This window comes from Salmo salar, chromosome 26, assembly GCF_965601325.2.
Source record: "Salmo salar chromosome 26, fSalSal1, whole genome shotgun sequence".
Lineage (NCBI taxonomy): Eukaryota > Metazoa > Chordata > Actinopteri > Salmoniformes > Salmonidae > Salmo > Salmo salar.
In genome coordinates, this window is record NC_138316.1 from 12,747,030 (window position 1) to 12,819,118 (window position 72,089).

General features: G+C 41.9%; 5 protein-coding genes across 10 annotated transcripts; 1 reads left to right on the forward strand and 4 right to left on the reverse strand.

The window, feature by feature from the left end:
* Window positions 1-16,041: 16,041 nt before the first annotated feature.
* Window positions 16,042-20,825, reverse strand: LOC100286718 (cyclin E1). Its single transcript, NM_001146658.1, is given in 8 exon segments — window positions 16,042-16,556; window positions 18,801-18,838; window positions 19,272-19,441; window positions 19,690-19,749; window positions 19,842-19,929; window positions 20,124-20,157; window positions 20,159-20,171; window positions 20,675-20,825. Coding segments are annotated over 7 exon segments (495 nt in total). The 5' UTR covers window positions 20,163-20,171; window positions 20,675-20,825; the 3' UTR covers window positions 16,042-16,455.
* Window positions 20,826-21,127: 302 nt separating this feature from the next.
* LOC106587307 (protein C19orf12 homolog) lies at window positions 21,128-33,375 on the forward strand. Of its 4 annotated transcripts, none has more exons than XM_014175567.3 (3): window positions 27,032-27,145; window positions 27,798-27,971; window positions 32,002-33,375. In XM_014175567.3, exons 2-3 carry the CDS (start codon window positions 27,812-27,814, stop codon window positions 32,265-32,267), a joined length of 426 nt encoding a protein of 141 aa, XP_014031042.1. In that variant the 5' UTR covers window positions 27,032-27,145; window positions 27,798-27,811; the 3' UTR covers window positions 32,268-33,375. The 4 variants fall into 4 exon arrangements, with proteins under 4 accessions (XP_082825541.1, XP_014031042.1, XP_014031044.1 ...); XM_045707999.2 differs by lacking the exon at window positions 27,032-27,145 and adding an exon at window positions 27,586-27,702; XM_082969415.1 differs by lacking the exons at window positions 27,032-27,145; window positions 27,798-27,971 and adding an exon at window positions 21,128-21,282.
* On the reverse strand, window positions 23,724-26,541 carry t53i2 (Tumor protein p53-inducible nuclear protein 2). Its single transcript, NM_001252358.1, is given in 4 exon segments — window positions 23,724-24,658; window positions 24,773-24,908; window positions 25,115-25,281; window positions 26,390-26,541. Coding segments are annotated over 3 exon segments (492 nt in total). The 5' UTR covers window positions 25,242-25,281; window positions 26,390-26,541; the 3' UTR covers window positions 23,724-24,429.
* A 1,519-nt stretch (window positions 33,376-34,894) lies between the features above and the next one.
* Window positions 34,895-36,518, reverse strand: pkhf1 (Pleckstrin homology domain-containing family F member 1). Of its 2 annotated transcripts, none has more exons than XM_014175223.3 (2): window positions 36,346-36,518; window positions 34,895-36,189 (listed from the first exon to the last, which is right to left on the reverse strand). In XM_014175223.3, the coding sequence occupies exon 2, from the start codon at window positions 36,181-36,183 to the stop codon at window positions 35,311-35,313; it is 873 nt and encodes a 290-aa protein (XP_014030698.1). In that variant the 5' UTR covers window positions 36,184-36,189; window positions 36,346-36,518; the 3' UTR covers window positions 34,895-35,310.
* Window positions 36,519-41,225: 4,707 nt separating this feature from the next.
* pop4 (POP4 homolog, ribonuclease P/MRP subunit) lies at window positions 41,226-43,924 on the reverse strand. 2 transcript variants are annotated; one of them, XM_014175565.3, is made up of 7 exons: window positions 43,788-43,924; window positions 43,525-43,577; window positions 42,524-42,747; window positions 42,313-42,390; window positions 42,160-42,221; window positions 41,908-42,009; window positions 41,226-41,786 (listed from the first exon to the last, which is right to left on the reverse strand). In XM_014175565.3, exons 1-7 carry the CDS (start codon window positions 43,792-43,794, stop codon window positions 41,650-41,652), a joined length of 663 nt encoding a protein of 220 aa, XP_014031040.1. In that variant the 5' UTR covers window positions 43,795-43,924; the 3' UTR covers window positions 41,226-41,649. The 2 variants fall into 2 exon arrangements, with proteins under 2 accessions (XP_014031040.1, XP_045564682.1); XM_045708726.2 differs by having other exon boundaries at window positions 43,802-43,870.
* Between the last annotated feature and the right edge of the window lie 28,165 nt (window positions 43,925-72,089).

Below are 72,089 nucleotides of genomic sequence, written 5' to 3' on the forward strand. Positions count from 1 at the left end.
CTGCAACCTTGACTGAGAAGAGGAGTGAGTTATCTGGCCTGTTACTTCCCCCTGCAGGTGGACTCATTTTAGACACAGTCAAAACAGAAATGAAAGAGATGGGTCTCAGATCTAAATAGGCCACAAACTGCTATCCACTCCAAATGTAGGAACGAGCAGTCGAGCACTGGAAAGGCTAGAATTCAGAATGTAAGGACATTTATATGTTTGCATGAAAGTCAGAAAACAAAAACAGAATACATAAATAGAAAATGAACAAAAATAGAGATTCACCATTGACGTCTCTTGAATGCTAAATTTATGATGAAGGCCAATGATTTTAGAGCAAGCCTACACAGACTTGTCAAACTTTGTGCCATTACTATCCTTTGTCTTAGTACAGTTGTCATGTAAGGCTTGTACCCATATGAAATATTAATTCTGCATAATAACTTTCAAAGGGAAATAAAGTATGGAGTTAATTATTAATAATATGTATATTCAAGGCATCTCTTTTTTCAGATGCACAAAAATAATCCCAGACAGTTGCCACTCGAGGAAGAGAAAGTATCCCCCTTACACTAAACCCAAGGAAGGATGTTAACTAAGTACTGAGTGGAGCTGCGGTCTAAGGCACTGCATCTCAGTGCTAGAGGCGTCACTACAGACCCTGGTTTGATTCCAGGCTGTATCACAACCGGCTGTGATTAGGAGTCCCCATAGGGCAGCTCACAATTGGCCCAGCGTCGTCCGGGTTAGGGTTTGGCCGGGGTAGGCCGTCTTTGTAAAAAAATATTTCTTCTTAACTGACTTGCCTTGTTAAATCATTTTTAATTTTTCTTTTTTTTTTATACTTCTAGAAAGCAGTCTGTGGTTCAAACAACGTGCCTAAGTACAGAAAATGCTGGGAAACTCACATTAAACCCATAGTTTTGTCAAACAACACAACGTAGACTAGTCCGAGAGGACTGTGCAACAAGGTCAGCTAATTGGCCTACGTCATAACCCATCAACGGTAGTGGGGAAATAAAGCAACACTGATGAGGGGAAGTGCTCATCATGGAGACGATGGATATCTCATTTACTGCATTCTGTCCCATTTCAACACAATTTGCGATGAGCCAGTTAATATGCATGTTATCCGTTTGAGAGGTCATTTGAGAGGGTGCGAGACGAACCATTTCAGTGTCAATTTACAGCAATCCTCATTGTCAAATAGAGGGAAAGTGAGTACTTCCCAGTCCCATTCTTCAGAGCTCTTTAGTTTAATTCAATTTTACCTTCCAATACCTTATGACATGCAGGAAGTCTTCCCCATATCGCATTATGAGAGTGAAAAGACATCAAGCTGATTCTGTAGGCTCTAGTATGCACAGAGATAAAAGCATGTAAAAAAGGAGGTTCATTTTTCCTCTTGTTCTTTAAGTGTGGAGTAATGAAAAATATCCTTTCTGAGTGATTCAAACAACTCTCAACAACGTCTGAGAGGTCACTCCCAGCTATTGAATACACCAGATAGACGTTACTTAGTCTTGCTTGCCAGCCTTGTGCGCCTTGGAGACAATCGTATAGATAAAAGACTTGCAAGCGACTCCAGACAGAACTGAACTTAGCCTAGTAGGAGAGTTCTGTGTTCTCATTTACGGAGAAAACCCGCCGCAAATATTGAGAGACCACATTATCTACAAGTTTGTAAGTCCACAGAAACCTTGGGAATGACAGCAAAATATGTCTGTGGAGACAATAAGGCGAATTATGACATTGACCTAGAAGTAAATACCATGGGTCAGAAAACATGGGCCGTTGGGGGGGGGGGGGTTTGCTCACAAGAAATACAACTTTTCTACAACACATTATGGGTAACAACAGGTTAAACAAAAGACTAATAAAGGGAGAGAAATCCTTTTGGAACAGACACGGGTAACATATTTCTCCTGCCTTTGAGACAGAGCAATAAAACAAAGAGACATGGCCACCCACTGGTAGTGTTTGGTGGAGCATATGGAGCTATGAATCAGAGTCATCCTGCATAGTGCTAAAATATCCATTCTCCAATTCCCTCAAATCTTATACTTTATATGTTAGCCATGCAGGATCACTGTCTCTGATATCAACTGTGCTCCTTTCCGACAGACACAGATGCTCGCTTTGCCTCTACAGGCCCTTTAACAGAAGAAAACAACAAATGGAAGAAACACTAGGCTAAATGTTCCAAATGGAAGTTCCTCAACCAATAAACCAGTAGTCTTCTCTTCATTCTAAGATCACAAAACGCAAGTCTTGAAAAATCATTCACACGCTTCCCGTGGTGTTATTTGGAGACTGTTGATGAGTGATCCATGAGGCGCGAGACGAATCTTAACACGACTAAAGCAACAACTCTGTCCTTCTCCCGATTATGTTCAAACTTCTCTCCCCTCTCTATCTCTCCCCCCCCCCCCCCCCTTTTACCACATGAATAATAGGTCAGATGTGATCGAACTGACTAGCGTTTACACCAGACAGCTCTTCCCGGATTCCCAATCAACACCGGTCAATAATGTCTGAGACGCTTGATTCCATATTTAAATAACAGGAAACGTGATGGCATTGTGGCACGTATCATATACGATTAGACACGACTGTTTCATCCACTGCCGAGCAGAGGGGGGGGAAATACATTCAACTAATTAACAGGGGCTCTAACCATTGCACTGCATGTCTTATGAAACATTTAAAGCACATAACACATGCAGGCACACCAGATACATATAGAACTGGAAAATACACTGCATGGGAGTTGACAGATATAGAATAATAAAATGAAACCGTTTCTGAACACATTTCCTTGCTCAGTACATTATGATGGCTGCAGGCGCCACCTTTGTCTCCATCGCAGCATTGACTAAAACGGTGTATTGTAACACGACACCCCTGATTTCATGCAATATGGAGGATTATGGAATTGAATTGAACGCTCAGCTTTTTTGTTCACATTTCTAAATTAGGATTTTCTGCCTTCATAATGACATAGAGTAGTCTCTTTTTTGTCAAATCAATGGCAGCTATTTATATGAGCAATAATCCCTCACCCAGCACTGAACTGCCAAAAGAGTGATGGTTTAAAGTAATGCCTAAAAACAAAAAAAAGGCAGTAAATGAATGCAAATTGGTTTCTCTCCATTTAGAACGTCCGTCTTTGAGAACATACCCAGTGGAAACAAATCATAGCACTCGAAATAATTAAAAGGGAAAGAAGCTCACTTTGATTTGCGAAAGCAGAGAATGGACCCCTGTTCGGTACAGTAACGTTGCGATAGAACGTTCAGAAACCCTCGCGTCTCAACAGAACATGAACGCCTGACAAGTAGGCTATCATCCAAGAGATCATTAAGCAAAAGGGTTGAAGTGCCATCTCCAATGTGTGGGGGATGCCATGGCAACAGGGTTCGCCCTGCTTGAGAGACAAGATAAAAACAATGAGGCAGGGTGCAGGCAGGGCGCTGAACGATCGGCACTGATCGATGGATCCTCTCCTCTCTGTTATCCCCACTTCAGAGAGGAGGGAGGAGAGGGAAGGAGGCAGGAGGGGAGGGAGGGAAGAAGGGAAAGGCCAACCTGCTTTAGGCTTCATAGGTGGAGCAGGAATAGTGGGAACCTTCTTCAAAGCCCTAATTGTTTCATCACAAGGGTCCAATTGAACATGCTATACAGTGTATTTGCATACAAGCAATTTCACACCATTACTTCATACAATGGCTAGAGAACAGCATGTCAACAAAACTGGACTGGACGACCTGCGCGGAGGCTTCCTGCTATGTTACATTCGGCAATTATCCTGCTGCTTTGACTACAGGAAAAAATAATATTATGCAAACATACTGTATGCTACTGTGTAGTTACTGCACTTTGAGTTTGAGCGAGGTGATCCTTGAGTCTCTTTTCGGCATTATCTTTTGCAGATGTCAGCACAGTTAGAGTCTTGTGCTAAACCCCAGCAGGATGCCAGCTAAATGCCATCATGTTACGGCTGTGGTTGTTTGCTTCTTTTAATTTTCAGAATGATAAGCACTCCATGTCCCCCCCTCTCTCAGAGGCGCTCGTGCACACACACACACACACACACACACACACACACACACACACACACACACACACACACACACACACACACACACACACACACACACACAGAGAGAGACACAGTTCACTTACTAACAACATGTGCTAATCAATCTGGTGAAAGCAATCTGTCAGGAAATCTTTAGCATTAAGAAACCCTCCTTGAATAAGGATAAGGCCCATCCACAGGGCAGGGCACGGCTGGGACTTAGGAATAGCTGTCTTTACGCATCCCTCTTGTCAATAAGGATTATGAGCAAGCTTTTATCTATTCAACCACACAGACCAGTCACTCATTTAAATGGATGAATAGTTTAGTTCTCTTCAAATACTCACATAAATACATTCAAATCCTAACCCAATTCAAATTCCAACACCATATGCCTAATGTGAGATCTAATCTTTCTTTTTATTCCTCGGAAATTCACTGAAGGCAATCTTTTAACATACTTACTTAAGACCTCAAAGGATAAACATAGCCCACCTATTGTTGACGGCACAGCACCTTTATTCTCAATTTAAGACCGACAATTCCTTTGAGAATATGCCATTCAGCGACCGACAGAGGCTGCATGCAAAGCAGGAGTATTGAAGAAGGACGCTGAACAAAAGAGACATTACTGTGTTTTATGATCTACCAAAATACTGCTGAATATTAAAAAACAAACTGTGTTTACAGATACTTCAATAGAGCAGAAATGGCCTCATTTATATCTACGCCATCAAATAAATAGTACAAAGAACAAATAGTGAAGAACAAATAAAAGCTAATTTTGACATTTTGCATGCAACGCCTTCATTTATAGGTCAGAGGGAACACCAGCCGACCTCACATTGTTTCTAAATGCCATTTTGTTAAACAGGGACACTGGAATTAATTAATGCGCGGGTAGCTGCCACTGTCAAGAGGCGCGCATTAAAATCAATGATTAATAAATTCAAAACACACAACAAACTCAGAGGGGAGATGAAAATAGTATTGTGCTCCCTAGGAAGCAGCCCCAGTGCGGGTCCTCCAACCAACGAGGCGGCCACTCAGATGCCTAATGGAAAGTAGCCGGTGCCAGCTGTGTGCCTGTGAATAAAATCACTTTAATTAAAGGAATTACAATGGAAAGGAACCGGGAATATGTGGAACAGAATTGACAGGAAGCGGCCCTCGTGTTCGACGCACACTCCCTCCAAAAAACATAAAGACTTAAAGGAACAAGAAGGCCTTTGTTTTGCCCTTTTCAAATAAGCCTATAATTCCCTCATGCTTTATTTTACACAGCACTGTACAGTCTAGTTTGTGATTTGATCATATCTGTCCTCTTCAATTTAAAACACTAGGCCAAAGACTGGTACTACGGCAACTACAGATATAATGTTAAAATAAGACAAATTAAATGTTTATTTTTTTCATTATTAACAAGGATGATGCAATTGATAACCCTGCTGGTTTGTTTGCGCAATGACAGCAAATAAGAATCAAAGAGTCGTGGGAGGGTTTTTGTTCTGACATTGAATCAACACTTCGTTAGGTTACACATCAAAGCAACCTTTGAAATCCCAAATCACACTACCGGCAGTTCTGAGAGCTATTGTTGTCCAAACACCATGGAGGCAGAATACTGCAGCTTGAGCAAAGAATAGCCAAAATAGTCACAATTTGTAGAAAGCCATAGCTTCCCTGACCCTGCAGTTAATGTGAGAGGCCACAAGGGGGTGGCAGACGCACACCAAAACAGCATAACAAAACCTGAGCGATGTTCAATCTCTCTGCTCCACTGTCTGTTCAACAGAGATTCCACGTAATGGAAGAGCACTAGATGAACTAGATCAGATTTCTAGTGCTCACAGCTGTTGATCACATCATGAGAGCTTAATCTTGGCCATAAGGATACTCAGAACTGCATGTACCAAATGCAAAAACGCAAAACAACAGATTTGTTCCTGAATATAGTCCATATTAATCCATATTGTCTTACTCTAGAAAACCAAATGAATAGGGAGAAATACAATAGATGTATACGCTCAAACTAATACAGTTGCAGCACTGCAATTCTACTATTGTATTATAATACTGAGCCCTCACTGACCTATCACTCTGCGTTAATCTCCTTCATCAACTCAGTTGTTATTATCATTAATAACAATTACCCCTATGATAAGGTTCATTTTACCACGCCACGACCCTTAATGTTTCCTCAATATTACAGTGAGATAAGCCTTCACAAGACGTATAGCAACATCACAATCAAATCAAGACGCGTGTCCTGACAAACATCACGTTGACGCCATGCTGTATTACGTTGATGTTCAAACGCCATCTCAGTCCGACTACGTCATTTGAGGGAGACGTGAGAAGTGAAGTAAACTGATGATAACGAAGCAAATTAACAAATGAGCAACAATGAAGTGTATTATACTGTACTTTAATTGCAATAAGCTGCCATGGCAGCACACGGGGAACTTTTAGAAAAAGCTGGTATTCAACTAGTAGAAACCACGCATGGCTAAGAGCATGGTTTCACTTCCATAGCCTAAATATAAGATGAACTGTTGGCTAGCTGAGGCGTTACATTTATTGAAAATATCATCATGAGCATTGCTTTATGTCGTAATTATGAATATAGTTAATAAAATATTGAAGTGTAAGAGAAGATACTAAATCAGTGACATCAAAGCCTATATACACACTGTAGCAACTTGTTTACAAGAGCTAATGTGTCCCTGAAGGGAACAGCCTGGTTATTAGAAAACAAAAACAAGTGCTGTGAACAGCCTCTTGCTGTGGGAAGTATGAAATACCAGCAGAGAAAAACGGCGGTTGTTTTCTAGGACGTATCATACCCACCTCCACCCTCAACCTACTTCTAACAGTTCCGGGCAACGTAACATAGCAGTAAAATAAAGTAGGTGTAGACACTTGTAGTTGCCATTCAGATGGTGGAAGACGGATACAGACTATATGGTAAAAACGCATTGAGTTATGAGGGATGCTGCAGCCAGTTTAGGTAAATAAGTGTCATAAGATTATGCTGAGAATATTTTGAGGGGATATCATTGGCACAGTCACACTAATACTGTATCTAAAATCTGTTCGTTTTCCATGGTCAGTTTTACCTGTATTCCCATCCCAACATAGTATGTAAATGTATAGTAGAATATCTTCAAATGCTAATATTTTCACAGTGGAGTATATCACTAACCTCTTATCCGATGGGTAGGGCTTCATCAGGTGTCTTTGATGAATGCTCCAAGGTCACCTGTATTCACACACCAAACACAAGTTTAGTTCACTGTCTTTGCATGTGCTGGAAAATACAACAACTTTTGTTGACAGTACTTCTACGTCATAGGCCTATGGGCCTACAATTAGACAATTTAAATGATATAGTGTGGATGTATATATATCTGACTAGATCTACAAACTATATCTAGTTTGAACAAGATTGAAATTGTGTGTTGGTCAGCAATCTACCGGTATACTGTTTGTAGGCCTACATAGGCTCTGACTGTGTTAATTTGTCACTTGCAGTGCAGCCAACAATTTATAAGCCATCTTGGTACATACATACATACATATATACAGGCATACATACATAACTGGTACAAAGGAACAACATACGTGTTGGACATGATGAATACTTTAAAAAAATGTTAAAGTTCATTCTGCGGCACTACCTCGGAAAATAACTTCCTTCTCGCTATGCTGTCTCAAAAATGACTCCACTTTCCTCTCTCAACTTCTGCCGTTCTGGAAATGGCACTTTTGCCGTTCAGCATAATAAAAGGTTGCAAATGCATTGACTTTACATTTAACATGTGACACAACTCTATCTGAAATTGACTATCTGACTACTGGACACAACACCGTTTCTAAATTAAATGGACAAGGACAGCGTCAACCCGAGCTTTCGTTCTGCACAGTCCTCAGGTACATGTTGCTCATTCAAAGTTGGGGTGTGGTTTATATAAATACAGTTTCCCCGCACCTCCCTTTGTGGGCGTGAGAAGAAATAGGGGGCGTGTTTCGTGTAGTCCCATATGTAAACACTAGCATGCCGTCTCAAAGCCACGTGGTCCCTCATTGACAGCTCCTTTGACAGTGACAGATACTGCAGCTCTCTCTCATCTATTTATTTTGCAAGATTATCAGTCTTTTTCCCTTTTTGCCATTATGTCGTTTCCATACTTTCTTCTCTTTTCATATTTTTTGTGGGAGTTGATTATTTAAAGCTATAATCCTTTATTGAAACAATAACAAAGCTTTATACCTGAAATGTAACCACTCTCAAATGCGTAGACAGAGCTATGGATGCAAGGACTGACCATCCATGATATCAAATGTATGTTTTGGGGCTATACAGTGTTTGTTTCCATTTATGTTGTTTACAAACATTGGAGCTTATATTTTGGGTTCTGATGGGGTACGACAGTTGAACTAAACTCATCAGCTATTTCTAAGTTATATTCTCAAGAATCAATGGGGATATATGATTAATTTATAAGGCAAAACATGTACGTAGCAATTAAGGAGTCTTGCTTTAAACTGTGGTATCTTAGAATAAGCTTATCTAGTGAATTAACATACTATTATAGGCTGAAATGTAAATACTGGCCTTGAGGTCAGAGCTGTAGCTCTTGTCTTTGTAGTTAATTGATTGACTAATATTATTGATTGGCCAATGGGGTCCCAGGACCCAATCAGTCCTAGAGGGGAAGGAGGAAAATCAGTAGTGCTGCAAACCTTGACGCCTGGATTTGAATACATCATGAAAAATAGCATCTAAGCCCTTCTATAGCCTATTACATTTTGTCCCAAATTAGTATAACATTGCACAACGTTACCATAATAACAATATCATTTTTGTTTCATTTGCATGAGAGTAGGACAACACATACTGCATAGGCCCATTTGAACAGCTTGACAGGTCATCCCCAGAGACCGCTCACAGCACTTTACTTCAGTGTTCACTAAAGGGTCATGGAAGGGAGCCTGAAATTCCCCAGTGCTCTGACTGAATGAAAGTTCCTGTGGAATGTGGTTCATTAGCACCCCCCTTAAAAAGACAGCAAGGGGGCTTTGGTGAGGTTGGCCAGCTAACGACAGCCTGATTTTAGGGCATGCCCTATAGGGTACAACGAAGTGGACCTACAGTATAAATCAATCTTCTCCTCACCTTTCTGTGCTGTTAACCTTCTAAAAACAATCGCAAAATGAATTGAGTGCACATAGATAGAATACTTCCATATCTTCCCTTCATGTTTCCCTCTCTCTCAACTGCACAGTGCACCTATGTTGACTTTAAGTACCAGTCAGTTTGGACACACCTACTTATCCCAGGGTTTTTCTTTATTTGTACTATTTTCTACATTGTAGAATAATAGTGAAAAAAACATCAAAACAAGGAAATAACACATATGGAATCATGTAGTAACCAAAAAAGTGTTAAGGAAATCTAAATATATGTTATATTTGAGATTCTTCAAAGTAGCCACCCTTTGCTCCAGTAGCCACCAAAGTAGCCACCTGCTGCTCCAGTTCCAACTGTTCTGCCTGCAGCTATGGAACCCTGACCTGTTCACTGGACGTGCTACCTGTCCCAGACCTGTTGTCCCAGACCTGCTGGAACCCTGACCTATTCACCGGACGTGCTACCTGTCCCAGACCTGCTGTTTTCAACTCTCTAGAGACAGCAGGAGCGGTAGAGATACTCTCAAAGATCGGCTATGAAAAAGCCAACTGACACTTACTCTTGTGTTACTGACTTGTTGCACCCTCGACAACTACTATGATTATTATTATTTGACAATGCTGGTCATTTATGAACATTTGAACATCTAGGCCATGTCCTGTTATAATCTCCACCCGGCACAGCCAGAAGAGGACTGGCCACCCCTCATAGCCTGGTTCCTCTCTAGCTTTCTTCCTAGGTTTTGGCCTTTCTAGGGAGTTTTTCCTAGCCACCGTGCTTCTACACCTGCATTGCTTGCTGTTTGGGGTTTTAGGCTGGGTTTCTGTACAGCACTTTGAGATATCAGCTGATGTAAGAAGGGCTATATAAATAAATTTGATTTGCCTTGATGACAGCTTTGCACACTCTTGGCATTCTCTCAACCAGCTTCATGAGGTAGTCACCTGGAATGCATTTCAATTAACAGGTGTGCCTTGTTAAAAGTTAATTTGTGGAATTTCTTTCCTTCTTAATGCGTTTGAGCCAATCAGTTGTGTTGTGACAAGGTAGGGTTGGTATTCAGAAGATAGCCCTATTTGGTAAAAGACCAAGTCCATATTATGGCAACAAAAGCTCAAATAAGCAAAGAGAAATGACAGTCCATCCTTACTTTAAGACATGAAGGTCAGTCAATCTGGAAAACTTCAAGAACTTTGAAAGTTTCTTCAAGTGCAGTCGCAAAAACCATCAAGTGCTATGATAACACTGTCTCTCATGAGGACTGCCACAGGAAGGAAGACCCAGAGTTACCTCTTCTGCAGAGGATAAGTTCAATAGAGTTACCAGCCTCAGAAATTGCAGACCAAATAAATGATTCACAGAGTTCAAGTAACAGACACATCTCAACATCAACTTTTCAGTGGAGACTGAATCAGGCCTTTATGGTTGAATTGCTGCAACAACAAAAAAACACCACTAAAGGACATCAATAATAAGAAGAGACTGGCTTGGGCCAAGAAAAAACGAGCAATGGACATTAGACTGGTGGAAATCTGTCCTTTGGTCTGATGAGTCCAAATTTGCGATTTTTGGTTACAACCACCGTGTCTTTGTGAGACGCAGAGTAGGTGAATGGATGATCTCTGCATGTGTGGTTCCCACCGTGAAGCATGGAGGAGGCGGCGTGATGGTGCTTTGCTGGTGACACTGTCAGTGATTATTTAGAATTCAAGACACACTTAACCAGCATGGCTACCATAGCATTCAGCAGCAATACGCCATCTCATCTGGTTTGCGCTTAGTGGGACTATCATTTTTTTTTGCATATTTTTGTTTATTCCCTCCAGTCTCTCAAGCTCCTTGAAAAACGGAAACTCACCATCCAGTCCAGATAGACTACAAACATCCATACCAATGTTGCCTGTGTGAGTCCTTTGAAGCTCTTCATGGCTGAACTGCCCGCTTCTCTGATGGACATAGCAAGGGGACCCATCCACCTCACACAATCCTCAACGTTGGACCGCTTCAGAGCTGCACAGAGGATCTGGTTAGGGGCCAACAACTGACTAAACAACCTAGGTAGATATAGGTTATATGGTATAGGCATGTACTGCACACCAATAGAGCTCAACTAATAGACTCATTGAATATGTTGATTGATATTAATCATTTCAAAAATGTAATACTGCATGTGGGACTATGGGAAACCTGAATACATGATGAATATCAGCACTATTGTACTGCTACCCTCCCTCTGCTACCCCCTGCCTTGCCTCAGGGATAAAATGTGTCACCAAGTGGCTTATTTGACATGACAAAACACATTTCTATTGACCCTAAAGTGTCACAGAGTCAAGCCTCCCAATTGAAAAATACGTCAGCACAAATGTTTTCCCTTGCACCTTTGACCGAATTTTAATTAAGAATACATGTACCTTTTTCTTGATCAAAGCATGATCATTACATCAATTTAGTCATTCCAATGTTGACACATGGTGCCATTTTAATTGCAATGTATGAATGATATAAAACACTAAAGCTGGCCTAAGACTGTTACTATATGTAGGTGGAATCCCTTTAGCATTTTCAGTGATAGGGGGTACAGTAGACACCAATCTAGGTGTGAACACTTGTGCGGCTGGTGGCTTAGCCAATGGGCACCTGCTACTGCCACAAGCGTCTGAGCTGCGAGAACAAAGGGGCCATTGAGCGCATAACAGCTGTTGTGCTGCTTCCTGCCTGGCTGCCCGAGGGCCCATTGCCCCAAGAGCCTGTCTGATGGGCGAAGCCCCCCCCCTATCTTTAAAGAGACAGCAAGGGCCGCTGCTGCTTTAACGCAGCGTTAATCACTGAACATCGATGCAGAACAGTCGATGGGTGTGAAGAGCACCAGAGCAGAAAAGGAACAGTCCATATATTTTCAACAATCGTTTGAAATAGTTGAAAAATAATATAGGGGATAACTTCAGACGGCATGGTTGATTCATATTCCTGCCATTAGTAAAAAAAAGAGTGAAGAATTGATGTAGACTGAATATCCAAATGATTTAGTAAGACAATAGTATCAATCCATTTGATAAATGCATCTGATAAATTCAGCTGGCCAAAGAAAAACAAACCCTTAGGTGATCCAATCTGGTTTGTGACAAAGTGAAGGACCAGAGAATTAGACAAGTACAAGAATTACTCCCAGCAGCATCTGTCGAGTAGTCCCCGGCAAGTCTTACGAGAGAGCAGCTTTGACAGCGAAAGCGTCATACTGACATCTAGTGGATTAGTCCTGTGTATCTTTAAGCACACACACTCCTTGACTGCAAGCAGAGGGCACTGTCTGTCAGTGAACGCATGAAAGAGACAGCCATTATAGAGGCCATCCCTATGCTCCATTTTGTTTTCATTCAGATGACTTTAATTTTTGTCCTCTTTGATTCCAAATTACGGCAAGTTACAGTGAATAACAATACAAACAAATGACACTGAAGATGTTTACATCTAAACCTTTCACATAGCTCCTGTTTTCTGTACTTTACATTAGCCCAGTGCACCAGCTCAGATGTCATCTTTGTGACCAATCCATTAACTTTCTACAATATTTTGTGAGTTTAAAGAAAAGCAGAGGTTTCTAGTGATTTATATTTTACAGAAACGTGCTTTTATCTCATTCTTCTCTTAAACAGTTTAAATCTTATTTACTTCAATAACTTTCAGCATAAACTTTAGTTTAGCAAGAGGCACGTATAAAAATGGTAAGGCTTTAAAAAGAGCATCTAAGGGTACACCACATTGAGAAGCATGAACACTAATGAAATGGTAGACGTATAGTACCAGTCAACAGTTTAGACACACCTACTCATTCTGGGGTTTTTCTTTATTTTTACTATTTTCTACATTGTAGAATAATAGTGAAGACATCAAAACTATGAAATAACACATATGGAATAATGTAGAAACCAAAAAAAGTATTAAACAAATCAAAGTATATTTTAGATTCTTCAATGTAACCACCCTTTTCCTTGATGGCAGCTTTGCACACTCTTGGCATTCTCTCAACCAGCTTCACATGGAATGCTTTTCCAAAAGTCTTGAATGAGTTCCCACATATGCTGAGCACTTGCTGGCTGCTTTTCCTTCAGTCTGCGGTCCAACTCATCCCAAACCATCTAAATTGGGTTGAGGTCAGGTGATTGTGGGGGCCAGATCATCTGATGCAGCACTCCATCACTCTCCATCTTGGTCAAATATGCCTTACACAACCTGGAGTTGTGTTGGGCCAGGTCATTGTCCTGTTGAAAAACAAACGAGTCACACTAAGTGCAAACCAGACAGGATGTCGTATCGCCGCCGAATGCTGTGGTAGCCATGCTGGTTAAGTGTGCCTTGACTTCTAAATAAATCACTGACAGTGTCACCAGCAAAGCATCCCCACACCATCACACCTCCTCCATGCTTCATGATGTGAACCACACACGCGGAGATGATCTGTTCACCTACTCTGCGTCTCACAAAGACATGGTGGTTGGAACAAAAAAAATCTCATATTTGGACTCATCAGACCAAAGGACAAATTTCCACCTGTCTAATGTTCATTGCTTGTGTTTCTTGGCACAACCAAGTCTCTTCTTATCAGTGTCCTTAAGTAGTGTTTTTTTTTATAGCAATTTGACCATGAGACCTGATTCACGCAATCTCCTCTGAACAGTTGTTGAGAAATGTCTGTTACTTGAACTCTGAAGCATTTATTTGGCCTTCAATTTCTGAGGCTGGTAACTAATGAACTTATCCACTGCAGCAGAGGTAACTCTGGGTCTTCCTCTCCTGTGGCGGTCCTCACAAGGGACAGTGTTAGCATAGCGCTTGGTTTTTGCGACTGCACTTGAAGAAACTTTCTTCACAATTTCCAGATTGACTTGGCTTTTGTCTTAAAGTAATGGACTGTCATTTCTCTTTGCTTATTTGAGCCATTCTTGCTGTAATATGGACTTGGTCTCTCACCAAATAGGGCTATCCTCTGTATACCAACCCGACCTTGTCACAACAACTGAATAGCTCAAACGAATTGAGGAAAGAAATTCCACAAATTAAAGGCACACCTGTTAATTGAAATGCCTTCCAGGTGACTACCTCATGAAGCTGGTTGAGAGCATGCAAATCTGTCATCAAGGAAAAGGGTGGCTATTTGAAGAATGTCAAATATTTGTTTAACACTTTTTTGGTTACATGATTCCATGTGTCATTTCATAGTTGACAAATTTTACATGATGGAAAAGAGTAAAAATTACAAACCCTGGAATGAGTAGGTGTACAAACATTTGACTGGTACTGTACATCATTGCCGGTGACACGTTCAACTCTGCTCTATACTATATATTTTTAGATGAGTTACATAACTACGAAAGTCAACATATTGTAGGTTAGTCATTAATCCAGCAAAGATGATTTGACAATTCCAAAATACAACCACGTGGATAATGCATTTAAAACTGATGACAAAAGTTGACTTCCATTGTGGTCCTAGTAAATGGTAAAACAACAAAAAGACATCGTAGACCTATGCTACAGTAGACCTATCCTACTAGGCATACTTGGGTTACACATACAGCGTAACAACAAAAATGATAGGACGGCATCATAGGCTACAGCAGGACTTCCTCAGTAGATCTGCAAACTCAGGCTCCTAAACTGAATTAGATGGTGGTGCCAGATGGTGATGCTGTTGGCTTAAAAGCTGTTATCATTGGCCTCTCCAGGATGATGAATCATCGAATAACCATTGGCTCCATCCAGAATTTTCAGACAGAAATCTCAAATGTGGCCACACCTTAAAGTACAAGGCAGACCAACACAGTAGCCAACGATCTACTGTGCACAGCTCACATGCATGTTGGTCCGTCTTGTCCTTAAGACCCATCCCTGGCATGGCACGACTCCAACACCATCATTAAGTTCGCCGATGACAACAGTGGTAGGCCTGATCACCGACAAGACAGCCTATAGGGTCAGAGACCTGGCCATGCTGTGCAAGGACAACAACTTCTTCCTCAACGTGATCGTCGACTACAGGAAGAGGACCGAGTACGACCCCATTCTCAGCGACGGGGCTGTAGTGACGCAGGTTGAGAGATTCAAGTTCCTTTGTCCACGTCACCAAACTATCGTAGTCCAAACACACCAAGACAGTTGTGAAGAGGGCACAAAGCCTATACCCCCTCAGGAGACTGAAAAGATTTGACATGGGTCCTGAGATCCTCAAAAAGTTCTACAGCTGCACCATCGAGAATCCCGACAAGTAAGGCAACTGCTCGTCCTCCGACCGCAAGGCACTAGAGGGTAGTGCGTACAGCCCACTACATCACTTCAGCACCGCCTGGCCTCTGTACCAGGCAGTGTCAGAGGAAGGCCCAAAAAATTGTCAGACTCCAGCCACCCTAGTAATAATCTGTTCTCTCTGCTACCACACGACAAGGTGTACCGGAGCACCAAGTCTAGGTTCTAAAGGCTTCTACCCCTGAACAGCTAATCAAATGGCTACCCAGACTAGTTGCATTGCCCACCCTCCCCCCTTTACACTGCTGCTACACTTATCTATGCATAGTCACATTAATCTAGTACCTACATGTACATGTTACCTGGACTAACTGGTGCCCCTGCACATCGTACCGGCCTGGTGGAACCCGCCTGATCATCGAGTTCACCAAGCCATTTCACACGCAGTAAAACAGAATAGTGAACACAGCAGTCAGGCTGGTTCAACCAGGCTACAATCCCTGTCCCTGGAGAAGGCAAAGACCCACAACATTGTAAAACATAAAAGCTGTCTGCGACAGTGACTTTATTTAAAAAATAAGTAGCAGCATCTCATTTCAAAACAAATATACATTTAGGTAAAAACTCAAATGCAAGAGAGAAAGTTGCAGAGTTAAAATACAATCCATATTTCTGCTTCTGAAGCAGGAGGCTCTTCCACTTGTCCATTTTGGCAGCAGAGCTACTGGTCCCCAAACCTGGCAGTATTATCTTTCTCAAAATGGCAAGCGTGAGCCCACACACCACACACACATTCATCTACTGTTCCATCAAGCCAAGTCCACCTTCTTTAGCAGCACTCCGAGCCAATGACAGCTCTGGGTTTTTGGCAGGTGGTCCAGCTTGGCATCACTCCAATTAAAAACTGTCAGTCACTCAAGGCAGAGACATCCAAAAACACCCATTCACCTTAGCACCAAAACACCTGCACGCATGTAGAAAAAGCATTTGCGCCCATGTTGGTGTAATGCCATGGATTTCTCCCAGTCCTACAATATCTTGAGACTTCCTCAGCCCGTGCCCATACTAACCCAATGGAAATCAAGAGACGGTGCCCTCTGGTTTCTCGCTGCTGGGGGGCGGAGTGAGCACGCCGAACGGTATTGGGGAACTCTGGCTGCGATCTACGTCCACTTGTGGGTAGGAGCATGCCTTCGCCTAAAGAAGAAACCAACAGAACTCTCAATACAGGCTGCAACTCAGCTGTGTACCACTTAACACAAGCGGAGGGGAAAATAAATATTCACTCTGAACAGCCTGATACAATGTCCTACGCCAATGTTTGACATTGTGGTTGAAAACCATACAAATCACAAACGACGCCCTCACCATCCAGTCCAGATAGGCAGCATGGGTCTGGATGTTATGCATGTCATCCGCAGGGATTCCTTTGAAGGGCCTCAGGGCTGAGCTGCCCACTTCTCTGATGGACATGGCAAAGGGGACCATCCACCTCACACACGCCTCGACGTCTAACCACTTTAGAGCTGCACAGATCAAAACAAAAAAGGAGTCTGGTTAGGGCCAAATCCACCAAACCACTACAACTCAGTGGTTGGATTGAAGATGTGGATTGACCTGAACAGCTTCAGAATGAAACACCCTACCGGAGACTTTCTCCACCAGCTCCAGTGAGGAGAAATGGAACAGGGCAGAGGCAGCCAGCACGCCATAGCAGAACTCCAGAGATTTCACATCCAACACACACAGGTCCAGGAGCTATAGAGAAAACCAAAAGGGGGGGGGGGGGGGATGAGAGCGCGAGCACAATAATACCGCACGTGCACAACACCGACTTGAAGCAATGAGCCGTTCTAAGAGAGGAAACGTGAAACCTTTGTCTTACAACGCCATCACGTATAAGTAAAAGCTGTGTCGTCTGCGAGAACATATTTTGCCTTGTTGGTCTTCTTAGGTATATTTTGTTGTAAGATGCTATGAATCACTTGCAGTGGCGGGAAATCTCAGTCGTGACCTTACCTCAGCAATTTGTACAAACGTAGTTTGTGGGTACTGTGGGATGAGAACCTCCTCGGACTCTTTCAGGTAGGCAATCTGCATGTAGATGTTTAGCCAGGACACAGATGTCAGGGGACTCAAACGCCACTTCAGCTCCTGAGCAAAGGGGGACACCGTAGAAACAAGAGCCACATGATGATTTCATTCCACAGAGAAGAGTTCCCCAGCTCAGAAGAAATATGTGAACTATCACGTTAAACAGGAACTACCATTAGTGACAGAGCGTCATTAGGAATACAAGTAGTCATTTTTAACAGTAAGTGGCTAAACGCTGATCATGGCTCGACAAGCTTCAGACAACAATAAGGATGTGTGACCCATCCGTACTGAGAAACACTGGGACGTAAAGCGTTTGAGAGGCATACCTTCATAATGATTAGCTCCATACATAAGATATCATCCTCAGTGCAGGCACCATCAGTAACATAGGCAAATTGATGCACCTTTGGAGGGTAGATTTCCTGAAAAGGAAAAAGGTAGTAAACATGTTAAATCTCACTCGTATACAAAATGACTTAACACAGGGTGTAGAAGAGGCTTCTTCCTACCTCCATTTTGGCAGCTATAAACAGAGAAGAGATGCCGATGAGCTGTAGTGTTGACTTGAAAACATTGGTCTGCGTGGCCATGAACCTATCAAAGTAATCCTGAGCCAGGTAGAAGGTTTCTCTGTGTAGCTTGTACACCTCGCACACCTGAGAGAGAAAACAAGGTCGAGAATACAAGTTGTAGGCAATGTCACAGAGTAGCTAAGGAAGAGAGCCCCATGTAAAAGCATTGATCATGGTTCTCTATACCATAGGTCTGACACGGCCCAACTTTAAAGATCAATGCTGATTCAGAAGAATTGGGTTAAAGGCGGAAGACATTTTGGTTGAATGCGTTCAGTCGTGCAGGCGACTAGGCTTCCCCTTAGAATGTCAGAGCTTAGCTAATACGCATCACCTGACAGCCATCTTCTGTCTAGACCCAGTTGACTTAATTAAACTGGGGCCATACATCCATTGGTAAAACTAATACTCACCACCTTAAGATAAACATAGATGACACTGATCAAGTAACATGAGGGTTTTGATCAAAGTAGTAGATGCACTGTGGGAGACAAATGTAGGCGTTTAATACAGAGAGAGCTACAAACCTCTATTAGCCAGTCCAGAAGAATAGCCCTCATCTTGGGTTGGAGGTGTGGGTGTTTGTTCATGATGTGGATGTCTCGAGAATACGTCTCGTCTTTCTTCAACAGGTTGTTCCATACATCATCTCTGCTTGCCCAGCTACAAAGAGAAACACATCGAGGGTTAGCGTCCATTTAAAATGTGTAGTTATCAAATTAAAGGGATCAACGAAGAATCCCTCAACTTGACTCAGAGTGCAAACACAGAACTGTAAGACTAAATAGTATACAGGTACACATAATGAGTGTCAAGGGAGGGATCTGTTCTTATAAACAGCAGACTGTACACTCTTAGAAAGACAATAGTAGTGAGAGGAGGCCATGGTCTGTTACATTCAAATGAAACCGGTGAACACATTGGTTATCATAATGCTTGGCCTTGGACAGTGTAAGTGCAGAGTTCAAGGTAGGAGGTCATGCAATCTCCTAATGAAAAATCACACATTACTCAAACATGTCAAGTAACCACTCCTGCTCTTTAGCAGCGTCACTGCATCTTGCCCACGTTGTCCCAGATACCAGAAGTGACTCACCATAGCACAGGAAGAGGGGAAGACCTGGTGGGGGTGACAAATATGTTTTTGAAAGTGTATTGAGCAGAAAACCCAGCGGTATTCAAGGCAACTGGTTGATCGACTTCATTGTCAGGCGTGGGGATCCGCCTGCACGGGCTTGTGAAAACCGACTCGGTATTCCAGCTCACCTGCACAGGAGAGGGAGAAGAAAAGAGAAGAAAGTCCGACTGATAAAAACAAACAGCATGAAGAGGATTCTGAGACGGAGACCAATAGCAACTGATTAAGGAACAACTGATTAAACACAATCGTCTCATTTATTGAGCAGTCCTAATTAACCTGTGTAGGTCACTGCCTGGTGCGTGTTGCTAGCTAAATCCAACAAATGCATGGTCTGCAAGGGAATGCATTGGAACAGCACAGCGCATGTAGTTACCTGAGTTCCACACTGTTTCTTTTTTATCATCTCTGCCACTTCATCTGGGTCTTGCAAATACTGAGGATTGAATAAGGAAAATGTTAATTATGATAAACCGTATTAAAAAGACATAGCCAGGTAACCATCTCGCTACAGTAGCAATAACTTACAATGGCAACGTCTGCTTTTCTTTTCCTGGATCTCACTGTAGTTTCCTTGGGCATCTCATGATCAATAGACTTGGAGTCCACATTTGTCCTGAAATGACACAGTAAATGTTGAATTACAATATGCATCCTGCTGAAATGCTAAGAAACGTGTTAGTTAATGCTCGCTAACCAGCTAAGCCGCGGCTAGTTAGTTAGCAAGCCAGCTACCTAGCGTGAACTTTTTTTCGTCACCTAGCTAGCTACATTGACAAGACTAGGTCAAACTGCAAAACTGAAACTTACCCCTTTCTTGGCATTATAGCCCACGCGTATCCCTCCAATATAGAGAGCCTGCAAATATTAAGTATTTTATTTGTTCAGATTTATAGGTAATAACACCACAACCCAACCCCCCACGTAAGTCTCACAAAGCCAACTCGTCAAAAGCTCTGGGCGCGGGCAAATGGAAGTGGGACAATGTTAAAGGACGACAAACAATATGAAATACTGCAACAATTGTCACAAAACCACGAATACATCGACACCAGATTCCACACTATCACATAAACCTAACAGTTTGACATATAGTCGATGGAAACGAGTTCATTTATTCTAAATGAGAGAGAGAAGCTGGACAGAAAATGGCCGAGCCATCAAGTATGCCATTTTCCATTCACCCGCTCTAACTAGCTTTCTCACAAACAAAAAACTATCCATCCAATGTTGTCCATCGCCTTTCAAATTCAGGATATTTACAATCTTATCACTCAATTTGAGTCACGTTGAGGGAGTTTGATTGAAAAGTTGCAAGACTAGTAGCTAACAAGAGATGTTTCAATTATTTGCCAGCTTACCTAAAAATATTCCCCTGCGAAGAAGTCCACACTTGGCTGAAAGGATCAGACAATATATAGCTACAGTTACTAGCTATTCAATTATCGTTCGATTCGTGGCCTCTGTCATCAAAAGGGAGCTGAGAAGTTTGCCAGCTACTTGTTCTTCGCTAGTGCGGTGAGTTTTGCGCCTTGGCTTATAAACTGCTTGCTGTCTACATATCATAAGGGGCGGTCCGAGCGGGTGATTTAAATACTTGGCGCTGTTCAGTAATCCTTTGCAGTTACATTTCAACGAACATTATTATTAGTCATGAATTGTTCAGAAGTGAAGAGTCAAATCACCTGAAATCTTATGTGGTGTGAGAAATGTACATTATAATGGTGTTCCAAATATTGCATTTACCCGGCAAAAGGGAGGTGTGTCTGGTGCGGCGACAGCTCATGGGCGGTGCTTACAATCCGGAAGCACAAAGTACCGCGTGGCTAGAGAAGACGGATGTAAACAAAGACTGTGTCCTTCTCAAAAACCTGCAAATCCGGACGTTGTGCCGATTTTTCCTGACGTTTTTGAAAATGTTTCTCTATCAAGCCGACAGAATGGACTTTCACTGTCCATAATGAAAGAGGTATGTCATTATTTTAAGATCAAATTAATGCCGCGCAATTTGCTCAACGAGAATGGTGATGGCGCCCGGCACTAGTGCATTCGCTACGTTTAGTGGCTTCCTCTTGTCTACACTAATGATTTGTTGGAAAATAACAGTGCAGGTTTAGTAAAATACATTTTAGGCACCATCTTATGCTTTCATATATAATTCATACATTTGCGTTTTCTTATCAGAAGAGGAGGAGGCTAATCTGCATCCTATGTGCATTTTCTCAGTCATAACTGTTATTTTAATGTTTCATGAGCCACACGAAGAAAACACTGGATTGGGTGACAATCACTCATAGATCTCGAAACCTGCATAAACGTACACTTTGACCAGGCACGTGATCAAGCTAGCAGCTACATGGGAACGAGTCTCATTTCAAAGCCACTGTGCCTCCACATTGCAACTGGTTTGAAACAACAAAAATGAAGTTTCTGAAACTCTTTGGACGTGCCAAATCTGTGGTTATTGGAATGGTTCATGTTCAAGCCTTACCAGGTAAAGATTATTGAGACGCATATGTCGTTTTTTACTCTCTTTTTATTTTTAACTTTGATTTTATGTTATTCAGGCACACCTTTTGGAAGCATGGCCTCAAATTATTGAGGAAGCACGCCACGAATCTATCACAATGCAGGAATTGTAAGTATAAGCAAGGACACAAGAACTCCTTACTTTTTGATGTTACTAATACTGTAGCCTATGTAAACCACAATATTCATCCTCGAGGATGACTGGAAATGAATTGTCTGTTGATCTTTTGAACAGGATGGGCTGATCATTGAGAACATGCATGACGTTCCGTACACATTCTCAATTGGACCAGAGGTGTATGCCTCTATGACAGCAGAGGGATCTGTCCATCTCTGCCTTTTGGAGGTCAGATGTGGTCAGATGTGAGAATAGTGGAGATGGCCAGGGCGGCTGAGTGTTTTCCTCTCTGACGGGCTCATTATCACTGGAACAGCCACAGGGCTTCAGGCAGATCCAGTGGAACTCAGAGGTGTGTCCTGTCTCTGAATGCTCTGACACATACAGACATGTATGTACGGTATGACACATACACACTTGTATGGTATGACGCACAAACATACTGACACATACAGTAATATAAAAAGACCCCCAACTCGTTTAAATGAATCCCAAAGAAACAAATAAGGCATAGGCTATTACTGTGTAGTCACTATTTTACCACTTGGATCAAAGGGCAGCCGACACTCAGCACATATATTATATATCTGAAGCATAATGCTCGGTGTATCATTATAGGAATGCTCAGCGTGCACCTTAGTACAAACATAGTTTTCACATCTCTAGATAGTTTACTTTCCCTTTTTAATTTTCTCTCAAACATGCCTGTAGTCTTGGTTAATAAGGGAGTGGCCTTTTTCTAAATGGCATACATTCTCCCTAACCATAACACACACCCTAATAAAAGTATGTTCAGGCACCTCACTCAATTCCATACCACTCCCACTGCATACGAGTCTATGGCATACTTCCTACATTTGAAAGGGCAGATAGTTCCTGGCGTAAGTTTTTCATGTAGCCCAGAGGTTAAGCTTCCCTAAAGCCCATGGAGCCTCTGAGCCTTGCTGCTGGCCTTATAAAGAGCAGCCTCGTCTGAGGAGAGGATGGCAGCCTTACAGTCACCCCCAGTCTGGATCATGCTGACCATGGGCACACAGCCCGGTCCTGCCCTTGCCTGCCACAGCCCTGCTTGGCTAATATAGACACCAACATCGTCTGCTATTTTTAAGCACAGCCTACAGATGGCTGACTTAGACAGAAGGCTGTAAACACAGGCAGGCTGCCTCACAACCCTGCTGCCTAGTTTGGAGGTGCTCTTACAGTCTCCCAGTATGATTTCATTGGGCTGCTCTGTTGTCAGATTGGTATATGGAGCTGCTTGAGTCTGGATTGATCTCTTTCCTCATGCATTTTCTCATCTCTGAACATACTTTTACCATTTACTTTTCAGAGATGATGCATGACACTTGCAATGCATTCCTAAATCCAACCATTTAGGTATTTGTTGCATACAAGCTCTTGCACGGCATTCCAATATAATGAACTCAGTAAACATAATGTAACATCTCAAAATATTTACTCAACAATCTTTTATTTTCTATTTGCAGATGTTGCAGGGTCTGTAAGACTCCCAGTTCTTATTGGCCCAGGAGTGACCCATGACAACGTGGAACACTACCTTGATGCTATTGCAATGATAATTGGCTCTCATTTCAAGAGGGGAGGCGTTTGGGCAAATGCTGTTGATCCAGAAAGCGTTAAGAAGTTCAGGGGGAAGGTGCGTTTGCTTCAAAAATGAAATCCACTAAATGTGCTACTAAAATAATTGAATGCAGAACAATGAAATACATTTGGTGGTAATAATACATGTAATTACTGTAGTTGTCTCATGCCATTTAATAAAACACAAATAATACCCAAACAAAACAGACTTGTTTAACCATTTTTAACATTTAAATATACACCAAAATAGCAAAAAGAAATCTGAATATATTTACAAACAGATCTTGTAGCAGTACAGCAAACATAAGAACACACTGGGAAAAAATGTATGAAAACACTCAGTACTCAGATTCACTCAGTACAAAACATACATTAGAAACAGTGTTCATCATTATTTGGTAATCCTTACATACATTGTATTTGTTCAGAGGTCCAGTTACTCAAGAGTGATGTTTTGTGTCGTCACATATCATATACAAAATAGCTTTTCATAGCTATGAAACTTAACAACTTTTCCTTAAAGCAATATACCCACAACGTATCTAAGGCACACAAAGTAATAGCAAAAAGTGTACCATATCCAATAAAATTCATATTTGCAAGTGCTAAAACCTTTTGCATTTCATACACTAAATAAAAGTTTATCAGAGCCATAAGACTTAACAGTAACAAGCCAGTTATAATACTTTTCACATGCGCACACACATCTACTCAAGGCAATTTCACTCTCAAACTGGGCTCAGCATGTTAATAACATACTCAGTAAAGGGGCTTCCCTTGATCAGGGTAAAGATATTCACAAGGTAATATGTCTAAGGTCTGTATGTTAAGTGGCGTCAGACAGTGACATGGTTACTCAGTAGACACTCAGTAGTTGTACAGACGCTGGCAGGGTTGTTTGAAGTGACCAAAGCGTCTGTCAGATGGGGAGAATCGCACCTTGGCAAGGTTCTGTCTCTGGAGAGCACTCCTGGTCAGCTCCTTGCACTCCATGTGAGTCCTGGCTCGCTGTATGGCAAGCAGTTGGACGTTGCATGGAAGCGGGCTGCCCCAGGCAGCTAACCTCCAGGACACATGCTGTTTGACTGGCACAGGCCTGCAGGGGGAGGGGGAGGACAGAATAACTGTAACATGTGGCGCTCATTTCTCTAGGATAATGGTTGTGTTATCACACTGACTAAGTAGATGGATCCCCTGGATGAAAACTGACCTGGGAGAAGCATCCTCTTCATCTGAGTCTACCTCATCGCTGGTCTGGTGTCTGATCTGGTATACAGACATACTGGGATGCTCAATCAGCAGGTTCTCCAAAGGGTCTTCCTCAGGCGGGGTCAGGGAGTTGTTCTCTGGAAACATCAGACCACAAATTTACTAAACCGAGACCAAAGAGGAAAAACACTAGTGAGACCTTTAATAGTGACCATTAGATCTACTATCCAAATAACTACAATGCTTCCATTTACAATAAAAGTAACTGCAGACAACAATGCCCATACCAGTTTAACAACTAACTTGTGATTTCAACTTTCAGGGAACATATTTATCGGCTTACCTTGAATGTTGATAACGACCCATCCTCCCTCCTCAAACTCAATGAGCTCCTCATAGGTTTCATTGTCATCTGTGGGAAAATCATCATCTGTGCTACCTAGGAAATGGGCAAATATCTTTCCAATCATGGTGTATATGTTTTGCCTCCCTTGGCCCTCTTATTGCAGTCTGCAAAGAAAATGAGTTAACATAGTGTTACAGTATGTCGCCCACATAAGGTAAACAATTGCACAACGGATGCAATTATTGCTAAACTGGTAAATTGCAAAACTGATCATGGTAAAATATTGCATCAAATGCAACAGCATTCCCCTTTGAAGCTATCTGCAGACTGGAGGACATGGCATCCTTTCTGACTGGCAATCTCATTTCAAGCCAGAATCTGAATCTTAAGATATGTTATGAATAAACTAATGTGGTGAATATGAAGCCAATTGGACAAACTATGGTGAAAACAGCTGGTTTGTAAAAAATATATATATATATATACATTTTAGTGTATATCATTTGATTTAAAAGGCCTACATTTCTAGTCAAATAGGCCTATTAAAAACATAATCAGGTATAAACAGTATGTGTATGTCTTTCAGGCTTGATGTGTCATAGACTAGACAGAATAACACAACGTCCACTTATAGACCTTGGGCTGTCCAGACAGCCACGGTCTTTGAATGCCTTGGTGTACTTGTCAACCTATACTGTCAATATACAGCTACACCCCAGCCTGCCAGCAAAGGAAGATCCAAAGGTGCCCGGACAGAATTAACTCATAAGGTGCTAAATGTTTTGCATATCTTTTCTGGTGTGCCATCAAAAAGTCCATAAGTCAGAAGTTTAAAGACATGTAAGACAATCCTTACACTAGACCCTATTCAAGATATATAAATGTGTGATAGAAACTATTACATTTTTTTTTTAAACATAGGAGAGTAGTTTGGGTGACCTTGATATGGCATTAATTGCGTTTAAACTTCTTCCATAAATAAGTTAATAATTAAGAACTGCATTTACTATATGTAATTCACTGACAATCAAACAAATAAACTAACCTACATACAAAATTACACATGGCATGGTTACAATTACATGGTAGTCTACCAAAATAAAAAGTTGGCTTAATAGGACACATTTGGGATGTAGAAATCAATACAAACATGCAATGGATAGATAAGTTAGTTGGCTAAAGAAAAGTGTCTAGACTACACATGAACAAAGGCTGCTACACGGATACAACCTCTCGCACAATGTTGAAGGCGATGGTGTATTTTTTTCTTACCTGACAAATGTATATTTAACGGGTGGTGGCCGACGGCTAGCTCGAAACTATAACTGATCTGTAATTGTTTCGATACAGACTTGTTTATGAACACCAACTGCTTCCCTTTGCTTCCGTGGATGGTGAACGTAAACAAAAATCCCAACTCGAAGGCGGAGCTTCAGTTGGTTGCGCACTAACTGACCTTTGTCATCATATTTTGGCAACTAGCTGTCAAGTGAACAAAAGTGTCCTTCCTTGAAATATACCTAGATACCCGGTTTCAACCGATGTCCAATCTTTCAAATAGTCTAGGCGTGTAGTCTATAATAACAAGTCAAAATACATAAGAGTGGAAGATTTCTTTTTTTGTACAGCTGTTTGCAGTCAGTTTTGCATGGCCCGGTGCCCCGATTGAGCGGAGTTGGTTATTTTAGATAATTACATTGATTCTTAAGAGGAGTATCCACCAACCTTGAGCACCGGGCCATGCAAAACGAACCCCACCAATATGACGAAAAGGGGGGGAATTGTATCAATTACTCTTCGTGCAACATTGTTGCAAATAGTTGCCGAGTAAACGACAATTATGCCAAGTTGCCCCACTGATACCTATTTATTTGTCTATGTGTATGGTATTGTGCTTCTAACAAACCACAGCGAATCGTTTTAACAGGATGTGGGCTTGTTTTAAATGACTGTCCCGTCATTCACCGCGGTCCTATTTTTATGTAACCAACGGTTATTATACACATAGTCGAAGTGCGAGATCTGACGGTAGGGATTCACCATTTTAGTCTGTTTTCATGTCGGCCAACGTTAGAGTCCGTCCTGTGTGATGGGGACAACTATGTCGTTATGTAAAGGTTATTGCCACACTTTTAACGGAGAGAGAAAGCTGATGGCCACATGATGACACACACTAACAATATGTCGTCTTAAAAGGCCTACATATCAGAAGTGAAGTAGAATTATTGTTATCTGCGGTTGTTATTATTGTGGTTATAACATAAATCCGAGGGAAGCATGTCGAATCTCTTGTGTGAGAAGTTTTTCACTTATGACAATGGTCTGCATTAAGTTATCAGTTATTTTCCCAGTCTCTGTATGCTAAATCTGATAACTAAATTGATTACAATAATATAGTTGCCTGGTTTTGTCAATATTTGGAGTGAAAAAGGCCTATGCCGTTTATTTGAACAATAGTTTATTTCACTTTTGGTATAGGCTACTCTCAGCTGTGTAATGCAGTTCATTACCAGAAGATGGCATACTCCTAGTCTTCAGGATATTTCACAGAAGTCAAGCCATACATCTCTTCCAGTGTTAAATTGGTAGTGGCTATTTTTACTCGCAATGTATACTAGAGACAGATGAGTTTGGCTTGGTTGCATGTTGATCTTCAGTGTCCCTCTTGTCACAACACCAGGGAGAGCAGCTACAATGGCTTCACGTATGGATGATGTCATGCAACTATGTAGTGACCTGTCTGCAAATCAGCAGATAAAAGCAGCAGTGAAGAATTCTGGGAAAGGATCAGCAGTAGCAGGAGGGACTGCATTTTTAGGGGGTCTTCTAGGTGGTCCCCCAGGGATTGCTGTTGGTAAGGATCCTATCAATTAAGTAACCATAATTATAATCTTCTGCATTTGCATTTCCCTGCTTCAACCACAAGATGGAGCCATATCCTTTCTCAAACCAATTGTATTGAGTGCAGCTATGAGATTTTCAGTGTATATGCAGTAGGCCTATAAAGTATGGCATTAGGGTATAATAATTCTCAGCCAATGTTTTCTTATGATTGGTGAGGTAGATTTGGATAAATATGGGTGTTTATTTTGATTTAAGGCAGCAGCTACTCTTCCTGGGGTCCAGCAAAATGAAGGCAGTTATACATTTCAAAAACATTACAATACATTCATAACAGATTTCACAACATATTAAGTGTGTGCCCTCAGGCTTCTGCTCTACTACCACATATCTATAACACAAAATGCATGTGTACATGTGTGTATAGTGCGTATATTATTGTGTGTTTGTATTCATGTGTCTATGTTTCCCCGCTGTTCCATAAGGTGTATTTTATCTGTTTTTTAAATCTAATTTTACTGCTGGCATGAGTTACTTGATGTGGAATAGAGTTCCATGTAATCATGGCACTATGTAGTACTGTGCACTTCCAATAGTCTGTTCTGGACTGCATGGCTGTCTGAGCTGTGTGCCAGTAGTTTAAACAGACAGCTCGGTGCATCATCAAATATAATTGTATTAGTCACATGCGCCAAATACAACAGGTGTAAACCTTACAGTGAAATGCTTACTTACGAGTCCCTAGCCAAATGCAGTTTAAAAAAAATACGGATAAGAAATAAAAGTAGCAAGTAATTAAAGAGCAGCAGTAAAATAACAATATCGAGACTATATACAGGGGGGGTACCGGTACAGGATCAATGTGCGTACAGTTGAGGTAATATGTACATGTAGGTAGAGTTATTTAAGTGACTATGCATAGATGATAACAACAAGTAGCAGTGGTGTGAAAGAGGGGGGGGGGCAATGCAAATAGTCTGGGTAGCCATTTGATTAGGTGTTCAGGAGTCTTATGGCTTGGGGGTAGAAGCTGTTTAGAAGCCTCTTGGACCTAGACTTAGCGCTCCGGTATCGCTTGCCGTGCGGTAGCAGAGAGAACAGTCTATGACTAGGGTGGCTGGAGTCTTTGATAATTTTTAGGGCCTTCTTCTGACACCGCCTGGTATAAAGGTCCTGGATGGCAGGGAGCTTGGCCCCAGTGATGTACTGGGCCGCTCACACTACCCTCTGTAGGGCCTTGCAGTCGGGGGCCGAGCAGTTGCCATACCAGGCAGTGATGCAACCAGTCAGGATGCTCTCGATGGTGCAGCTGTAGAACCTTTTGAGAATCTGAGGACCCATGCCAAATCTTTTCAGTCTGCTAAGGGGGAATAGGTTTTGTCGTGCCCTCTTCACGACTGTCTTGGTGTGCTTGGACCATGTTAGTTTGTTGGTGATGTGGACACCAAGGAACTTGAAGCTCTCAACCTGCTCCACTGCAGCCCCGTCGATGAGAATTGGGGCATGCTCAGTCCTCTTTTTCCTGTAGTCCACAATCATGTCAATACCTCTCACAAATACAAGTAGTGATGAAGTCAATCTCTCCTCCACTTTGAGCCAGGAGAGATTGACTATGTTAGCTCTGTGTGTGTGTGTGCAGCTATGAGATTTTCAAGGTATATGCAGTCGGCTTATAAAGTATAGCATTAGGGTAGAAAGATTCTGTGCATCCAAGGGACAGCCGTGCTGCCCTGTTCTGAGCCACTAAAATTTTTCCTAAGTCCCTCTTTGTGGCACCTGACCACATGACTGAACAGTAGTCCAGGTGCGACTACTTGGGCCTGTAGGACCTGCCTTGTTGATAGTGCTGTTAAGAATGCAGAGCAGCGCTTTATTATAGACAGACTCTCCCCATCCTAGCTACTGTAGTATCAATATGTTTTGACCATGACAGTTTACAATCCAGGGTTATTCCAAGCAGTTTAGTCTCCTCAACTTGCTCAATTTACACATTATTCATTAAAATATTTAGTGTAGGTTTCGAGTTTAGTGAATGATTTCTCCAAAATACAATACTTTTCGTTTTTTAAATATTTAGGACTAACCTATTCCTTGCCACCCATTCTGAAACTAACTGCAGCTCTTTGTTTAGTGTTGTTGTCACTTCAGTCGCTGTGGTTGCTGACGTGTATAGTGTTGAGTCATCCGCATACATAGACACTGGCTTTACTCAATGCCCTGGGGAATTCCTGATTCTACCTGGAATTTGTTGGAGAGGCTTCCATTGAAGAATACCCTCTATGTTCAGTTAGACAGGTAACTCTTTATCCACAATATAGCAGGGGGTGCAAAGCCATAACACATACGTTTTTCCAGCAACAGACTATGAACGATAATGTCAAAAGCCACACTGAAGTCTAACAAAACAGCCCCAACAAACTTTTTATCATCAATTTCTCTCAGCCAATCATCAGTCATTTGTGTAAGTTCTGTGCTTGTTGAATGTCCTTCTATTGTCAATTTGTTTACTGTAAAATAGCATCGTATCTGGTCAAACACAGTTTATTCCAAAAGTTTACTAAGGCTTGGTAACAGGGTGATTGGTCGGCTATTTGAGCCAGTTAAGGGGATTTTACTATTCTTAGGTAGGGGAATAACTTTTGCTTCCCTCCAGCCCTGAGGGCACACACCTTCTACTAGGCTTAAATTGAAGAGACGGTAAATAGGAGTGGCAATATCGTCTGCTATTATCCTCAGTAATTTTCCATCCAAGTTGTCAGACCCCGGTGGCTTGTCATTTTTGATAGACAACTATACATTTTTCACCACTTCCACACTTACTTTATGGAATTAAAAAATACAGCACTTGTGTTTTATAATTTGGTCAGGTATACTTGGATGTGTAGTGTCAGCATTTGCCTAAGTTTGCTAATTTTGCCAATGAAAAAATCATTAAGGCAGTTGGCAATATCAGTTGGTTTTATGATGAATGAGCCATCTGATTCAATGAATGATGCAGCGGGGTTTGCCTTTTTGTCCGAAATTTCATTTAAGGTGCTCCAAAGCTTTTAACTATCATTTGATGTGTAATTTATCTTTGTTTTATAGTGTAGTTTCTTCTTTTTTAAATTCAGTTTAGTCACATGATTTCTCAATTTGCAGTACATTTGCCAATTGGTTGTACAGCCAGACATATTTGCCATCTTTTTGGCCTCATCCCTCTCAACTATTAAATGTTTTCAATTTCTCATCAATCCATGGGGATTTAACATTTTTACAGTGATTTTCCTAATGGGTGCATGCTTATTAGTAACTGGGATAAGCAATTTCATAAATGTGTCAAGTGCAGCGTCTGGTTGTTTGTCATTACACACCACGTACCAACAAATATTCTTCACATCAACAACATAGGAATCACTACAAAACGTATTGTATGACCTCTTATACACTATATTAGGCCCAGCCTTTGGAACTTTGGTTTTCCGAGATATGCCTGCTATATTGTGATCACTACATCCAATGGATTTGGATACTGCTTTCAAGCGAATTTCTGCAGCATTAGTAAAGATATAATCAATACATGTTGATGATTTCATTCCTGTACTATTTGTAGCTAGGTTGACTTATAACCTGAACCAGGTTGTAGGCACTAGTTACAGTTTGAAGCTTTCTCTTGAGTGGGCAGCCTGATGAAAGCCAATCAATATTTAAATCACCCAGAAAGTATACCTCTCTATAGATATCACATACATAATCAAGCATTTCACTCATGTTATCCAGATACTGACTGTTAGCACTTGGTGGTCTGTAGCAGCTTCCCACCAGAATGGGCTTTAGGTGAGGCAGATGAACCTGTAGCCATATTACTTCAACAGTATTTCACATGAGATCCTCTCTATGCCTTACAGGAATGTGGTTCTAAATATAAACAGCCACACCTCCACCATTGGTATTTCTGTCTTCTCTGTAGATCTTATAACCATGAGTGTTTAACCATCTGTGGGCTGCAGCTCTTCTCCCCTCTTGGTCGTCTGACACAGATCTCGTTTGTGTGGCTCTTTTAGGTGGTGCAGTAGGTGGCCTGTTGGGATGGTGGATGACCAGTGGAGAGTTCAAACCTCTCCCTCAGATCATCATGGAGCTGCCTCCCCACCAGCAGCAGAGGCTCTATGCTGATATCATGGGCGTTTTGGGCTCACTGGACTGGACAGACCTGGCCCAGCTGACCGCCCTGGTCATGGGGAATGCTACTCTCCAGCAGCAGGTCACTGCTGCTCTACTTCGTTATATCACAAAGGAACTGAGAGCAGAGGTTAGATACGGGGACTGATCTACACAGACTGAATATCTGGAGGAACTCCTTAGAACACACATTTGCTGCCTTTTGAAAGAAACAACTTTTTGTACTCAAATTTATTTTTGGAGACTGAAATAACCTTCAGTGGAAGAGGCCTTATGGAGCTAATACATTGAGGCTCATGTCAGACCTGTCATGTTACCTAATATCATCTGATCCTATCCTTTGATAAAGCACTTAATGGACAATTCCACCACTTTTTCCACTTGATTTTCATTATCTCCAGAACAATACCAGTGTCTACGTGTGTGGAAATGGCACATTTCTACGTTTTGTAGAAACAAATATGAAGTTAAAAGGTCTACCCAATGACATCATCAAAAGTTAGAACATATTTAAAAACAGTGATTTTCAAAACACTGAGATTCACAGTGACGCGCGGAACAAGAAAATACCCTCTGGCTAGAAACTTTTTTGAAAATCACTGTTTTGTTACTTTTAATCCTAGCCTGTGATGTCACAGAGAAGTATTTTTATGACCTTTCTTCTTATCTTTTTAACCACAGATCATAAAAACGCACTGTTTTTACATACTGTATGTAGACACTGGTATGGCACTGGAGATAATGAATATGATGTTGAAAAGTCGTGGAATTGCCCTTTAATGTACACATTTGTTTTGTTTTAGATGAGAAAGTTTTACCTCTGAATGTAGCAGTATGATTGAAACTTCTCTTGTAAGAACAGTCCAGCAATGAATCAATATGGTGTACTTTATTTGTACTGTAGGGCAATATTCTGCACTGAAATGTACACATTGAATATTGTTGTGCATTTATAATTTACATTATTTGCAACAAATGCAAGACAATGACAAAATAACCCTGATCACTCCTCTGGTAAGTGTGCCTGGGATCTCAAGCGACTCATGCGTTGTGAACATTGTAAGAGATGAGTACTTCTGAGAAACCGGCCTTGATACTCCTGCAGCATAATGGTGATAAGTCCCACCTAGTCCTAGAATGAACTAATTGGAAAAATCATGGACACTTTTTGTAATGCTCTGTACTAAAGTGTTTATATGTGAAAATCATGATAAATGAAATAAAATATAAAAGTGAATATTGTATGATCACCACAAGCTTTTAGTATGACATCATTAAGCCAGAAAACATGTTGTTTCAGTGAATCAACTGACAGTTTCATAAGGGAAATTCAACCACTTAACAGGAAGCCAATGCTACGCAATATAATCTCTCCTAGACAGATGCATGCACGTAACAGAATGGTATCTCATCTGACGCAATTACGCAATATTTTTGTTCTGGCTTTCTGAAACAGTTCCTCGTTTTCAATGTTTCAAATGTAGACTTTTGAATAATACTAGAAGATATTATATATATCTTAAGATATCAAAGCACTTTTTGAAGTATATGCAAAGGTTGTTTTATGACGCCTTTGTGCATTTCTTTCATTTATTTTTCTAGACGTTTCCTTGTTCCTTTGCAAGCCAACTTGGTCATGCAGGTTGTCATAACATCAGACAGAGAAAAATAGATTATTAATCTCGAGTAGAAATTTCATAAGAAGCTATGTCATTCGTTTCTGAGAGATGGTTATTAGTCTTGTAGGTATGGTTTACTAATAAACCGTTTAATCGCAGCTTTTTCAAATTCCAATGGTTTGAAGTCTCACGATATCATATTACATCACCACTTTATTGGTAGTCTGGGATGTGAGAGCAGTTTTATATCTTCGTTGAAAAACCTTTTAGACAGTTCTTTTCAGAAATCAGAGAGCACGATTTAAACTGATTTTGTTTGAAATGCCTATGAAGTGTTATTTTTTAAATTTTATTTCACCTTTATTTAACCAAGTAGGCCAGTTGAGAACAAGTTGTCATTTACAACGGCGACCTGGCTAAAATAAAGCAAAGCAGTGCGACAAAAAACAATAACACAGAGTTACACATGGGATTAACGAAAGTACAGTCAATAACCCAATAGAAAAATCTATATACAGTGTGTGCAAATGGATTAAGGAGGTAAGGCAATAAATAGGTCAATAGTAGCGAAGTAATTACAATTTATCAAATTAACACTGGAGTGATAGATGTGCAGATGATGATGATGTGCAAGTAGAAACACTGGTGTGCAAAACAGCAAAAAAAGTAAATAAAAACAATATTGGGATGAGGTAGGTTGTTGGATGGGCTATTTACAGATGGGCTGTGTACAGCTGCAGCGATCGGTAAACTGCTCAGATAGGTGATGCTTAAAGTTAGCGAGGGAGATATGTCTCCAATTTCAGAGATTTTTGTTCTAGGGGTGGGTGTTATGGTGACCAGTGAGCTAAGGCGGAGCTTTACCTAGCAAAGACTTCTAGATAAAGCGTTAATAATAGACATGTTGCATTTGAATATGTTCTTTCCCAAATGTCATTGGCAGTTGGCCTGAGTATTGCCAATGACAACACTAGAGTTAGGAAAATCAGGTGATGCAAGAACTTTCTCTAAAGGGTTATTTACTGCACATGTTGCCTCAGGACTGTTTCATGTGTCTGCTGGACTTTGTAACACTAAGCACTTAATAGTTTGAGTACAGCTGTTTGGAGGTCAATAAGCAGTCTTACCAGGTGTTCAGGACAAGGATGACCAAAGGTTGCTATCAAAATATTTTATTTTATAGGTAAATGGTTGATGTGAATGTGATAAATAAAGAAGTACAGGTATTGTCATTTAGAGTTATAATTACAGGTACACATAACATAGGATGAATATAAAAGTATTCAGTGCAAAATATTTCATGTAAACAAAGATGCTGCGTGTGTGTATAATGGCCAGTCAACAATGCATAATACAGGTTAACATTTATCAAACGGATAACACAAATAAGCACCCCAATACACTCAAAGGTATATTAACAGGAATATATTGATCCAGTAGTGTTCATATATGCACAATAGTTATGATTACATGTGATCATGTAACGTCTTGATTTGACACTTTTCTTCACCACATACTCATTCAGTAAATACTTTTCAGTGTCCTCTCACATTGTCCAAAAGTCGCTCCAATTCAAGTCAAGTGGTTTGACAAGCCAGTGAGATTGGGACTTTGGTGGTGCGGTTTTAAATAGTGATACGGGGACCAAGAGTTGATCTGAGACTCAACCCACTTGTGTGGTGCGTGGTCATCTGCCTCATCGTCGATAGTCGCCTCGTACTCAGACATGACCAGTTCGTATTCATCAGAGCAGTTCCTCCCATCACTGTCCCCCCGTGAACACACCTCGTCCTGGGTCAGTCCCCCATGGTCCTGGAGACTGAGGTGACACAGTCGACATACCCTCACAGGCTTAGTTGAGATGTGGCAGATTACGGCCCGGTTCTTGGAGCAGGCGTTGCAGACGATGAAGCCGCAGCGACGACAGTGGTGGCGACGTTTGTTGACCCGAAACGTTTTAGAGCAGCGCATGCAGATGGCGGACGCCCGGTCAGGGATCCAGGTGGTGGCGAAGGTGCATCCGGGCTGGCAGCCGGCATGTTGCAGCTGCTTGGACCTGCAGTCCTCGATGTGTTCCATCCAGGCATGCTTCTCCTCAGCAGAGGCAGCTGACACGTAAAATGACTTCCGTGGGGTGCGGATCAGCCACTGGTTCTCCATGCTGACCCCATCCTCCAGGTCCTCTAGCTGGATATCCTCCAGGCAGATTATCTGCTGGTTCTTGTGCCAGTGTCCATGAAGGATGATGCTACCGTAGACCAAAATGTCATTAAACAAGTAAAATACTTTGGGCTGTGGGCGGCGTCGACACAGCTTCATCAGCCGCCCCTCGCCTATCAAGACCCGGCCAGGTCTGAACAGGGACTTCCCAGAGGGGCCAAAGGAGTTCTCCACTGCCTGGATCCGCTCTCTGTTCTCTTGCGTGAAAGCCAGCTGGTCCACCATGATGAGCTGGATTACAACACTACAGGAAATTAACAAAACATCCACAAAATGTAAATACAATTGAAATAACAAAAGATTACATTAAGATTTACACAAGACGAAATGGTAGGCCTATGTCACTAATGATCGAATAAATGTATAGTGAAAAATAGTAAATTGTACCTTTTACTCTCTGTTTTGCGATTATTATTTTTTTTACGCTGCAGCAGTCTGTCTCAGTAGTAAATCGCTTAGTTCCCGTTTGACCACCATACAGCAGGTTTTGTCAGTGTCAAGTAGTAGCTTCTGTAATGAAGAGTGAGTTGCCACGAGAGGTCCTTTATATGTGAAACTCACATTTCCTGTTGAGTCGCACTGCATGGGGAGTTCCAAAACAACTTGACGTGGAGAGAGAGAGAGAAAGAGAGCAATTAGAAAGAGGGAAAACAGGCAAGACCAGATTCTCAAACATGACGGGATGTGACTCGGGGCATAGAGATCCTGTTAAATTACAGTAAATACAAGTATTGTAATTGCGAATTCTAGGACTATGAATACAGGAAAACCCCTGTTGGACAGCATTAGAACTAGCATCCTTAATTGAAACAATAACAAAGCTGTCATCCCGCCAGTGTTTTGGTTAAAAGCTGAGGGATGGGCCTTGGAGAAATGTAAACACTCTCAAATTCATAGACAGAGCTATGGATGCAAGGACTGATCATCCATGATATCAACATTATATTTTTGAACAATGTTTTGAGGCTATACAGTGTTTGTTTACATTTACATTGTTTACAAACATTGGAGTAAAAAACAACAGTTGACCTATGCTCATGTTGCATTTATAATTCTTCAAGAATCAATGGGTATGAGTGTACAAAACATTAAGAACTGTTCTTTCCGTGACATAGACTGGCCAGGTGAATCCAGGTGAAAGCTATGATCCTTTATTGATGTCACTTGTTCAATCCACTTCAATCAGTCTAGGTCCAAAAGTACTAACAGCTTCTACCCACAAGTCATAAGTCTCCTGACTCCTATTTGCATCGTCTAATATTGAGTTACACCCTCTTTTGATGGACCATTCTTGATAAAACACAGGAAACTGTTGAGTGAAAAACCCAGCAGTGTGCAGTACTTGATACACTTAAACCGGTGCACCTGGCACCTACTACCATACCCCGTTCAAAGTTTATCATTCATTTATAGGTCCAAAAATGTACGTAGCAACCAAGGATTCCAGCTTTAAACAGAAATATGAATAACAATGTAATGATAGGGAAAAAAATTGCATGGCTATAAATTATAGGAATATAATGATGGTTAGTGATACTAGCTAATGGTTGCAACTGAAAAACAAAACAATGAACTTGCTATAATTGAAAAGCAGCATTGAATGGAAAATCACAAAAGATTTTGCTGCATGTTGATCAGATTCTCGCTCCGGGGAAAACCACAAATATTCGGTAGTATGAGAAAGTGTTCTCTTGATGGATCACTCTTATGGAATGTTGTATAAACTAGGACATAGGCCTACACAAAGACCAACTTCTGATAGGGAAGCATTGCAAAATGTAATGACATCACAATTCAAACAATCATAGGTGATTTCCTTCAGTAGGGGTGTCTTCTCAGGCCACCTTATGATGGAACACACAGATTTAAAAAAAGCAAATGCACAAACTTGCCATTTTCAGAGGCCACAACTTCCTTAAACACAACTATCTCCATCTCCCCAAAAGAATGAGTAAACAATGTAACAGGGCTCCGGGCAGCCGAGCGGAAATGGAGGAAAACTCGCCTCCCTGCGGACCTGGCATCCTTTCACTCCCTCCTCTCTACATTTTCCTCTTCTGTCTCTGCTGCTAAAGCCACCTTCTACCACTCTAAATTCCAAGCATCTGCCTCTAACCCTAGGAAGCTCTTTGCCACCTTCTCCTCCCTCCTGAATCCTCCTCCCCCCCCCCCCCCCTCCTCCTCCCTCTCTGCGGATGACTTCGTCAACCATTTTGAAAAGAAGGTCGACGACATCCGATCCTCGTTTGCTAAGTCAAACGACACCGCTGGTCCTGCTCACACTGCCCTACCCTGTGCTTTGACCTCTTTCTCCCCTCTCTCTCCAGATGAAATCTCGCGTCTTGTGACGGCCGGCCGCCCAACAACCTGCCCGTTTGACCCTATCCCCTTCTCTCTTCTCCAGACCATTTCCGGAGACCTTCTCCCTTACCTCACCTCGCTCATCAACTCATCCTTGACCGCTGGCTATGTCCCTTCTGTCTTCAAGAGAGCGAGAGTTGCACCCCTTCTGAAAAAACCTACACTCGATCCCTCCGAAGTCAACAACTACAGACCAGTATCCCTTCTTTCTTTTCTCTCCAAAACTCTTGAACGTGCCGTCCTTGGCCAGCTCTCCTGCTATCTCTCTCAGAATGACCTTCTTGATCCAAATCAGTCAGGTTTCAAGACTGGTCATTCAACTGAGACTGCTCTTCTCTGTGTCACGGAGGCTCTCCGCACTGCTAAAGCTAACTCTCTCTCCTCTGCTCTCATCCTCCTAGACCTATCTGCTGCCTTTGATTCGGTGAACCATCAGATCCTCCTCTCCACCCTCTCCGAGTTGGGCATCTCCGGCGCGGCCCACGCTTGGATTGCGTCCTACCTGACAGGTCGCTCCTACCAGGTGGCGTGGCGAGAATCTGTCTCCGCACCACGTGCTCTCACCACTGGTGTCCCCCAGGGCTCTGTTCTAGGCCCTCTCCTATTCTCGCTATACACCAAGTCACTTGGCTCTGTCATATCCTCACATGGTCTCTCCTATCATTGCTATGCAGACGACACACAATTAATCTTCTCCTTTCCCCCTTCTGATAACCAGGTGGCGAATCACATCTCTGCATGTCTGGCAGACATATCAGTGTGGATGACGGATCACCACCTCAAGCTGAACCTCGGCAAGACGGAGCTGCTCTTCCTCCCGGGGAAGGACTGCCCGTTCCATGATCTCACCATCACGGTTGACAACTCCATTGTGTCCTCCTCCCAGAGTGCTAAGAACCTTGGCGTGACCCTGGACAACACCCTGTCGTTCTCTACTAACATCAAGGCGGTGACCCGATCCTGTAGGTTCATGCTCTACAACATTCGCAGAGTACGACCCTGCCTCACACAGGAAGCGGCGCAGGTCCTAATCCAGGCACTTGTCATCTCCCGTCAGGATTACTGCAACTCGCTGTTGGCTGGGCTCCCTGCCTGTGCCATTAAACCCCTACAACTCATCCAGAACGCCGCAGCCCGTCTGGTGTTCAACCTTCCCAAGTTCTCTCACGTCACCCCGCTCCTCCGCTCTCTCCACTGGCTTCCTGTTGAAGCTCGCATCCGCTACAAGACCATGGTGCTTGCCTACGGAGCCGTGAGGGGAACGGCACCTCCGTACCTTCAGGCTCTGATCAAGCCCTACACCCAAACAAGGGCACTGCGTTCATCCACCTCTGGCCTGCTCGCCTGAGGAAGCACAGTTCCCGCTCAGCCCAGTCAAAACTGTTCGCTGCTCTGGCACCCCAATGGTGGAACAAGCTCCCTCACGACGCCAGGACAGCGGAGTCAATCACCACCTTCCGGAGACACCTGAAACCCCACCTCTTTAAGGAATACCTAGGATAGGATAAAGTAATCCTTCTACCCCCCCCCCCCCCCCCTTAAAAGATTTAGATGCACTATTGTAAAGTGGCTGTTCCTCTGGATATCATAAGGTGAATCCACCAATTTGTAAGTCGCTCTGGATAAGAGCGTCTGCTAAATGACTTAAATGTAAATGTAATTGTGTCGTGTTAGCTCAAACGTGTGTATCATTGAACTAGGTGCAAGAGTTATTACAGCTAACAAGGTTGGCCTTTTTTCAGTAGAAAAAACACATGAAAGTACAGTTTAACTGTGCCTGATGTTTACCAAAAAGGCATTCTATTTTTAAAACAGACTATCAACCAAAATGTAAAAAAGAACCCCAATGTTGTCTGTCTGGTTGAGCAGAATACAGCAAAGACTGTACAGGTGGAAAAAAAGATTAACACATTGTTTCAAGGAATACTCTTACCGGCCATTATACCATGACAAATATGACAGATTTCCAACGAGCTCTACGCTTTACAAGAATACAGAAGTAGAACGAAAAAAAATTGTGAAATCTGGTTATGAGGGAAAACAATATGTCCCAGTATGGCTATTCTTTAGCATGGAATGCCAAGTCACCAGGGCTGAACAAATAAACAGCACATGCATGCAAGAAACATTGGACTTAAATATTACACGTACTTGGTTGAATAAAATGTATGCTTTTTATAGCATCAAATGAGGTCATAGATGCACGTATTGCATTGCACGGACTGATACACCAGGCCTCTTGACCAAGACCTTACACCCTGTGAAAAGAAAGTAGAAAGCATATTTGAAGTCCCAGTGAAGAAGGAAGTGATGACGTTAAGTTGTTCCCTTCCAGTCAGTCTCATACACACCACCCTGCCCAAATAACGAAATATCTCATGCATCAGCACACTACTGAGAACAGGGATAGGCTTTTTACTGGCTATTGAATAGGGAAATAAAATGTTACAATATTTTACAAAACAGACAGCAAATGCTTTGTTTATTAAATTGATAAAAATAAAAAAAATACATTCAATTACTCAGTTTTCATTATTGTAATAGCATAAAAAGTTGACAAAATCATACTCATGGTTAATAAAGAAACAAATATGAGCTATCCAAAAGCCAACCATGAGAGACTTACTTGTCAATGCAACTCAACTACCAAATGAAAATTTCAGGTCAGCAATGTTTCTAGTACCTATGTCACTTCAATTGACAAACCAACATCCAAACCAACAATATACAACAGGTACCTTATAAAAAGTTGACCAACTAGGAAATTCCCAAATTATCAGGAAATTAAGCATATTGTATACCAAGACAGCCACATTTTCAGTTTCCACATCATAGTATAATTGTATCTCATTGTGTTACTTCAAACTAGGTGATCAAGAAAATGTAATCTGTCATTTGACAAAAAATGTATAGAGATATGTTTATTGTACATACATTGAAGCAGATTGATCTAGTGCCACCTTGTGGACATAGGTAGTGTTGCTCAAAACAACTGAAAACAGATCATAATGCATTTACAATTATGTAAAATAATTGAATCATTGACCAATCAATGGATACGTTTACAAAAAAAGAAAATACCAACACAAACGCTCTCTAATCACAACTATGTTTTGATTGCTTTGAGTCTGTAAGGTCTTCTGTCTTTGCCACAGTACAAAATGCTATAGAACAGGACTTGCATCCAAAACAGATGCTGAGGATTCCCGTATGACTTGAAAATAAGAATTGAAGATGGTGATAGTCCTTATTGTAGATCCTGACAGGAGTTGTTTACTTCTCTGTCCTTTGAGCCTCTGAGCTCAGTCTCATTACTACACTTCAACAGGATCACAGGTCTATGGTTCCTTTGACTTTAAATTTCTTTGCGGATCGCTCGCTTGAGCGGAGTTCAAACTTGCTGCCGTAGATATGGGAGACAAAGCCGTCAATCTCCACGGCAAACACGCTGTTTCGCTTGGGTATGACTGCAGAAGAAGGAGAGATGAGGAAGAAAATAGAATGGCAGTTTGGCAGTTGAAAAACAGTTCAATAACAGCAGACTTAATGAATACCTAAACAAAAGGTACTGAAATGTGGCGTACAAACCTTTCAGTCTGTCCTCCTTTGTGATGATTTTGAAGACATGCTTCATCTCCTGCACTAGGATTCCTGTGGTGCCTACATACGAGGGGCATTTGGACCTGGCCACTGTTTCACACACGAAAAAACATTGGTGATCATTACATAGACATGATTATATACAATGTGCCATAGATGTGCTAATTAAGATCCTGAAGACTGGCATCGATTAGTGACAGTAACAGCAAAAGTGTTTTGACCAAATAAACAAGCTCTCACCTGTAAGAATGGCACCATGAAAATCAGCCTTCAACAGCCTCTGCTGAATTGTCTGTGGGTTGCTTCAACATAGATGTTATTTTATTAGGATTTAACATTCTAGCCATACAAAAAGCTTTGTCCTACATGAACCAAATAAAATGCATTTCTTACCTCTCTGGTTTCAATCCGTTGCACAGATCTCTGATGTACTGTTTCCATAGCTCATGCAAGGGCAAGAAAAGCTCATATCTACAGAGATAAAAATAATTAGCATGTAAAAAAATAAATATATATATGCCTTACTAGGATGTAAACCTCTTACATGTCAGAGCAGTGTAAACAGCATATTTAGTCCTACTACAAGGAAAAAGTATGTACAAACTTTTGATGCTCTGGTTTCAGCTGAAAGACCTTCATCTCTCTCCTTTGTTTAGCATTGAGACCCTTGGCTCGCTTTTTATTTTTCTTCTCCTTTTTCTTTTTTGCATACTTTAGAACCACAGCCTTGCGAAGCATGAAGTCGCCGATGTTCTTCTTGCTCATACCGGGTAAACTGTTCTTCAGAAAGCCATTTGTGAACATCTCCGCCTGCTTATCACTCTGAGACTGTATGGGCACCAGAACAGACATATCCCATCACGAGACAGCCTAACTAGCCTGTTAGTTATAGTTATGTAGCTAGCTTGTCTGCACAACTGAAAACAGGCTATGTGACAGCATATTTAAGTGATAATGCCTGAGAAGCCAGTGTTTGAAGGATACATTAGTAGAGGGCCGGCAAACCATTCCATTTACACTTTAGTCATTTAGCAGACGCTCTTATCCAGAGCGACTTACAGTAGTGAATGCATACATTTCATGCATTTTTTTTGTACTGGCCCCCGTGGGAATCGAACCCACAACCCTGGCGTTGCACACACCATGCTGGCGTTGCACACACCATGCTGGCGTTGCACACACCATGCTCTACCAACTGGGCCACAGGGAAGACTATGCCAACCATGCCAATATATCCTCCAAACACTTGCTTCGAAAGCATTATCACTTTTATACAACGGGTTACCAACATATTCAAATAATGACTGACATAGTATGAATTTACTCATACTATTACATCCTTCCACAAGATATAGTTCCAACACAAATCTAGGGCTGCTACCCAAGCCGGCTGGTCGTTCATTCTATTGGTTCTGTTGCGAACCACCCAGTGTATTAATGGTGAATATGTTAAAGAGTGTCTGTGATTAGATCCTAACAGCAGACTACCTAGTTGCGGTGGAGGGCTTTCTATAAATGCCTGTCTCAGGTTGTGTCCAACCTAATTCCTGGCTACATTATGATAGCTAACACAACAGTATCACATCAGTACCGTAGGATACCCACCACTATGCCCAGAATATGTCCCTGATCAGGAGGTAGGCTAGCCTGCACGAGTCCTAGAAGATAGGAGAACAAATGTTATGTTATCAGTTAGCATTTTAGCTAATCTTGTGAGATGTAGCTAGGAACAACACATATGCTAACGTTAGGTAGGTAACGTTAGCCAACGTTCGTAAACGTGTAGCTAGCTAATCTTTAAATAATGAACAACGAATGGATTCATGTGAGTAATAGTTCCTTTAAAAAAGCCAGTTTAGGATACTCACTCTCCATATTTCACCTGGTATGTCTGTAGAAGCCACAGCTCCCGTTGTAAAATAGCTAGCTAGCACTCAACTTGTCAATGCATGTATTCACAACACATGGGACTACCGTACGCAGGCGCACAGCTGCAACACTGACGTTGGCCGGCGAGAGGCTATGGTTATTGCTATATGGGATCCTTGAGACGTTCCTACCGTAAACCTAGCCCTTGATCATGACTATTTGTTCCATTATATTACACATAAGAGTCATCGGAGGAAGGCGTCTTCTGTATGGGGGCGTTTTGTTAAGAACCCCAATGCTTGGTCTGAACATTAACACGCACCGCTTACGGTCATAGCCGCGTGAAGTAGGGGTGCTGAGGGTGCTGCAGCACCCCCTGAAAATTCAGAAAAATATACACTACGGTTCAAAAGTTTGGGGTCACTTAGAAATGTCCTTGTTTTTGAAAGAAAATCAAATTGATCAGAAATACAGTGTAGACATTGTTAATGTCGTAAAGGACTATTGTAGTTAGAAACTGCAATTTTTTTAATGGAATATCTACATAGGCGTACAGAGGCCCATTGTCAGCAACCCTCACTCCTGTGTTCCAATGGCACGTTGTGTTAGCTAATCCAAGTTTATCATTTTAAAAGGCTATTCTATTCTTGTTCTGAGAAATGAAGGCTATTCCATGCGAGAAATTGCCAAGAAACTGAAGATCCCGTACAACGCTGTGTTCTCCATTCACAGAATAGCGCAAACTGGCAGCTTCATTAAATAGTACCCTCAAAACACCAGGTCTCTGACCTCCTCCCTATAGGCTGTCTCATCGTTGTCGGTGATCAGGCCTACCACTGTTGTGTCATCGGCCAACTTAATGATGGTGTTGGAGTCATGCCTGGCCATGCAGTCATGAATGAACAGGGAGTACAGGAGGGGACTAAGCACGCACCCCTGAGGGGCCCCCATGTTGAGGATCAGCGTGGCGGATGTGTTGTTCCCTACCCTTACCACCTGGGGGCGGCCCATCAGGAAGTCCAGGATCCAGTTGCAGAGTGAGGTGTTTAGTCCCAGGGTCCTTAGCTTTGTGATGAGCTTTGAGGACACTATGGCATTGAATGCTGAGCTATAGTCAATGAATAGCATTCTCACATAGGTGTTCCTTTTGTCCAGGTGGGAAATGGCAGTGTTGAGTGCAATAGAGATTGCATCAGCTGTGGATCTGTTGGGGCGGTATGCAAATTAGGGTGGGTCTAGGGTTTCTGGGATAATGGTGTTGATACCAGCCTTTCAAAGCACTTCATGGCTACAGACGTAGCATAGCTGGATTTCTTATAGGCTTCCGGGTTAGAGTCCCGCTCCTTGAAAGCGGCAGCTTTACCCTTTAGCTGAGTGTGGATGTTGCCTGTAATCCATGGCTTCTGGTTGAGGTATGTACGATCGATCGGTCACAGTGATGACGACATCATCAATGCACTTATTGATGAAGCCAGTGACTAATGTGGTATACTCCTCAATGCCATCAGAAGAATCCCAGAACATATTCCAGTCTGTGCTAGCAAAACAGTCCTGTAGCTTAGCATTGGCTTCATCTGACCATTTTCTTATTGACCGAGTCAATGGTGCCTCCTGCATTAGTTTTAGCTTCTAAGCAGGAAATCAAGAGGATAGATTTATGGTGAAATTTGCCAAATGGAGGGCAAGGGAGAGCTTTGTATGGTCTCTATGTGTGGAACATAGGTGGTCCAAAGTTGTTTTCCCTCTGGTTGCACATATACAGCTTATCATGAGATACTCTACCTCAGGCGAGCAAATCCTCGAGACTTCCTTAGATTTCGTGCACCAGCTGTTGTTTACAAATATGCATAGGCCGCCAACCAAAGTTACTGTACATGCAACTTCATTTGACTTCATTTTATCTGTGGCCAATGACCTTGATCCTTCTTCGATGGGCACTTCTATGTAACTCTATGGCAGCACCCAAGGGGCTAGAATTTTCTAGCTCTACCCATAGACTTGGCGGTGACGTAGTGTCCCCATAAGTGACAGAACACTGAGCCAATCACGGCGCAACGCTCCGTATTTTCTGCTGGCTTGCCCCACCACCACAGAAAGCACTGAGTTAGGCTGGAACACCTGCATTTTGGAGCTGCCTTACTCAAGAAACCAAAAAAAGAAACCATGTTTATATGCGGCTTTATTAACGCAATGATATATATATTTTTTTACATTGTTTGCAAACTGATATGTGACACGTATTAATGTCAAAATAGTCAAAATAACATGCAAAACAGGCAAGCTCCCCAAAAATGTTGGGCTCCAAACAGGTAGGGCTCTATCTAAATATGCCATGCTGTTGTGTGTTATTTAATGGCCATATAATTGCATAATTTATTTTTTTAGCCACTTGGGGCTATTGTGGTGATCATGTAACCAAATGAATCACACTATTTACAGTATTTGGGAGCACGGATTGTAGGACTTATATTAGGCATTCTGGCTGTTGTATTAGTGAATTCCACTCTGTATGTAGGCTTGTTATACCAATTTTCATTGCACAACCCCATCACGCAGAGGCAATATCCATATCAATAAATAAGACAAAACAAAATATTGATTAAGTCTTGTCTATAACCTGTCCGGAGCGAAATAGCCAAGGGGTCCCAAATGGTCAAGACTATCTATAGCCTATGTTTATTGGGTGTCATGTAGCCTAGTGGTTAAGAGCATTGGGCCAGTATCCAAAATGTTGCTGGTTTGAATCCCCAAAGTGAAAAATCTGTTGGTGTGCCCTTGATTGAGCAAGGCACCTTAATCACAATTGCCCCTGTAAATCGCTCTGGTTAAGGGCGTCTGCTAAATTACGTAAAAATTGTTTTTTTATATTGTCAGATCTGTTTTCCCTATCAGCCACTGAACATGCTTCTTCAACTATTTTGTTTAACATTTATTTAGAGGCTATATTTAGAGACCTGAGAGCTAGGGTCTCTTTTTAAAGGGAGACCTATAATAAAAACACTTACAAAACTGTATTTTTACCCAAAATGATAAGACAAGATGCTTGCATGGGGATGTCCACGTCTCCTAGAGCTATGCCCATGCTGTAGAGATACACCTAGTGGACTGAAACTTCACTGTTGTAGGCATAATACAGCTAGTGCTATCTAGTCTTGCACTGGCAAACGAATCCATTACATTTGCTACCTAAATGTAAAGTAAACCAACTGAGAGGTAATAGAGAATGGAGACTTTTAACTTGAAAACGTGCAGGATACCTCTTTCCCGGAATGCTAGTTTGGGTAGCACTCCTCACAGGCCATTTGGTGTATGTTTTTTTTGCTGGTGAGATGAAACTGCCAAAACTCTGAAAGGTATTATTGTACGTCAGAATTGCAACACAATATTTGTTCAAGCCTAAAATGTTAGTCCGTAATCATAACATGGTGTTTGTATGTTCACAGATTAAATTTCACGTGTACATTTATGTTTCACGCATGACTTTTCTTAAGATCCTAACAATTTACGTATGGATTTTCTTGCGATCATAACAATATGTATGGTCAACCTTTTGGCAGGTATCTTGCTCCATAGAATGTGGCTATGCCACGATCAGGACAGTGCAGAGCTGGTGCAAGATATGGCTCGGGAAACGTACCTCAATCCAGGGATGGGAGATGGCAGTGTACTGCTAATTGTCCCATTATCCCAAGTGACAAATCGAGAAGATTGAAATACTGCTAGTGTTTTATGATTGCTAGTTGTTCCGTCAGCCTGCTAACTGGGCCAAAATGCTGTCTTCTCCAGCAGGTGGTGTTGTTACTTTTCCTTCGCTCACCAAGCGAGGAGTATTTGTATGGAGGTCAAGGAGAGTGTCGAATTTGGTCAACAAAAAATGTAATCGCTTATTTTCGACGTGAAGTTTATTTGATCTAATAGAAGTTGTGTAATGCTTAAGTTGTTACGGGTGTACTGATATGAGTAGGACACGTGACATCCCCGCAACTTTGAGAAAAAACACTTCATATCGGAGTTGTCTTGATGGCTATGCATATTCATGACATGAGGCTAGTAGCATAGCATCTCTCTCCATTGAATACAGGCTGTTGACTTCAACACCCCACATTGAATATTAAAAAAGTTTTATCCACCAATCCAAAGAGAGGAATAGGCAAGCTTGACAGCCCGCCGCTCGGCTCTGTGGACAATGAATCCCATTGTTAGGGTGGAGACATAGGTATCTCGTCATTATATCCAAATCTCTGATCCAATGGACTACTTGACCATTAGCTAGCCTAGCATGCTGACGAAAAACTAGCAGTTATTAAAAGCGAGCAGTATTTCAATCTTCTAGATTTTTAAAATAAAACTTCTGATTTCAGCACCCAAATAATGGCCTGCAATTACACACGCCATTGTTCTGCGTAATTGCGGGCTATTCTTTGGGTGCTGAAATCAGTTGTTTTTTTAATAAAAACGTAATTTTATGTGACATCGGAGCTCCAGTCCACTCATACTAGTCGCCGCTCACCTTCATCGTAAATCGAGGAGTTGTGTAGTTGGCTACCCTACAACTAGACTAATGCGTGAAGAGGCTTAATATGAATGGTTATCACATTATTTAGGAAGCTGATACTTGAGTGAGTCATTTTTTGAATGTTTAGCTAGCTAGTTATTCTCCATAAGTCATGAACATGCATCCTGCCCCTAAAATAGCATATGTATAGCATTTTCAAAATAAATCGAAATGGCATCCACACAAATTATACCAGACAAATATTCTACAATTATAGTCATATTTGTTTTGCTGTCGAGAGAGTCTCTTTGTAGTCTTATGCCCCAACAGTGATAACCCCCCCCCCCCCTCCTCAACAAGCATGCTGTTTTAGTTTCATAGTGACAGATCAATTTAGCCCCAGAAAAGCTAGATTACTTTTTATTTTAAAGACTCGATTTAAGTGAAGCATCAAAACGCTGTTGTTGGGCAATGAAGTGCACTAAGCCTATGTTATGCCCACCAGCTTTCTGCTCCCCTGATACCTGTTCTACTTTGTTATATGCACTTGTGTGTTTCTTCTAGTTTAGGTAGTCTTAATGTACTCCAGCAAATATTATTAAGGAGGCCTCAAAAGATGTTCAGCATCTTTACTCAACCCCTGTTTTGCTTATCTAGCTGACTGACTTGTATTCTTCTGTCTGTTTCTTTCCACCTTAAAGACTAAATGATTGGTCTCTGGCTTACGCCCTAGGACGTGAGAATTAAGTCATGATTTGACTATTGATTTGACTGTTCTTAAAATGTATATTGGCACTTGGTAGGAGGGGATTCTTATGTGGCCCTTTTTGACTACTGCCACAGTAGGTAGGCTACTTGCCGAATATCTGGGAGATTAGAGCTCTCCTCTACTGTTGTGCTCTGATGTGTTATTGTGAAGGTCACAGATCAGTTTTAATTCACCTCAGTCTCTGCAGCTCTGCTGGACTTCACTGACCTTTACTCTTCTTTACACTTAGTTGTTCTGTCCTCCAGGTTTTTACACTTGCTTAGGAGCGAGGTAGCTCAGTTGGTTAGAACAGACTGCTACTAATACCGCTGTTGGGGTTTGGTCATTGAATGGGCAATACATAGCTGTAGGGACTGCAAATCTATCGGAGTAATTGTTTCTACTAAATAAAAAAGGAAAGTGTGTGCACATACACTCTTAAAATTTTTTTTTTTGCTATTTAGAACCTAAAAGGGTTCTTTCTACCTGGAACCAAAAAGGGTTCTCCAATTGGGACAGCTGAAGAACCATTCTGGAACCCTTTTTTTCTAAGAGTATGCTGTATGTTCACCTACAAAAGTAAAACACATAGCCATAGGCTTCCAGACAGTATCCCAAGAACTATGGTAGAACAAAGAGCAGAATGTAATTGGAAGCTAAAAAAAACTAAAATCTCAGCATATTGAATAGGGCCGTAATTTACACTATTAATCACATGTAAAAATGTCAATCATTTAAAGCTTGATATCCAAGGTCCTCAATGATTTAGAAGGACTCAAATGTCTGTCACAATGAATGAGCAGAACAAATCTCCCTGACAAGCAAAATAAAATGTATAACCATGTGTCTGGCTATTAAAGTCAGTGGTTTTGTCTTTGAGGAATTCTTAAAATATAGCACCAAGTAGAGGGTGTTCTGTTAACTATCTGCTCACATAAAAATTCCCATTGGTTCACTTCAGAGCCCTGCATTTCTGTGACAGCAATACCGATGAAGAAGTGACACAAGATATAGTGCCTTCAAAAAGTATTCATACCCCTTGACTTATTCCACATTTTGTTGTGTTACAGAATTCAAAATGGATTAAAAAAAAATACCCCATAATGACAAAGTGAAAACATGGTTGTAGAATGTATTAAACTTTTATTGAAAATGAAATACAGAAACGTCTCATTACACAAGTCTTCACACCCTTGAGCCAATGCTATGTCTGTATCAGCTTTGCAGATCCGGATTTCGGGATTTTTTCCCATTATTCCTTGCAGATTTTCTCAAGCTCTGTTAAGTTATGAAGCAAAGATCAATGATATAAAGAATTATTGAAAACAACTTGGAGTATTTTAAATGAAATGATGACCAAAAAGCCAAATTCAACTCTATCTTTAATCAAATCAGATGGCTTATTCATTACAAAACCATTTGATGTTGCCAAATATTTTAATGATTACTTCATTGGGCAAACTTAGAAAGGAATTGCCAACAACGAACAGTGAGCCATTGTACTCATGCATTAAAAAACTAATAATAGAGGCATTGTAAGTTTGACTTTTGTAAAGTTAGTGTGGGAGAAGTGGGAAAATGATTGTTATCGATCAATAATGACAATCCTCCTGGGATTGACAACTTAGAGGGAAAGGTACTGAGGATGGTAGATGACTCTATAGCCACTCCTATCTATCAAATCTTTAATCTGAGCCTAGAGGAAAGTCTTTGTCCTCAGGCCTGGAGGGAAGCCAAAGTCATTCCACTACCCAAGAGTGGTAAAGCGGCCTTTGCTGGTTCTAATAGCAGACCTATCAGCTTGCTGCCAACTTTTAGCAAACTGTTAGATTTTTTGTTTTTGTTGTATTTGTTGAAAAAAAAGTATGTCTTATGGCTTGTCAACCTCTGCCATATCGTTGATTCAGAGCTAACTGTCTAAAATAACTTAAAGGGTTTTCTTTAGTAGAAGCTTTTCTAATGTCAAACATGTAAAGTGTGGTATACTACAGGGCAGGCATCGAGGTCTTCTACTTTTACCAATGATGTGCCACTGGCATTAAACAAAGCATGTGTGTTCATGAATGCTGATGATTCAACCATATACGCATCAGCAACCACAGGAAAGGAAGTCACTGAAATCCTTGCAGTCAGTTTTGGAATGGGTAGCCAGTAATAAACTGGTCCTGAACATCTCTAAAACTAAGTGCATTGTATTTGGTACAAATCATTTCCTAAGTTCAAGACCTCAGCTGAATCTGGTTATGAATGGTGTGGCTGTTGAACAAGTTGGGGAGATTCAATTACTTGGTGTTACCTTAGATTGTGAACTGTCATGTTCAAACCATGTAGATTCAATAGTTGTAAAGATTGGGAAAGGTCTGTAATAAATGCAATAGATGCTCTGCTTTTTTGAAACCACACTTAGCAAAGCAAGTCCTGCAGGCTCTAGTTTTATCTTATCTTGATTACCGTCCAGTCATATATGACCGACCGCCTTGATTCAGTCTTATGTAACAAAATTTGAAATTATGTTTTTTATGTAATTATGCTTTGAAAGTTGATAAACTTTTGAGAAAATGGCCTTTGAATGTTTTGGTACATACTGGAGAGCTCTTCGTTGTCTACACCCATTCAGAATCATTCACACCCTCTTAAGCTTTAGCCCCCACCCAAACTCTGACCATTTTACTCGCCCTTGCAGAGCTGGTTAGGCTGTTTTCATGTTATCCAGTCTTGGTGACTGTAACTGTGCTGCTGGCAACAATTTAATTACACTTTTTTGCCAATGTTTACAGACACCGGCCATATTCAACGGGTGTTGAGCGTTCGTATATTCATAAGTTATTCTGCGCTCTGGCACACTCAGACGAGAGTGCTCTGAAATTGGAGTACATGTCCAGACTGAATTTACGAACGCACCCGAAATGGTTACTTGCATAGTGGAGTCTTTTGTTAAGACATGAAGCTAGCTAGGTAAACAATGAACCATAATCCCAACTCCTGATGTTACTACACTGCATGAATCTGCAGGTAGCTAACCAAAATGTAGCTAGCTAGACTTTCTTACCCGTATACATCATGGATGGATGTGTCTCCCTGTCACGGGTGCCATGGTTGTGCTTAGTTTGAAGATGTAATCCGGAGACATCTCCTTAGCTATCATACTCGAATTCCACTGATTTCAAAACTTGGTCCTCCAGAAAGTGGAGCGCAACACTTATGCAGTTTTACTATGCAATATATATTTTTAAAAGCCGCGTTAAAAAAGATTACCTACACATACTGACCAGTCCAAACTCATCTCTCGGCATGTCCAGCACACTCATTATCTCAGCCAATTATGGCTAGCGGGAAGGTTGCTGGCTTCTTCTGTGGCTAAACCAACTAGGCTCGTAATTTAACAATTTAATTCCTATTTACAGATGGCATACAAGTTTGTTTTTAAGGCACATGAAAGTTCACCTGATCGAGATGGCATTTCTGCCAAAAAAAACCATTTTGATTAAAAAAAAAAAGTTTACATTCAAAAGGCTCTCCTGTGAAGTAGTGACCCGTGACACATGTCTCATTTCCTGAAACGACGCACATATGGTAAAGTGCTGCAAATAAAGACCTTGTTAAGCTGCAGCTGGCCCAGAACAGAGCAGCACATCTTCCTCTTCTTTTTAATCAGAGGGATAATATCAATCAAATTTATTTATAAAGCCCTTCTTACATCAGCTGATGTCACAAAGTGCTGTACAGAAACCCAGCCTAAAACCCCAAATAGCAAGCAATGCAGGTGTAGAAGCACGGTGGCTAGGAAAAACTCCCTAGAAAGGCCAGAACCTAGGAAGAAACTTAGAGAGGATCCAGGCTATGAGGGGTGGCCAGACCTCTTCTGGCTGTGCCGGGTGGAGATTATAACAGAACATGGCCAAGATGCTCAAATGTTCATAGATGACCAGCAGGGTCAAATAATAATAATCACAGTGGTTGTAGAGGGTGCAACAGGTCAGCACCTCGGGAATAAATGTCAGTTGGCTTTTCTTGGCCGATCATTTAGAGTATCTCTACCGCTCCTGCTGTCTCTAGAGAGTTGAAAACAGCAGGTCTGGGACAAGGTAGCACGTCCAGTGAACAGGTCAGGGTTCCATAGCCGCAGGCAGAACAGTTGAAACTGGAGCAGGAGCACGGCCAGGTGGACTAGGGACAGCAAGGAGTCATCATGCCAGGTAGTCCTGAGGCATGGTCCTATAGCTCAGGTCCTCTGAGAGAAAGAAAGAAAGAGAGAGAGAGAGAGAGAGAGAGAGGAGAGAGAGAGAGAGAGAGAAAAAGAGAAAGAGAGAATTAGAGAGAGCATACTTAAATTCACACAGGACACCGGATAAGACAGGAAAAATACTCCAGATATAACAGACTGACCCTAGCCTCCCGACACAAACTATTGCAGTATAAATACTGGTAGCTGAGACAGGAGGGGTCGGGAGACACTGTGGCCCCGTCCGATGATATCCCCGGACAGAGCCAAACAGGCAGAATATAACCCCACCCATTTTGCGAAAGCACAGCCCCCACACCACTAGAGGGATATCTTCAACCACCAACTTACTATCCTGAGACAAGGCCGAGTATAGCCCACGAAGATCTCCCCCACGGCATGAACCCAAGGGGGGGTGCCAACCCGGACAGGAAGATCACGTCAGTGACTCAACCCACTCAAGTGATGCACCCCTCCTAGGGACAGCATTGAAGAGCACCAGTAAGCCAATGACTCAGCCCCTTTAATAGGGTTTGAGGCAGAGAATCCCAGTGGAGAGAGGGGAACCCACCAGGCAGAGACAGCAAGGGCAGTTCGTTGCTCCAGTGCCTTTCCGTTCACCTTCACACTCCTGGGCCAGACTACACTCAATCATAGGACCTACTGAAGAGATGAGTCTTCAATAAAGACTTAAAGGTCGAGGCCGGGTCTACGTCTCTCACATGGATAGGCAGACCATTCCAGAAAAATGTAGCTCTATAGGAGAAAGCCTGCCTCCAGCTGTTTGCTTAGAAATTCTAGGGACAGTAAGGAGGCCTTGTGACCATAGCGTACGTGTAGGTATGTACGGCAGGACCAAGTCGGAAAGATAGGTAGGAGCAAGCCCATGTAATGCTTTGTAGGTTAGCAGTAAAACCTTGAAATCAGCCCTAGCCTTAACAGGAAGCCATTGTAGAGAGGCTAGTACTGGGATAATATGATCACATTTTTTGGTTCTAGTCAAGATTCTAGCAGCCGTGTTTAGCACTAACTGAAGTTTATTTAGTGCTTTTTCCGGGTACCTGGAAAGTAGAGCATTGCAGTAGTGTAACACAGAAGTGATAAAAGCATGGATAAATGTTTCTGCATCATTTTTGGACAGAAAGTTTCAGATTTTTGCAGTGTTACGTAGATGGAAAAAAGCTGTCATTGAAACAGTCTTAATAATACAGTCAAATATTAATACTATGCATGCCTGTCTCTCTTGGCTGAGAGTTGTTGTTTTTGTAAGAAACATTCATGTGTTGGAAATTCCAAATTGTTTGCATAGTCAACTCATACACAACACTGACACACACACTTACCCCACCAGACATGCCACCAGGGGTATTTTCACAGTCCCCAGTCCAGAACAAATTCAAGGAAACGTACAGTATTATACAGAGCCATGAGTGCATGGAACTCCCTTCCATCTTATAAAGCGCAAGTTAACAGCAAACCTCATTTCAAAAAACAAATAAACCAACACCTTCACGGCACAACGTCTCTCCCCCATGTGACCTACTTGTTGTGTGTATGTACTGACATGTATGTGTAACTGACAGATGCATACTACATGTTAATGTTTTTAAATGTATGTAAATTGTAAAGTATGTTGTCTGTAATGTATTTTTCGTTATGTGTCAGACCCCAGTGAGACTAGCTGTTGCCATTGGCGTCGGCTAATGGGGATCCTAAGAAATGTATTCAAAATCAAATCAAATCAAATGGGGAGCGGCGGTGAACAGCAATCTTCAAGTCTTTCCACAGATATTCAATGGGATTCAAGTCTGGGCTTTGGCTGGGACACTCAATGGCTTTTACATTCTTGTTCTCAAGCCACTCTAGCGTTGCTTTGTCTGTATGCTTGGGGTCATTGTCCTGTTGTAACGTAAATCTTTGCCCCAGTCTAAGGTCGTTTGCACTCTGAAGCAGGTTCTCATCAAGGATTTGGATCCATTCATTGTTCAATTTATCCTTTACCAGTCTCCCAGTCCCTGACATTGAAAACATGCCGGTCGTGATGTCAGTGTCCAAAGGATCCTCAGCTGTCTTCCTTTTCCGGCCATTGGAGCTTGGTCGAGAAGATGGGGTGGAGGTTGATGGAGTTGTAGAGCAAGGGTGCGCCTGGACGGTGGGTTGGGTGTTGGTGAGAAGGGCCTGGGTGTTGGGGAGAGGGGCAGGAGAGGTGATGAACCAGAATGGGGAGATGATGAATCAAGGGGCGAAGAACCACCTGTAGATGGACCCTCTCTGGACTGTCCAAAACACCACCCCCCTGCAACACCTACAAGCAGATGACTCCTGAGTGGCGCAGCGGTCTAAGGCACTGCATCTCAGTGCTAGGGGCATCATTACAGACACCCTAGTTCAAATCCAGGCTGTATCACAATTGGCCCAGCGTTGTCTAGGTTTGGCTGGTGTAGGCCGTCATTATTAGCTGACTTGTCTAGTTAAACAAAGGTTAAATATAAAAAAATACATTAGAATGGAATGCAATCTTAAAACATATCCATGGGCTCCTTTGAGTTAAAATGTTTACCCAAGGAAAAGATTTCATAAATATCTCAATCTTATTGACACATAACACACTGTCTGTTTTTTATGTTTAAACTAGCCCTGTTAATCATTATGATAACACAGGCACTGACTATTTCCCACTCAATTTCTACCATCCACAAAAGAGCTGAGTTCACATGTTCTACCTAGGTCTGCTAAACATAAGATAACAAACTGACTCTACAAAAGGGCTCGGCTGCATGACCAGTACATACCATATCTGTCATACAGTGCATTCGGAATGCATTCAGACCCCTTTACTTTTTCCACATTTGATTACGTTACAGCCTTATTCTAAAATGGATAAAGTCGTTTTTTTCCCCTCATTAATCTACACACAATACCCCACAATGATAAAATATCACATTTATGTAAGTAATCAGACCCTTTACTCAGTACTTCGTTGAAGCACATTTGGCAGCGATTTCAGCCTTGAGTTTTCTTGGGTATAATGCTACCAGCTTGGCACACCTGTATATGGGGAGTTTCTCCCATTCTTCTCTGCAGATCCTCTCAAGCTCTGTCAGGTTGTATGGGGAGCGTCGCTGCACAGGTATTTTCAGGTCTCTCCAGAGATGTTTGACCGGGTTCAAGTCCGGCCTCTGGCTGGGCCACTCAAGGACATTCAGAGTCTTGTCCAGAAGCCACTCCTGCGTTGTCTTCGCTGTGTACTTAGGGTCGTTGTCCTGTTGGAAGATGAACCTTCACCCCAGTCTGAGGTCCTCAGCGCTCTGGAGCAGGTTTTCATCAAGGATCTCTCTGTACTTTGCTCCGTTCATCTTTCCCTCAATCCCTGACTAGTCTCCCAGTCCCTGCCGCTGAAAAACATCCCCACAGCATGATGCTACCACCACCATCCTTTACCATAAGGATGGTGCCAGGTTTCGTCCAGACGTGACACTTGCCATTCAGGCCAAAGAGTTCAATCTTGGTTTCATCAGACCAGAGAATCTTGTTTCTCATGGTCTGAGAGCCTTTTGGCAAACTCGGAGTGGGCTGTCATGTACCTTTTACTGAGGAGTGCATTCAGTCTAGCCACTCTACCATAAAGGCCTGATTGATGCAGAGATGATTGTTCTTCTGGAAGGTTTTCCTATCTCCACAGAGGAGCTCTGGAGCTCTTTCAGAGTGGCAATCAGGTTCTTGGTCGCCTCCCTGACCAAGACCCTTCTCGCCCAATTGCTCAGTTTGGTGGTTCCAAACTTCTTCAAATTGAGAATGATGGTGGCCACTGTGTTTTTGGGGACCTTCAATGCTGCAGAAATGTGTTGGTACCCTTCTCCAGATCTGTGCCTCAACACAATCCTGTCTTGGAGCTCTACGGCCAATTCCTTCGACCTCATGAATTGGTTTTTGCTCTGACATGCACCATCAACTGTGGGACCTTATATAGACAGGTGTGTGCCTTTCCAAATAATGTCCAATCAATTTATTTTACCACAGGTGCACTCCATTCAAGTTGTAGAAACATCTCAAGGATGATCAATGGAAACAGGATGCACCTGAGCTCAATTTCGAGTCTCATAAAAAAGGGTCTGAATACTTATGTAATGAAGGTATTTCTGTTTTTATTCTGCATAAAACTTTTTTTTTTAAAGAACCTGTTTTTGCTTTGTCATTATGGGCTATTGTGTGTAGATTGATGAGAAAAAAATTATTGAATCAATTTTAGAATAAAGCTGTAAAGTAACAAAATGTGGAAAAAGCCAAGGGGTCTGAATACTTTCCGAATGTACTGTATGTGACCGACCGCCTCGATTTGGTTTTATGTAGCAAAATTTGAAATTATGTATTTTACATTGGATAAAAGTAGCTAGAAAATAGTATATCATACCCTGCAGTTGAGGAACAATGGGAAAGTAATTCTGCTTTGAAAGTTGATAAAATTGTAAGCCCACATTTGAGAAAATGGTCCTTGAATGTTTTGGTATAACTACGGGAGAGCTCTTCTTTGTCTACCCCCATTCATTAGCGTTCACACCCTCTTAAGCCTTAGCCCCACCTATCTCTTTAACCTTTTCATGCCTGAGTTCCAAATATCTCTAGCGGTCACCCAAGTGTGAGTTTTTTTATGCATGTGATGTTAGAACGTTCTCTCCATTCCAGAATGTGATTGTTACGCAACAGAACATTTAATCCATGCTGCCCTCAAACCAAGGCAGGCAGCCTGTTTTTATTTATAGGCTGTTTTCAACTTGTTAATTTCAAATTCATTTCTAAGAACAGTTTGAATTAAGGTGTGTTCTGCCTCATTCATTCACATAAAAGTAGTCATTTTTACTTTTGCGGACCAATACATTTTTTTGACATTTCTAACCCGGACAAATTTCCCCAAACACTTCCCAATTGTTTGTGCAGTTCAAGTCTGTAGACATTTGCTGATCTCCCGTAATGCACACACGTGTTCACATTCTCCATCTGTTGCCTGCATTGCAGTCATAGTTGTTTTCGTTACCAATAATAACTTTGGAAATGTGTGCGTTTCTATCAAAGTTGTGCCTTATTACGTTATAATAGTTTCTGCATGTTGTGTTATGTCGTTTCTACTGTAACATAATATATTTGTGTATATTCCTTCTAACTGCGGACATGCGAGGTAACGTTACTCATTTCAAAACCTTTATGGTGTTATACTCAATGCTTAGGTAGCTAGCTACATTCTTCTATTAGCTCTGGAAAACAATGCTAATTGCATCAGAGACGTATTAGCATGTGTTGTATTTTGAAGCTATCCTGGCCTTATGACTCCCAAGTGGCGAAGCTGTCTAAGGCACAGCGTCACTACAGACACACAGGCTCAAATTCAGACTGCGTTTCTATCAAAGTAAGTGCCTTATTACGTTATAATAGTTTCTGTATGTCGTGTTATACCATTTCTACTGTAGCTCACTGTGTGTATGAAACATAGTATATTTGTGTATATTCCTTATAACCGCGGACACGTGAGGTAACGCTACTCATTTCATAACCTTTATGGCGTTATATTCAATCGTGCTTATGTAGCTAACTACATTCTTCTATTAGCTCTGTAAAACAATGCTAATTGCGTCTGAAGTATTGGCTTGTTGTATTTTGAAGCTAGCCTGTAAAAATGGAAAACTATCTTCTTGTACCACTTGGTCGTTTTCTGAGTGCATTCCACAAAGCTGTTTATCATGTCTGCCTTATCCACTGCCCCCATTTTGAGGTTATAGTCAAGCATGCAGTCTGGTTTGTTTCTCTCTCCCGTCAGGTGGTCCACCTTCCCTGTGGCCGACATGGTTGCTGTATGGACAGTGGAGAGGACATGGATGTCTCGTTTGTCATGCCACTTTACTGCCAGCTGTTGACATTTCTTATTTTGCATAACGGGTCATTTAGGATGGAAGTAGCATTGTTGATGAAATGCAGTCATCGCAGCAGAACTAGGAAGCGTTCTTGGGAAAAGAGGGTGGCAAAGAAGGGAGTTGCAATCATAGGATCTGTGCTCCAGTATTCTCTTAGGGAGTTCTTCTTTACTATCCCCATGAGGAGGACTGTCACCAGGAAGGTATACATTTCACTAATTGTGGTTGTCTCCCCCCCCCCCCCCCCCCAAACTCCTGGCTCTCTCTTCTCCTGTAGCTCCAAGGCATAGCGATTGGTCTCTACTAGGTCTCCCACCAGCTCCTCTGTCAGGAACAACTTGAAGCACTCTGCCTCAGATGGAAACGGTAAGGGGCGTTGCACTCCAGACTGGGACTCATCAAAGCAAACAGCAGGGCCAGGAGGGGTGAAATGGCTGTCAGCCTTCCAGCTACCACAGAACTCCTGTACTTGGTCCACTGTCGGTCTGCCTCCATCACCCCCCGCATCTTCAAAGGTACTTTGTCAGTGGACAAGGGGTCCTCAGATTCAGGGTTCTCAATGGCTGGCGGGCAGCTCCTCACTGTCACTGTCAGAATCTGATTCCTGACTTTCATACTCAGACTCATTGTCAGAATTTTTAAAAAATATCCAGAATTTTCGTGTTTGTGAGTTGTCTCCTTTTGAAAGACATTGCTAATGCTACAGCTTAGCGCACTAGCTACATACATAAACAACACTGAATGGCTCAGAGTGGGAGTGAGAGGAAACGTGATTGACTGCCGGCACGCACCATTTGTATCAATAAATCACTATCAGAAAATGTTTTGTGTGGTAACTATTGATATATTTACTGTTTAATTCACGTTTTCAAGTAACGGTGATAAATCATGCATTCCGATTCTTGCATAGATTGTAATGGGCACATGTTATGTGTGTAAAATACTTTTTTGAAAGTTGTACTGTTTATGATGAGCTAAGCTAATTCTAGCTATGTGTGTGGAGCCATGTTTGTTGACATACAATGCATTCTGGGTTTCAAGTAATCGTCTGTCGGACCAAAGATGCTATAACAAAATGAGGTGAGTAAGGGTTCACTCATTTTTTGATTTCTGTGAGGAAAAAAAGCATGGCAGCACGCTGAAACTAATCATTGTCGGATTACTTTCGATTTCTAGAAAATGTTTTACTCAATTATTTTGATCAATGGTGAGCTCACCAGTGATGTGATTAATTATAAATAGTAATTGCTATTAGCTAATTCATATTGTAGTTTGTCAGCTGAGAGTTATACAAATATGACTGCTTGTGTTGCTTGACCTCAGTTAGGGCTAGGACAAATGTAGCCTACATTTTTCCGGTTAGGATGATTGTGTTATGCTATAGATACTTCTGTGAATATCTGAACATTGCATCCAAAAATAAACTGCTCACATTCTGGACAGAACTTTGTAAGGACTGTGTTTGTGTAAATAGTTTCTGAAAAAAGTGTGGCCAGCTCAAATGCTGATTGTTGCGTCATTCGAAACTGGCCGTTCTAAATAAGCGTTCTAAATAAGCGTTCTAATCACACGGGTGTGATCATACGCTTCAGGGACCACTGTAGAATGGTCACACCCGTGTGATGGTACGTGTGAAAGGGTTAAGGATTCACATGTGAGGCCATGTGGTAAACACACACTATATCAAATGTATTTGTCACATGCACAGGATACAGAAGGTGTAAACGGTACAGTGAAGTGGTTACTTGCATAGTAGCAATATCAAAAACAGAAAGTGTCCAGATAAAAATATTTTATACATATTTTATCATTATTAGATGAATGTTACCTGACACACTTGTCTAAATTGGAGGAAATGCTATAACCACCCCCAGCCACATCTAGCTAAGTGGATGCGTCACTATTGTCTAGACATGTGCACATGTTCATGAAATACAATAGATAACCGTAATCACCCCCAGACACACCTGCCTTATATGATGGGTCATGTAATATAATCCAGCCGAAGTGGAGTCTAGGTAGCTAAACAATGAACCGGCATAATCCCAACTCATACTACTACCAATACAAACAATATCATAGCTGTAGTATGAATCTGCAGGTAGCTAAAGCTAAAACTAGGTTCAATGTTAGCTAGCTAACATTAGGTTATAACTCAGAAGGCAATGGATTTCTGATACGAATAATATTACTACACAGATCATACATGTAACGTTAGCAGTGGTGGAAAAAGTACCCAACTGTCATACTTGAGTAAAAGTAAAGATACCTTAATAGAAAATGACTCAAGTAAAAGTGAAAGTCCCCCAGTAAAAACCTACTTGAGTAAAAGTAAAAAGGTATTTGGTTTTAAATATAGTTCAGTATCAAAAGTAAATGTAATTGCTAAAATATACTTAAGCATTAAAAGTAAAAGCAAAAGTATAAATGATTTCAGACTCCTTATATTAAGCAAACCAGGCGGCACAATTTTCTTGTTTTTAAAATTTACGGATAGCCAGGGGTACACTCCCACACTCAGACATAATTTACAAACAAAGCATTTGTGTTTTGTGTGTCCGCCAGATTAGATACAGTACGGATGACCGAGGATTTTCTCTTTCAGTGGATGAATTAGACCATTTCCCTGTCCTGCAAGCATTCTAAATGTAACGAGTACTTTGGGTGTCAGGGAAAATGTATGGAGTAGAAAGTCAATTATTTTCTTTAGGAATGTAGTGGAGTAAAGGTAAAAGTTGTCAAAAATGTAAATAGTAAATTAAAGTACAGATACCCCTAAAATACTTAAGTAGCACTTTAAAGTATTTTTACTTAAGTACTTTACACCACTGAACGTTAGCTAACGAGCCAGCAAGCTAACACTTGCTAGCTAGCTAACAGTACGTTTTAACTTGTAATAAAAACGACTTTCTGACAAAATTACAAAGTTACATTTAGCTAGACTCATACCTGTATACATGGATGAACGCTTCACACGGACTGGAACCATTTAACTCAATTTTGTTTGTAGCTACATCTTGTTTGGCCAGCATTGTGTCAAATCACTCCAGTTCACACTGACCTTGGCATGTGCAGAAAGTAGCCCATCACTTTTTCCAACTGATCTGTTGATAGCAGGGCATCAATGTTGTTGAGAAAAGTAGCAAAACTTTTGTAGTTCTCCATGGCTAAGGTTATATCTTTCAAAAACGGCACGGTAGAAAGGACTATCAATACATACAGCTCACGTTATAGACATAAGCATGTTACATGGCAGACCAATCCTAACTCATCAACCCGGCATGTCCAGCCCATCTATTATCTCAGCCAATCATTGCTAGCGGGAAGGTTCCTGCCTTTTTTCGTAGCTAAACCAACTAGGCTGGAATACAAGTTTGTTATTAAGGCACATGAAAGTTCACATGTTGCGGAAGGCATTTCTGACAACAAAAAAAAACGCATTTTGTTTACATTCCAATGCTGCTCCTGTGAAGTAGTGACGTGCGACATATGCCTAGTTTTCTGAAGCGAGTCACATATTGGTGTCTATCTGACAATGTTTCACGTGAACACAAAGTCAATCCAGTTGTCTGACAATCGGTGGGACACACACCAGCGGCAGCCCCACTCCTCGTCTCCTTCACCCTTTTCAGAATGTGAACAAACCGGTCCCAAATCTTTCTCCATGTTCCTTTAATATCAGTACTGGTTTTCAAATTCTGTGATTTCTCCCTCCAGCTGTTATCTTTTGCTTGCTTGTCCGAATACAACTACATCAAAGGGTTGCAAAGGTTCTTGTATTGTCTTACCAGCTCACACAGACACTCCTCCAAACTTGATAGAGACATAATTGCGCACGCAGTAGAAGCGAAGTAGCAGAATGTCCATCTCTTCTGTGTTTATACCAGAAGGGATACCAGAAAAGATGTGATGTCAGAGTGGTCATTGGGTTCTTGGTCCCCTCCCTGACCAATGTCCTTCTTACCCAGTTGCTCAGTTTTGTCAGACTGACAGCTCTAGGCTGGGTAGTTCCATATTTTTTCAATTTCCCAATGATGGAGACCACTGCGCTCTTGGAAACTTTCAACATTATAGAAATTGTTTTATACCCGTCCCCAGATCTATACCTCATCACAATTCTATCGCAGAGATCTACGGACAGTTCCTTGGACTTCATGGTTATAGTTTTTGCTCTGACATGCCCCAGATAACAATCTAATATGTTTTGATGCTTACCTTTTCTTCCCTCTTGCTTGTTTCTCTTTCTCTATCTCTCTCTCTCTCTCTCTCTCTGTGTGTGAAAGAAACCACCTATTTCCAGTCAGTTTGTATTGATTCTTGATTGTCCTCCAGGGGGCAGTCTGACATCACATTTGATAGACTGTCTAGCCTTGTTGGAATGCAGTAATGTCTGAAATACGCATAGTACTGCCTGATTTATTTTGATAGGCAGAGGCCAGAAAATAAACAAAATCTTTATCGCTTCATTGTTAAAGGATTACACACAAAATCATAGTGATTGATTTATAACCCACATTGTTTGCAATATTCTTTTTGATGATATGAATTTGTAACTGTAAACACTTTTAATGTGATTTTTTTGGCAACAAATACCTCTCTTGCAGATGTCAAGAATCAATGAATCATTGGTTTTAACTTTGTTTTCATTTTTAAATGGAACCTCATGTACTTACCTCCTATTCTACATTATGTCTCTGACACTGCTTCTGAGCATTAGCCAGAGGACACACACACACACAGGCGCACACACACACACAGGCGCGCACACACACACACACACACACAGGCACACACACACACACACAGGCGCACACACACACAGGCGCACACACACACAGGCGCACACACACACAGGCGCACACACACACACACACACACACACACACCACACACACACACACACACACACACACACACTGTGGGGGCTGGCTGATAATGGCTCTTGTGCTTGTAGCCAGCCGACAGCCCGACAGCCTCTGCTTAGTGGAAACAAATTCAGACTCAGTAGGGCAGTAAACACATACAGGAATATGCCCTCCGCCTACTTTTAAAAGAACACATGCATATCCAACCCACATGCATACACAAACAGCCAATATATCAACACACATTAGCCTGAAGAGCCGTGCACTTATACACAGCACTACACTCAAGATGACAATACCTTACATCAGCACACATTAACTTTGAAAGCAATTGAAAACAGCTTTCCGCTTGATTTCAGAAAACCATGCAACTATGTATTGTAAAAACCTGACAAAGGCTATCTGTAACTATGAACTTGGTAAAGAATGACATTGACCACAGTCTATGACCTATGGCCAGACTGACTCACTAATGTCAACAGAGAGCCCCAGGCACTGCAGTCATGAAAAGGAATGTTTTGGAAATTTGACTATAGGAAAACATGCTGCTCGTTTGTCAGTACACTTGTGGATCACTTGTGTGATAAAGGCCAGTAGGACCATGTGAGTAATATGTAAGGTGACTAGATACCAGCTCATGTAACAGAGATGAAAACATGAGGAGCACCTTGAGAAGTGTCTATTCCCAAACACTTGAGTAGAATGTAACTAGCTATCTGTCTCACATGTTTTCTGAGTGTGTTCCCTCCACATGCCTGGGTTAAAGTGCCGGGTTATCCACAGGGTCGGTCACACTGAACATAATTACCTCTGAGGTTAATCCATATACCAGCACGTAACTTAGCTAAAAGCAACTGCTCTTTAAACTAAATAACTAAATAACAGAATAAATATGAATACACCCAGCTTTATTGCGACAGGCGGCAGCAGCAAAGTAATACATGTTGAGCAGAATGCTTTCCTAGGATTGGTATTACTGTCATTTATTTTATTGTTATATACTGTATGTGTTACTTCACAGAATATTCCTACACAGAATACTCTGCCAGCATTAGACTCTAGAACAGGGTTCCCCAACTGGCGGCATGCGGGCCTGGTTTTATTTGGCCCCTCAAGTTTTCTGAGCAAAAAAAAAACATGGTTGGACATAAAAGACAAAAAACACCAGGAAATCAGCTCCAAGTTATTTTAATTTTGGAAATCTGTTCCCAAGTATTCCCACACATAATAGAGAGACACATAATCATACACAAATGTCAGCAAGGTTTGAAATTATTATGTTTTTGTCAAATATTGTATCTGTTTTGGCTTCCTGCTGTCAATTTCCAGTGTACAAATTAATTACAAATAATTATGTTCCCCCCCCCCCCGACTATCCTCTCAAGAAAAAAACGTCCCGTCACTGAATCTAGTTGATGATCCCTGCTCTAGAGTATGTCGTTGTAATAATAGCCATTGTGCTGTTTGGGATCGAGTGGCCCAGTGCTCACAAATTACATTAATATTATTCTGTTCCTTTTAATGTAATGTCACGGGTCATGGTCAGGTCATGTGGCTTAGTGAGCACAATGTCCTATTGATATTGCGTTACATTTTTAAAGAAGATAATCAGTCCTCAAGCTACTTGAGGCCTAGTGTTGCTTGATACTGCAAGTGTACAGTCTATACTAGACATTAGGTTATAGGCTACAGTTACTGTTTATATCAAATGTATTCACTGATTTACGAATTCTTAAATACATGGTCATTACTAAATGTACAGTAGGCACTAGTTTTATTATTGAAATGTAGCTTACCTGGTGCCAGTTCAGTAGACACATGAACTTCTACTTACCTTTCTTTCAGTTTAAGGCCTCATTCTGAGGCTTGAAAATGGGCATATTGAAATAAAATCTGCCATTGAACTTCTCAGAGGCATTTGGAAATGATTTATGCCATTTTCACTCAAAGGATTGAAGACATATGGCAGAATCCACTCACACGAAGATGACAGTTGGTTCTGTCTTCTCAAGCTGCCCTTGCATATGGACAGACTGACAGGAAAGAAAGCTTTCTTTGCATTTCACTCTGCATTTGTCACAACCTACAGACACATGTGTGTCTACACTCACAGGACACATAAACACAGATGCATGAAGGGTTAGGTAGGTTACTTTCTAAATGTTAGTTGCTGGTTACCGGTCCGCATTTATTACAGTAACGTAACTTTTGGATTACCCAAAATGTAATCTGATTACTTTGTTACTTTTAGATTACTTTCCCCTTAATAAGAGACACAGGTTAGTAGTTGGCACAGCCACACAGTCATACAATCATATTTTAAACCTTAACCTTAATCACACTGCTAACCCTACTGCCTAACCTTAACTTTAAATTAAGACCAAAAAGCTTTGTTTTCATACATTTTTACAAGAAAGACAATTTTGACTTTGCAGTTGGCACACCCAGCGGAAATCGCTCAGGTCTGCCTCAAGGACAAGACTCATCCCAATAAACGTCAACCTGCTTTAGAGGCATTAAAAGAGGACAGAAAATGACTGAACATTTGCAGGCTAAATCAATGTTAGAGTCGACCATAAATGCATCTTGCATGTTGGTTAAGTACAGTTGAAGTCAGAAGTTTACATGCACTTAGGTTGGAGTCATTAAAACCCATTTTTCAACCACTCCACACATTTCTTGTTAACAAACTATAGTTCTGGCAAGTCGGTTAGGACATCTACTTTGTGCATGACACAAGTAATTTTTCCAACAATTGTTTACAGACTTATAATTCACTGTATCACAATTCCAGTGGGTCAGAAGTTAACATACACTAAGTTGACTGTGCCTTTAAACATCTTGGAAAATTCCAGAAAATTATGTCATGACTTTAGAAGCTTCTGATAGGCTAATTGATATAATTTGAGTCAATTGGAAGTATACCTGTGGATGTATTTCAAGGCCTACCTTCAAACTCAGTGCCTCTTTGCTTGACATCATGGGAAAATCAAAAGAAATCAGCCAAGACCTCAGAAAATTGGAGACCTCCACAGGTCTGGTTCATCCTTGGGAGCAATTTCCAAACGCCTGAAGGTACCACGTTCATCTGTACAAACAATAGTACTCAAGTATAAAGACCATGGGACCACGCAGCCGTCATACTGCTCAGGAAGGAGACGTGTTCTGTCTCCTAGAGATTAATGTACTTTGGTGCGAAAAGTGCAAATCAATCCCAGAACAACAGCAAAGGACCTTGTGAAGATGCTGGAAGAAACAGGTACAAAAGTATCTATATCCACAGTAAAATGAGTCCTATATCGACATTACCTGAAAGGCCGCTCAGCAAGGAAGAAGCCACTGCTCCAAAACCGCCATAATAAAGCCAGACAATGCTTTGCAACTGCACATGGGGACAAAGATCGTATTTTTGGAGAAATGTCCTCGGGTCAAATTAAACAAAAATAGAGCTGTTTGGCCATAATGACCATCGTTATGTTTGGAGGAAAAGGGGGAGGCTTGCAAGTCAATGTAAATTGTCCAGTGGCGATTTTATGAATTGTTCAGCAGTCTTATGGCTTGGGGGTAAAAGCTGTTGAGGAGCCTTTTGGTCCTAGACTTGGCGCACCGGTACCGCTTGCGGTGCGGTAGCAGAGAAAACAGTCTATAACTTGGGTGACTGGCGTCTCTGACAATTTTATGGGCTTTCCTCTGACACCGCCTATTATATAGGTCCTGGATGGCAGGAAGCTTGGCCCCAGTGATGTACTGGGTTGTTCGCACTACAGTCTGTATTGCCTGTAGCGGTGATGCAACCGGTCAGGATGCTCTCGATGGAGCAGCTGTAGAACCTTTTGAGGATCTGGGGACTCATGCCAAATCTTTTCAGTCTTCTGAGGGGGAAAAAGTTTTGTCGTGCCCTCTGTCTTGGTATGTTTGGACCATGATAGTTCATTGGTGATGTGGACATCAATGAACTTGAAACTCTCGACCCGCTCCACTACTGCCCCGTCGATGTTAATGGGGGCCTGTTCGGCCCGCCTTTTCCTGTAGTCCACGATATGCTCCTTAGTCTTGCTCACAATGAGGGAGAGGTTGTTGTCCTGGCCACACACTGCCAGTTCTCTGACCTCCACCCTATTGGCTGTCTCATCGTTGTTGGTGATCAGGTCTACAACTCTTGTGTCATCAGCAAACTTAATGATGGTGTTGGAGTCGTGTTTGGCCATGCAGTCGTGGGTGAACAGGGAATACAGGAGGGGACTAAGTTCACACCCCTGAGGGGCCCCAGTGTTAAGGATCAGCGTGGCAGACGTTTTGTTGCCTACTCTTACCACCTGGGGGCGGTCCGTCAGGAAGTTCAGGATCCAGTTGCAGAGGGAGGTGTTTAGTCCCAGAGTCCCTAGCTTAGTGATAAGCTTTGTGGGCACTATGGTGTTGAACGCTGAGCTGGAGTCAATGAATAGCATTCTCACATAGGTGTTCCTTTTGTCCAGGGGAGAAAGGGCAGTGTGGAGTGCAATTGAGATTCCGTCATCTGTGGATCTGTTGGGGCGGTATGTGAATTGGAGTGGGTCTAGGGTGTCTGCTGTTGATATGAGCCATGACCAGCCTTTCAAAGCACTTCATGGCTACCAACGTGAGTGCCACGGGGCGGTAATCATTTAGACAGGTTACCTTCGCTTCCTTGGGCACTGGGACTATGGTGGTCTGCTTGAAACATGTTGGTATTACAGACTTGGCCAGGGAGAGGTTGAAAATGTCAGTGAAGACACTTTCCAGTTGGTCCGTGCATGCTTTGAGTACACGTCCTGGTAATCCGTCTGGCCCAGGGGTTTGTGAATGTTGACCTGTTTAAAGGTTTTGTTCACATCGGCTACCGAGACAATGCAGTCATCCAGTCAGCTGGTGCTCTCGTGCATGCTTGTGCTGCTTGCCTCGAAGTGAGCATAAAAGGCATTTAGCTCATCTGGTAGGCTCGCGTCACTGAGCAGCTCGCGTCTGGGTTTCCCTTTGTAGTCCGTAATAGTTTTCAAGCCCGCCACATCCGATGAGCGACAGAGCCGTTGTAGTAGGAGTCAATCTTAATCCTGTATTGACGCTTTGCTTGTTTGATGGTTCATCTGAAGGCATAGCGGGATTTCTTATAAGCGTCTGGATTAGTCTCCTGCTCCTTGAAAGCTGCAGCTCTAGCCTTTAGCTCGATGCGGATATTGCTTGTAATCCATGGCTTCTGGTTGGGATATGTACGTACATCCACTGTTTTTTTTATTTCACTTTTATTTAACCAGGTAGGCCAGTTGAGAAGTTCTCATTTACAACTGCGACCTGGCCAAGATAAAGCAAAGCAGTGCGACACAAACAACAACACAGAGTTACACATGGAATAAACAAACGTACAGTCAATAACACAATAGAAAGAGTCTATATACAGTGTGTGCAAATGGCGTAAGGAGGTAAGGCAATACATAGGCCATAGTAGCGAAGTAATTACAATTTAGCAAATGAACACTGGAGTGATAGATGATGATGTGCAAGTAGAAATACTGGTGTGCAAAAGAGCAAAACAGTAAACAAAAACAATATGGGGATGAGGTAGGTTGTTGGATGGGCTATTTACAGATGGGCTGTGTACAGCTGCAGCGATCGGTAAGCTGCTCAGATAGCTGATGCTTAAATTTAGTGAGGGAGATATAAGTCTCCAACTTCAGCGATTTTTGCAAGTCGTTCCAGTCATTGGCAGCAGAGAACTGGAAGGAAAGGCGGCCAAATGGGGTGTTGGCTTTGGAGATGACCAGTGAGATATACCTGCTGGAGCTCGTGCTATGGGTGGGTGTTGTTATGGTGACCAGTGAGCTGAGATAAGGTGGGGCTTTACTTAGCCAGGAATTATAGATGACCTGGAGCCAGTGGGTCTGGCGACAAATATGTAGCGAGGGCCAACCGACGAGAGCATACAGGTCGCAGTGGTTGGTGGTATATGGGGCTTTGGTGACAAAATGGATGGCACTGTGATAGACTGCATCGAGTTTGATGAGTATAGTGTTGGAATCTATTTTGTAAATGACATCGCCAAAGTCGAGGATCGGTAGGATAGTCCGTTTTATGAGGGTATGTTTGGCAGCGTGAGTGAAGAAGGCTTTGTTGTGAAATAGGAAGCCGATTCTAGATTTAATTTTGAATTGGAGATGTTTAATATGAGTCTGGAAGGAGAGTTTACAGTCTAGTCAGACACCTAGGTATTTGTAGTTGTCCACATATTCTAAGTCAGAACCGTCCAGGGTAGTGATGCTAGACGGGCGGGCGGGTGCAGGCAAACCAAGGGTGTTGAGTCTGCCGATAAGAATACAATGATTGACAGAGTCGAAAGCCTTGGCCAGGTCGATGAAGACGGCTGCACAGTACTGTCTAATATCGATGGCAGTTATGATATCGTTTAGTACCTTGAGCGTGGCTGAGGTGCACCAGTGACCAGCTCAGAAACCAGATTGCACAGCGGAGAAGGTATGGTGGGATTCGAAATGGTCAGTGATCTGTTTGTTAACTTGGCTTTCAAAGACTTTAGAAAGGCAGGGCAGGATGGATATAGATCTGTAACAGTTTGGGTCTAGAGTGTCACCCCCTTTGAAGAGGGGGATGACCGCGGCAGCTTTCCAATCTTTGGGAATCTCGGACGATAAGGAAGAGAAGTTGAACAGACTGGTAATAGGGTTTGCAACAATGGCGGCGGATAATTTTAGAAAGAGAGGGTCCAGATTGTCTAGCCCAGCTGATTTGTACAGGTCCAGGTTTTGCAGCTCTTTCAGAACATCTGCTATCTGGATTTGGGTGAAGGAGAAGCTGGGGAGGCTTGGGCAAGTAGCTGTGGGAGGTGCAGAGCTGTTGGCCGGGGTTGGGGTAGCCAGGAGGAAAGCCAGCCGTAGAGAAATGCTTCTTGAAATTCTCGAATATCGTGGATTTATCGGTGATGACAGTGTTTCCTAGCCTCAGTGCAGTGGGCAGCTGGGAGGAGGTGGTCTAATTCTCCATGGACTTTACAGTGTCCCAAATCTTTTTGGAGTTAGAGCTACAGGATGCAAATTTCTGTTTGAAAAAGCTAGCCTTTGCTTTCCTAACTGACTGTGTGTATTAGTTCCTGACTTCTCTGAAAAGTTGCATATCGTGGGGACTATTCGATGCTAGTGCAGTCTGCCACAGGATGTTTTTGTGCTGGTCGAGGGCAGTCAGGTCTGGAGTGAATCAAGGGCTATATCTGTTCTTAGTTCTACATTTTTATGAAAGGGGCATACTTATTTAAGATGGTGAGGAAATTACTTTTAAAGAACGACCAGGCATCCTCTACTGACGGGATGAGGTCAATATCCTTCCAGGATACCCGGGCCAGGTTGCTTGCAGAAGTGTTTTAGAGAGCATTTGACAGTGATGAGGGGTGGTCGTTTGACCGCGGACCCATAGCGGATGCAGGCAATGAGGCAGTGATCACTGAGATCCTGATTGAAAACAGCAGAGGTGTATTTGGAGGGCAAGATGGTCAGGATAATATCTAAGAGGGTGCCCATGTTTACGGATGTAGGGTTGTACCTGGTGGGTTCCTTGATAATTTGTGTGACATTGAGGGCATCTAGCTTAGATTGTAGGACTGCCGAGGTGTTAAGCATATCCCAGTTTAGGTCACCTAACAGAACGAACTCTGAAGATAGATGGGGACAATCAATTCACCTATGGTTTCCAGGCCACAGCTGGGAGCTGAGGGGGGTTTATAACAGGTGGCAACAGTGAGAGATTTATTTCTGGAGAGATTCATTTTTAAAGCTAGAAGCTCGAACTGTTTGGGCATAGACCTGGAAAGTATGACATAACTTTGCAGGCTATCTCTGCAGTAGATTGCAACTCCTCCCCCTTTGGCAGTTCTATCTTGATGGAAAATGGAAAATGGGATGGAAATCTCTGAATTTTTGGTGGCCTTCCTAAGCCAGGATTCAGACATGGCAAGGACATCAGGGTTTGCGGAGTGTGGTAAAGCAGTGAGTAAAACAAACTTAGGGAGGAGACTTCTGATGTTAACATGCATGAAACCAAGGCTTTTACG

Coding starts and splice junctions, on each gene's coding strand:
- LOC106587307 (XM_014175567.3), top strand. CDS start 27,812: ATGGCTTCACGTATGGATGATGTCATGCAACTATGTAGTGACCTGTCT. Junction 27,972..32,001: donor TCCCCCAGGGATTGCTGTTG/GTAAGGATCCTA, acceptor TGGCTCTTTTAG/GTGGTGCAGTAGGTGGCCTG.
- pkhf1 (XM_014175223.3), bottom strand. CDS start 36,183: ATGGTGGACCAGCTGGCTTTCACGCAAGAGAACAGAGAGCGGATCCAG.
- pop4 (XM_014175565.3), bottom strand. Junction 42,391..42,523: donor CTGAAACCAGAGCATCAAAA/GTTTGTACATAC, acceptor TTATCTCTGTAG/ATATGAGCTTTTCTTGCCCT. Junction 42,010..42,159: donor TCATGGTGCCATTCTTACAG/GTGAGAGCTTGT, acceptor TGTGTGAAACAG/TGGCCAGGTCCAAATGCCCC.